Source organism: Chelonia mydas, chromosome 13 (assembly GCF_015237465.2).
Source record: "Chelonia mydas isolate rCheMyd1 chromosome 13, rCheMyd1.pri.v2, whole genome shotgun sequence".
In the NCBI taxonomy this organism is placed as follows: domain Eukaryota; kingdom Metazoa; phylum Chordata; order Testudines; family Cheloniidae; genus Chelonia; species Chelonia mydas.
Genome location: NC_051253.2, coordinates 5,248,109 through 5,320,197, shown reverse-complemented (window position 1 = coordinate 5,320,197; position 72,089 = coordinate 5,248,109). Strand labels below are relative to the sequence as shown.

The following is a 72,089-nucleotide window of genomic DNA, read 5'->3' as shown; positions in this document are numbered from 1 at the left end:
CCTTTTAAAGATGAATGTAACTTTGAGTTATTAATCTATATGTTGTGTGCAGAATTGTTACAATGGAGCAGCTTGAGCTGCCAGATACGGTTGTACATTGTGAAAATGGATTTTAGTGATGAGATAAAACGGTGCATTTGAGAAAAAAAATGCATCCCTGTCTGTGTGCATACGTGTCTTGCAGATCGTTTGATTTCCGAGGGGAGTCTGTTTTCCCCAAGATTTCTCCTTTCCTGAATTGCTAACGTGATTCACATTGAAACCAAAAATTTAACAAGCATCTGAAAGTTACAATATCCAAACAAGACAATATACAAATATTGTGATGACTGCAGAAAAAATAATGTCTGTATTATCAGTGCCAAGAATTTTCTTTTCATTTTTTAATGTTTAAAAAGACATATACTTTAAAGTGTTTGATGAAATAAATCAAATTGAACAGTGTCTGGCATTTCTACTAGAAGCAACTTTTATAAGAAACTCTGTGTTATCCTCCTTGTCCCAATATCACTGCCCTGTAAATTTCGTGTCACCTGATGTATAACCCTGCAGCAAAGATGTACTGCAAACCACAAGGAAAGCCCTAGAAAAGGTGGTACATAGAGACCTTCATTCAGCCAAGCAAATGCTTAACTTGAAACAGGTGAGTAGTCCTATTAATGGATGATGCTCAAGTGAAGTACATGTCTATGGGCATATGTACACTGCCTTACCCATGGCTGGCCCATGTAAGCTGACTTGGGCTCGCAGCGCTTGGGCTGTGGGCTATAAAACTGTAGTGTAGATGGGACCCGGCGAGGGTCACAGAGCTCGGGGTCCAGCCTGAGCCCGAACGTCTGTACTGCAATTTTATAGTCCCGCAGCTCAAGGTGGCCAACACAGGCCAACTGCAGGGGTTTAATTGCACTGTAGACACACCCTATGTGTTTTCCTGAATCAGGACCAGAGAGAGAAAGAGAGATTCAAAAGATCTGGAATCTCATGCCGTGTTGAAGAACTACAGAAACTATGGGTAATTGTGCTGACAAGCTGACAAGCTGTCCAAGCTGAGACCAATACAGCCCTGAGCAGGGAGTGCTTTATTGTTAGCCCTGGAGAAACTCAAAAGATTCAGAGGTCAAGCTAGGAGCAACATTAAAGAGTCCGCATGCTTTTCAGAACTTCAGTTGCTTTGAGCTGTGCCCAGGGGACAACTCTTGGTGGTGACAAGGACTCCTCTTCTCTCCGTCCTCTCCCTGCATTTCTGACAGGTTGGAACAAGGAGCACAAGTCCCATTGACTTTCATGGCTTTGGAAAATCTCACCTGGATTAGACAATGTTATTGCAGTGCCGTGGACGGTACTCCCCCCCCAGCCCCATTCCAGCCTTAATGCAAAGTTCCAAAGAAGATTTAAAACCCAGAGAGAAAGTGAACGATAACTCCACTGTCAAAGGGTCTTTCTCGGGCTTCAGATAAATTGCTGGACAATTCTCTTTACTCTAACCCGTGAGTATTTTTATACCAGTTCAGTGCACATGAGCAATTGTATGTGTGCCTAATTTGTCCACCCAAGAACCAATATAGCACACGCAAATCAGGTACATTCGCACAAAAATGGGTAATCAAGTTCATTTTCATACCCAGTTCTTGGATTTGTGCACACATTCATGGTGATTATGTGGGCAAATGAATAATAGTAATTCCTAGCTCTTACCTAGGACTGATTGGGGCTGGGGTGGCAGGAGCTGACTGAGGCTTCCCCAGCAGCGCTCTGCCACACACCTCCCCACTTAAGCAACTGCCCAGGGCAGGGGGGCCTGCTCTGGCCCCTTCTCTCCCTTCTTCACTCTGGCTTTTTTGTCTAGGGATTTTCTCTGTTGTCCCCTGGAGACCTGGGTCCTCCACCTCAATAGGGTCCAGGGGTGTAGGGGCTTCCCCTCCCTTCAAGGGGGTCTCCACCCTTTTTCTGCCGGCACGTCCCCTGCTATGGCCTCCTTTCCCCTTTGGGAAGGGGCCCCGATCTGTCCCCAGTATCATGGGGTATAGCAACCCCCTCTATCACCCCTACCCGTTGCCAGACTAACTGGCCTCTGACCTCCAGGGGCACCTGGGCCACAGGGTAGGGCCTCCAATCCCTCTGGATGCACTTAAGCATCATTCTTGCTCCAGGGATCAACCACTGGGGTTTCGCTAGCCCCCTTTGAATGAGGGAGTGGGCCGAGGCCCTGTCCACTAAGTCCTTCCGGGGCTTCCTCCCCACTTGCACAGGGATGGTGGCCAGTCCTCGCCCCTGCTTCCTTCCTCCACCATTCGTCCAGTCACAGAATTTGGCCAGCCCACACTCCATTTCTGGGCAATCTAACTGCTCATTTGCCTAGGCTTTTGTGTCGCAGCCGCCCACATCGCCAGCAGATCAACTGGCCCGGGTGACTAGGGGCTCCCTTAGCCTCCTCCTTCTTTTTCTCTGGGTTCCTCCTGGGGGTGAGGGGGTGTCTTGGAATTTCTTTCCCGAGTTCAGGTCCCGGCCTGTCTGCCCATCCCTTCAAGGCAAGTCACCATGGCATATTCCTCGGTCAGTTTAAACACGGCCTCCACTGAACTCAGCTGGTGCTGCCGGACCCAGATTCAAATGTTTTCCGGGAGGCCCTTCACAAATTGCTCCGAAATCACCCGGTCCATTATCTCCCACACCCTCTGGGTGTCTGGCCTTAACCACCGCATGGCCCAGTCCATAAGTTTTAGGGCAAAAGCTCAGGGCCGCAAACTCCGAGTCCACTGGGCCGCCCAAAACTTTTGCCTGTACTTCTCCGCAGACAGTTCCATGCGGTCCAGGCCTGCCGCCTTCACCGCATTGTAATCTTCGGTCTGTTCATTACTTAGGGCCATGTAGGCCACCTGCGCCTCTCTGGCCAGATGCGGGGGCCAGTCACAGGGCCCAAGTCGCCTTGCCCCATCCGGCGCCCATGGCTACCCATTCAAAAGTACACAGGAAGGCGTTGGGGTCGTTGTCAGGGCCCATTTGACAGAGTCCCCGCCCTGTGTGTGTTGGGGTATGTAAGGGTTAAAGTAAAGACCTGGGAGACCACTCGTCTGCTGGCATGGTATTAGGGAGTAGGCACAGACACGCACTATTCCTTCGCTTGATAGATACAGTGTCATCCTGCCATAAAGTTCCCTTCTGCTCATTAAGGATTGATAAGCGTTGCACCTGTAGAAGGAATGTGGGGATCTAAGGGATACTCTTTGGGTAAAGGAGTATTAGCTCCCCCTCGCTTCCTTTCCCAGCTACATAAACGAGCTCGGGGTCGTGGCCCCTTCCTCCCTTCCCTGTGAACTGCTGATCAAGGGAATTTGTAGCTGTAATTATTGCAAAGAAATGTATCTTATCTTCAAGGTAAAAATGTCTGTACAATATGTTTAATGCTGTAAACAATAAACAGGGACAGGTATAATCATATTCAGCTTATAGCTATTAATATTCATTGTATGGGCGTTCATATTACTAAATAAGAGGTTTGGGGGTGTTGTAGTAAATGTGGGTATTGACATCCTAACTTAAATAAAAGAGTGTCGAGGGGAACAAGTACCGCAATAAAGCAACCCGTCTACTCAATCTGCCTCTGTGTCCTCCTGTTCTTCTTCTAACAGCGCCTGGTTGCCATCCCCTTCCAAGGGACTCACCACCCGGTGCAGGAGCTGCTGTTGTACACTGGCCTGCTCCCAGATGAATTCCTGGAGGGCCTTTTGTTGCTCAGCCTGCCAGGTGAGTAAGTCCTGTCTCTCCGCCTGGTGGGACTGCTGGAAAGGTCTTCTGCAGCTCCTCCTGCTGCTTAGCAGGTGGCCTCCATTCTCGGATTGCCACTCCCTGACAGTGGCTTCAGATCCTGGACAAGCCCCCACGTGTAACGGGGTTCACAGCGCGCCCCTGTATATTCAGCCCATTGGCCCCGCTCCTCACAGACTCAGGGACACTTCCAGCTGGTGCAATATCCATGCTCTTTATTTGTGTCCATTTCCCACCACCAGTTTCCCACTATATACAGGCTATTTACAGTGGCTTGGCCTAACACAGGCCTGGTCAGCAACAGAGCAGCAGGCTCCTACCTCTCTCTGAGCTCCACCCCCACCCCCAGCTTTATAGCTCCTACCTAATGAGGCTGCCTGGTGCAGCCAGTGATTAGGCAAACCTAGGCTATTGACCCAGCTCCAATCCATTTTCCCTGATTGGGGCTGGAGTGCCAGGACCTGATGGAGGCTTCCCCAGCAGCATCCTGCCACAGTAGGCCTATACTTACATTGGCGTGTAGAATGCACACACTGCATGCCCAGCTAATGCGGGTATACGCTGCACTGTAGATGGTGAGGCATTGCTCAGGCAAGCAGAGTAAAGTGCCCAATAGATGCCTGTCCCTGGTGTGTATGCCTTACACACGTCCAAGCAGAGCCTCCCAGCTACACTGCTGTTTTTAGAAGTAGTGTCCTGCTGCCTCCCTGCTGCTGGAGCCTTTCCCTGCTGCAGTGTGAGCATAGATATAGCTTAAGAAAGCCTAAAGAGAAAAATCTGTTGCCATTCAGTTTCACTGAGTTTTCCTTTGTGCTAATATCACATTGGCTCAATCAGGATACCTGTTCGTTCTCTATACCTTTCCTTATACATCTGTATCATACCTCCCATGGATGGAAGGCACTATTTAAGTGCAGAGTACCGGGGTTACTGTTTGGTGCATGGAAATGCTGAAGTGCACAGCATTGTTTACAATCGCTCTCTGCCCCTGGCTCTGTCATCAGCAGAGGTGGTCGAAAAATGGAATTTTCCTTTTGTGGGAAATTTCCACATTCCCCAAAATTACGTTCCATTTTGAATGGGAACGAAAAGTCGAAATGCCATTTTTTATTTTTTTTATTTTTGCATACTGAAAAATTCCAAAAAGTTTTAAGTCAGAGATATTAAAAGAGAAAATGTAGAGATTTCCAATCGAAACAAAACTTTAAATCAGCTTCTGTACCAAATGACTGGATGATAGGTAATGTGACGCCAATTTTTAAAAAGGGCTCCAGAAGTGACCCTGGCAACTACTGGCTAGTAAACCTCACTTCAGAACCGGGCAAATCGGTTGAAACTATCATAAAGAACAAAACTGTCAGACACATAGATGAACGTAATTTGTTGGAGAATAGTCAACATGGTTTTTGTAAAGGGAAATCATGCCTCACCAATCTACTAGAATTCTTTGAGGGGGTCAAAAAGCATGCGAACAAAGGAGATCCAGTGGATATAGCGTATTTAGATTTTCAGAAAGCCTTTGACAATATGCTTTGACATGTTCCCTCACCAAAGGCTCTTAAGCAAAGTAAGCTGTCATGGGATAAGAGGGAAGAAGATTCTCTCATGGATTGGTAACTGGTTAAAAAATAGGAAACAAAGGGTAGGAATAAATGGTCAGTTTTCAGAATGGAGAGAGATAAATAATGGTGTCCCCCAGTGGTCTGTACTGGGCCCAGTCCTATTTAACATATTCATAAATGATCCTGAAAAAGGGGTAAACAGTGAGGAGGCAAAATTTGCAGATGATACAAAACTACTCAAGATAGTTAAGTCCCAGGCAGACTGTGGAGAGCTACAAAAGGATCTCACAAAACTGGTTGACTGGGCAACAAAATGGCAGATGAAATTTAATGTTGATAAATGCAAAGTAATGAACATCGGAAACCATAATCCTAATAATACATATACAATGATGGGGTCTAAATTAGCTGTAACCACTCAAGAAAGAGCTCTTGGAGTCATTGTGGATAGTTCTCTGAAATCATCCACTCAATGTGCAGCAGCCGTCAAAAAAGTGAACAGAATGTTGGGAATCATCAAGAAAGGGATAGCTACTAAGACAGAAAATATCATATTGCCTCTCTATAAATCCATGGTACTCCCACACCTTGAATACTGCATGCAGATGTGGTCGCCCCCATCTTAAAAAAGATATATTGGAGTTGGAAAAGGTTCAGAAAAGGGCAACAAAAATTATTAGGGGTATAGAACAGCTTCCGTATGAGGAGAGATTAATAAGACTGGGACTTTTTAGCTTGGAAAAGAGACGACTAAGGGGGGATATGATAGAGGTCTATAAAATCATGAGTGGTATAGAGAAAGCAAATAAGGAAGTCTTATTTACTCCTTCTCATAATACAAGAACAAGGGGCCACCAAATGAAATTAATAGGTAGCAGATTTAAAACAAACACAAGAAAGTATTTTTTCACACAACACACTGTCAACCTGTGGAACTCCTTGCCAGAGAGTGTTGTGAAGGCCAATACTATAACGGGGTTCAAAAGGGAGCTAGATATATTCATGGAAGATAGGTCCATCAATGGCTATTAGCCAGGATGGACAGGAATGGTGTCCCTAGCCTCTGTTTGCCAGAAGCTGGGAATGGGCAACAGGAGATGGATCCCTTGATGATAACCTGTCTGTTCATTCCCTTTGGGGCACCTGCCATTGGCCACTGTCGGCGGACAGGATACTGGGCTTGATGGACCTTTGGTCTGACCCACTATGGCCGGTCTTATGTTCTAAAATGATGAGATGAGTCACAATGACAATTATCATTTCAGTTCTCCCAGGCAGGAAACTGAAAAACTGTGTCAAAACCAACATTTTCCTGGGCAAAATGTCAGTTCCAACACTTTTCCAGTGGGAAAATTTTGACCAGCTCTCATTATTAACCTGTCACAAAATAGGTGCTGAATCCTTGTGCAGAGCTAATTGTAGAAATGGACCTGAACTTTAATCCCAGATGATTAACTCCCTGAACTTTAGTGTGTGAAATCCAGACCCAGTTTTCACGGCTTGGTTCCATTCCTAGTTAGCTGTGATGTGCAACTGGACAAGGAGCTGTCTTGTGTTTCATTTGGACAGAATGCTCTTTATTAGAAACCTAAGAAATCTGTCAAAGCAGAGTTTGCTGAGGTGAGTTAGGTAATTTGTGCAAGGATCCCACATTAACTTCAGTGACCCTCAAAGCTCCTGCAGGAGCATGGGAAGATTTGGCAGATGAGCGAGTACGAGTTGTTTTTTGGGAAGTGAATGCCAGAAGTGTTATGCTAGGAACAAAGAATTAGATAGATAGATAGATAGATAGATAGATAGATAGATAGATAGATAGATAGATAGATAGATAGTTAGATGAGCATTTGCTAGGGAAGTGAGGAGAGGCTGAGGGAACTGGGCTTATTTAGTCTGCAGAAAAGAAGAGCGAGGGGGAATTTGATAGCAGCCTTCAACTATCTGAAGGGGGGATTCCAAAGAGGATGGAGCTAGGCTGTTCTCAGTGGTGGCAGATGACAGAACAAGGAGCAATGGTCTCAAGTTGCCGTGTGGGAGGTTTAGGTTGGATATTAGGAAACACTGGAATGGGTTACCTAGGGAGGTGGTGGAATCTCCATCCTTGGAGGTTTTTAAGGCCCGGCTTGACAAAGCCCTGGCTGGGATGATTTAGTTGGGGTTGGTCCTGCTTTGAGCAGGGGGTTGGACTAGATGACCTCCTGAGGTCTCTTCCAACCCTAATCTTCTATGATTCTATGGTAACATTGCTTACCTTAGAGGCTGAAAAGGGAGTTTGTCACTGGAAGTTTGGGGTCTGTTGACCCCTGGGTTAATCTTCCAAGGCAGCAGACATGGGAGCGTAAGAGTGTTAGCAGCAGTTTGAGGAAGATGCAGGAGCCTTGTGCAAGGGAAGTGCAGGCCCTTAGGTGACTACGGTCTTTTAGGCCCAGATCTACAAGCAGATTTATTTAACAAATGTCTCAGCCTGAAGGGACATGGCATTTTGGAGGGTTTCCTATTCTTTAGCAAGTATGCCCCCTGGTGGGAAATATATATCTATGCTCTGTATATTCCCATATAAAAAGGATCTTCAGGAAGGGAAATAAACCTAAACAAAATGAAGCTTCAGAGATCAAGGTGGAGAAAATTAGCTTGACTCAACCAATGTGTCACAAAGAGAATGCAAGTGCTGTCACTTCAAAAGCTGCTCAAATGGGATGTTGCCCTTTTACCTGCTTTAGCCAAATGTACAAGCACTATGGTATTACTGGTCCTAGAAGGAGATCAGAGTCAAGAAGCTTGAGCCAAAGTCCATTACAGGCAGCGGGCCTAGCCCAAGGTGTTATCTTTACACAGTTGGTAACATACTGTGGTTTAGCTATTACTGTTGAAAAAAAACCCAATATTGACCAGCATTTTAAATGTGTTTGTGTGCCACACCATTTCCAGTGGCTTTCCAAAGAGATATAAGAGAAAAAAGAATGCCGCTGAGAGCTCTCCCAGCATAACAATGTCCATTGAGAGGAGAGTGATCAGAATCCCTTTAGACGAAGCAGGAAGCTCCAATCTGGGATTCTTGGGCCTGACACAGCGAGGAAATGTTTGCTTGGGAAGCCTGACTTCATGTCAGATGGGGAAAGGACTCCTACCTGCTCTTCATGCCCTTCGAGTAATTCATTAGCAACAAGAGCAGGAGGACTTGTGACACCTTAGAGACGAACCAATTTATTTGAGCATAAGCTTTCGTGAGCTGCAGCTCATTGCATTAGCAACAGTACTTTGTCTGAGACCGTCACAGCTAAATCTCATTCTGGGCTTTCTTGACATATCTAAGAGGATTCTCCTTAATTATGTCCTTTAAACATAACTAGAAAGAGCCTGCTCCAGCCGTGATTCCTGCATCATGCCCGCAACTTCTGCTTGAGCTACAGCATGTAGAAATTGCTTGCATTTCACTTTTCCTTCCACTAAGGGGCACTCTCCTTTCAGTTTTTTGAGCCTTTAAGGCAGTGGCTCTCAACCTTTCCAGATTCCTGTCCCCCTTTCAGGAGTCTGATTTGTCTTGCGTACCCCCACGTTTCACCTCACTTCAAAACGACTTGCTTACAAACCCAGACATAAAAATACAAGTCACAGCACACTCATACTGAACAATTGCTGACTTTCTCATTTTTACCATATACTGTAATTGTAAAATAAATCAATTTCAGAGCCAGAGGGTTTTAAAATCGGTCAATTTCACATTGTCAGTTGTCTACCTCTGAAATTACCTTTGTCCCAAGGCAAAAGGTACCCAGAAGTGGGTCTGATCTCCCCCACCCCACCCCGCCCCCCAGCTACCCCCTCAGAGCTGCCATGCAAAGGAAGGACAAGTCCTGTCACTCCCCAGCACAGCAGGGACTCACAGCTAGTTGCTCCCTGGCTGGGGCATTTCCAGGAGTAGGAGGATATTGGACCCACCTCTACAAGTCTCCTCCAGCTGCAGGAACCTCCAGGGCTGGAGCTTCCTGCAGCAGCGGGAGGAACTCCGAGGTGGATCTGATCTCCCCCTGAGAGCAAGAGTGGCCCTGCAGGGGAAGGACAAGTCCTCTCCCTCCCCAGCCCAGCTGGGACTTGCAGCTCACTCCCAGCAGCAAAGGGGAGATCAGATTTCATGGGGAAGGACTTATTTCACCATCCGAGAAATTGGTAGGGCTGGGCCCTAGTAATACTGATCTGCAATCATTTCCTGTGTGACCTGGGGCTCAGTGACTAGGATGCACAATGAGATAGTCATTATATAGTTATATTGTATATAGTTCTATTGGGTTACTGAGCTATGAATCTATTGATCTACTTAATAGGGAGGCTATTGGAAAAACAATCAGGAAGGCAACACAGTGAATCTACAGAAGCAACCTCCCAAAAAAAACATGTGGGGGAAAGTATGAGACAATGGCTGAGATATAAGTGGTGAAGAGGCAACTTCCATAGCTGTTTCGCCAAGGCTAGCAACCTGGAGATTAAAAGGACACTAAATGATTCCAGAGCCTCTCTAGAGAGAGGGAGGTGGGAATTGTCAAGGAGCTATTCTTGGTGTGAATGAACAGGTAAAATGGGACTGTCTGAAGGAGTTAGGGCCTTTCCCAGCTTCCGGAGAATGGAAAGCCTTAAGGAAAGACAGGTATGTGAAGAGGCTGTTTATTGTTTTAAGACCTTTTTTCTTAAACGATTCTAGATCAATAATGATGATGATGATGGGCGATCACTCGTTACCGAGTATGACCATCTTCCATGGGAGTTATGGATCCTCAGATGGCTAATAAGGCCAATCCTTGAACTACAAGTTCTATTGCAATGAGGGCAGATGTTTTTAGGCTCAGCAGGAGGCTGTTGACCAAGACTGGAAGTCAGTCTCTCCTTCCTTCTGCGCCTCTTGTCCTCTTCAGCTTGTTGGCAAACAAGTTCAAAATGCAGGGGACCATTACGTAGGACTTCACTCCATTTTAAGTGATCCTGGGCAAATGTCCCCCAAGTGTCAATGTCAATATTACACTTTTTTAGGTTGTCCTTCAGTAAGTCCTTATATCGCTTCTGTTGTCCACCCATGTAACCGTACCCTTCTTTCAGCTGAGAGAACAGGACCTGTTTTGGGAGGCAGTGGTCTGGCATCCGGACAATGTGATCAGTCCAGCGGAACTGTTGGTGGATTATCATTGCCTCCATACTGGTGGTCTTTGCCTTTTCCAGGACACTAATATTGGTGCGCCTGTCTTCCCATTTGATCTTCAGAATCTTACGAAGGCAGCATTGATGGTGCCTCTCAAGGACTTTCAAGTGGTGTCTATAGGTTGTCCAGTTTTCAGGCCCATACAATAGTGTTGGGAGAACAACGGCTTGATAAACAAGAAGCTTGGTGTCTGTTTAAATGTCGTGATCTTCAAAAACCCTGTACCCTAAACGAGAAAAAGCTAGACTGCCACAGCTCAGGTGATGTTGATCAATAATACTTTCCTGTAAAAGGCTGTGTGGTCTCTGGATACCACTGGTCACTGCTCCCAAAAGAAAATGACCTTGCAGGTAAGCACCTAAATCAGACAGCTTGAGGTAATTGCAGTTGGTACTTACGGACTGCAGCCCATGGTCCAGGCTGAGAGTATCATGTGATTCCATGCCAGGAAAGGTGACAGCCCAAGACCTGAGTGGAGGTGCACTCAAGGAGAGCAGGAAGAGTCAGAGATGCAGTTCCCCTGGTAACTATGACATTCAGGCTTTAAGAAAAACACCAAATATCACATGACTTGGCATGCATGATAGCCCTACCACACTTTACTTGCATCTAAAGCAGAGTCAGAATCACAGTCTGTTAGCAATTCAATAGTCATTAGCATTTACAGTCTACTAATTTAGGTCTCTGAAATCAGTGAAGCTTAAGTAGATTTTTTTCTCCATTCAGGAAAAGTTTTCATTCATTTTTCTCGTGTTATGTACATTTTAAGCTTGCAAAACCGGCCAAAGCATTTATATCTACTATACACTTGTGATTTGTTACTGTCAGTTATTCTGCTTATTTGAGCATGGCCTTCATTTTATTTTTAAAAAGAGCAAGAGAGTGAATATTTAAATAAACACAATACCAGGAACATAACAGTACTGCAATTAAAAAGTCTTAATCCTTGAACCAAACTGTCCTTTCATGCAGAAGCAAAACCTTATTCTCTGCTTTAACTGCTTTAACATTGGTTAACACTTGGGCAATTCCACGGAAGGTGTTGGCATTATTTATAAAACCAACACAACAGAATGCAGTTCCAGCCGAAAGAAGCTAGCTGTGAATTTCAGCAGAAAATATCACTTGTCTTTTACTAATTTATTAACACGTGCACACACCTGGGGGTGAAAATGCTGCCATTGTGTGCATAGAGTCAGAGGTTTGAACACTGGGCACCAACTAGAGAAGACAGCATGGCCCAGTTGATTGGGCTTGGAGAAGACATTAGTGCTCTTCCTGACTCTGCCACTTATCTCCTATGTGTATATGGTTGGGCCACTTCCCCTCCCTGCGCCTCTGTAATATGCAAATAGTAAAAATGATGACTAAAAGTAACTTTTTCTGCAGCTCCAAAAATGTCTATAATGTCTGATGTCCCCACTGGGTTCCTGACAGGGACTTTGAACCAATCAAAGAAGACATCACCTACAGCAGATTTAGCCCACGTTTGACAGTGAGCCAAGGACACTCTGGGACAGGATTCTGGAAGTTAGTCAATGTTGTCTGAATACTCAGGCAGTGCAGATACGATCAGTCTCATTCATAGCTATGTATCAACTCTCCTTGCTATTGTAAGAAGCCACCAGTGACCGAAGACAACAGTCTGCATTTCCCAAAGGGTCTGTAGACAAAACTCAGAAAGACATATGTTGAGCAAATCTAATAACTAAAACACAAAAATGGGGATTTGACTGTATGGCACTTCTTCTTCTTTTGTTTAATTACCTCTAAAGAGATCAGAGATTGATCATTAATAAAGTCAGATTTCAGTGTAATGAAAATGGTCTTCAAAACTCAGCCCTCTGCTGCTTTGTATTTATGTAAATGATTTAGGCAGTTAATTACATTTCACTTCTTATCAGTGTAATTCAGACAATACTCTCCTTCTGGCTTCTCTCTGACTGAGCTGCAGTTTGTGTTCCCATCTGATTCTGTTCAGTCTGAACTAGAATTGTGAAAAGAAATTAATACAAAACAGGTGAGGAGGTGGCCAGATGGCACACTGGGTGAGACCTAGAGAGAGAGATTTGTGGTGCTAAAATGATGTGAGCTTTGATCTCGTGGTAGGTAAAAAATTCTGAGAGGAGACTGTGGTGTATTGAAAACTGTGTTAAAATTATATGGTATTACTTTAAATTTCTGTGGTTTTTCTAGTCCAGCTTGCAGGGTAGGAGGCTCCATGGGGAAGCCTGAGATCTGGGCCTACCAGCAATCAGTCAGCAAACAGCCAGCCTTGAGTAATGTTGGGTGAGTTGTGCCTCTCAGTTTTTAGGGAGCAGCCTGCTTTGTCTCTCTCTGTTTGGGGGTTCTCGTGTGTCATCATTACGGATTCTACAAAATAAAGTTGTGTTACTTTGCAACCTTCCATCCTCATCCCAAAGCACAGAACAGACAGAAGCAAGGGGTAGCAGAGACACTGCCGACCAGCACATAGCAGGAATCCTGCGGTCGGATGGGGCAATTTGCTGTAAACCAAATGCACTTTGCTGCTTATCTGAGCTGGAGTAACATGTTCATCATCCACCCCCTGCCAGCCAATGTTTGCTACTGACGGCAGCGTATGTGTTCTCCCTGCATCTCGAACTATCTCATATCGTCTTGTGGACTCAGCAGTGTGGATAGGCCTCAGTTCCCACTGATTTCATATAATTTTTTTGACTTCTCCCAGAGACTTCTGCGCACTGGGGCGTGAATACAATCCCTCCGGGGAAACCTGACTCTATGCCACTCTTGTGCACCACATGGCAGAAGGTCTTATTATTATTATTCTTTGTATTAACACATAGCACCTAGAAGCCCAGACACAGATCAAGACCCCATTGCACTAGGCACTGGATAAACACAGAACGAGACAACAGTCCCTGTTCCTGGGATCTTACAAATTAAGCAGCCATTTCATCAGGGTGTGCCATGGCTCTGAATCCCACCAGACTCTGACTGTCAATCTCAGAGTCAAGTCAATGGAGTCGTGCTGCAGATGAAAGCAAGCCTGTCACCAGTAGAAACCACTGGCCATGCACTGTCATGCACCACCCATTAGGGGGCATCTTCTCTCAGGGAAAAAAGGTGCGTTCTTAACTTGTGTTGGCTCACATGTGGTAACTAACCTGAGGTCAAATCCAGTCGAGATGAGGCAGTTTGTAGTTTTCACACATATTAGCAGGTCAAGTTTTAAATGATGAGGGAACCTAGGGTTTGCCTTGACCAGCTAAATGATGTGAAACTAGAACCAGCCTTGTCTTCTGAAGGAGTTTACCTCGTGTTAGCTAACGCGAGTTAAGAACACGCCTTTTTTCCTCATCAAGACAAGACCTTAGCGTCCTTGTACAGGGCTTTGTAATGCACCCATTTCATTGACTCCTGTGAGCCGGAAGTATCAACTGAGAGCCCCCCCACAGCCCACTAGTGCACTCCAGCTATCTTAGTTGCATGCAACCCTTTGAACTGAGATAAAGGATACGTGGCATTTACATTGATTCGGCCTCTGTGTCCTTAATGTGATGCTATGAGGAGGGTGTGAGGTGGCCCTGGTTAGTTTGCAATGATCACAGGTAATGAAGGGTTTGATTCTGATCCAAATAATGATACTGTAATCACCACACACCAATCTTGCCAACTGCTACAAGCCAAAAGGACTCAGTTGCTTCCCTAATACATTCTAATGAAAATCCAGTGGCGGTTTTCCAGCAAAGCGCATTCAAGCTAAGCCATAGTCTGGCAGCTGAAGCAAAAAGGAGGGTATCTCATCATTACAATTTCCATTCCCATCCTTCCATCTTCTCCAGGAAGAAACGGGGCACAGAAACAATCTCCCTCTGGGTCAGGCTCATTTTCTGCTTTCTTATGCTTATTCCTTGGAGGAGGGTGATTATCTCTCAGAATCCTCTCAGAGGTGAAGCAAGGCCAATACATTGAAACAGCGCGATGAGAACAAATCCAAAATATCGTACAAAGGCATGACATTAACATGCAGCGGGGCCACTTCTCATGCTTCATGTTAAATAAACATTCAACAGCAAAATCTGCCAGCCAAGCCACCACCCTGGATTGAGTTTTCACATGGACGAAAATAAGCCGAACAGCCACTAAGCATGATTACGTATCCGCAGCATTGTTCTGCAGAGTTGAGCCAATCAATGCATCTGGGGCCATTTGGCGCAGTCTCTCCACAAAACTGTTTGCAGAGGATGGAATCTGGAGCCTGTGGAAAGGCAAATGGTCAAAAGCAAGACATTGTAAACTGGGGAGAGCAGGGCAAAATTTTTTTGACAGTTTTCCACCAGAAAATGCTGGTTGAATAGATTCACAACATTCCATGAGCACAGGTCAATTCCATCCCATCCCAGGCTTCTTGGCTTATGCGCTGTTGTGATGCCCTGCAGCCACGCTCACCGGTTTGTGGCTTGCCCGGCCACCAGGCTTGCAGAACCGATATGTTTTCAACTGCAAGTTTGGGGGGATTCCTTTTTTTTTTTTAATGAAAACACAGAACATTTAAAAGAACAACTGTAACCAAACAAAACCTTTTTCAGTTTGTTACAATTTTTTGCAGGAATTAAAAAAAACAATCGGTTCCAGCTCTCATCTGCATGTGGGCCTTGCAGCGAAGGTTCTCCTGGCTGCTGACTCGTAAGCTCCCTGCTGAGCTTTTGGACTGTGTGCTCTTATCCCCATTGCACAGAGGGGGAATGGAGGCACAGAGAGGCTGTGACTTGCCCAGGGTCACACAGGAAGCCCATGTGGAGCAGGGAATTGGACCCAGGTCTCCCAGCTCCTCAGCCAGTACTCTAACCACTGGACGATCCTTCCCCCAGCAAGGGCTGGAGCATTGTCCAGTACTGCCAGGGAGGGCTTATTGCTCATCTGCAGGCTCCCAGTGGGTGTGAACTATCTTCCTCCTGTCTCTGCCTGTCTTTAGCTACATTCTTTCAAATACTGCTCCTTCCTCCACTCCCACGGAAGGCCCTGCTGCGGCTGTGTAAATAGCCCAAGTACTTTGTGGAATCCAGCTCTAGGAGGACTTGAGAGGTGAGGCAGGGGAGTGAGGAGGGGGCGGCACTGGAGGGGCGGGAATCAATGATTACTCAGAGACGCAGCTGTTGGCCCCCCTCACTGTGAAAATGGAGCAGAGGCCCCAGCAGTCCTGTGGCAGTCAGGGCTGTGGGTATCTCCACCCCTTCTCTACAGCCTGGGAAGGCCCCTGCTGACTCCCACACCAAGTCCCTGTGTTCTTGCTTGTCACAAAGGACAAGACTTGCTCCTATACGCGAGAGAGGGTTTTCTGACTGTGGCTTGCAGAGTGATAGCTGCTTTCCCCAGGACACATTAAACAGCACGGAGCCATGTTGGTCCCAGGATATTAGAGAGACAAGGTGGGTGAGGTAATATCTTTTATTGGACCAAGACAAGCTTTCAAGCTCCACAGAGTTCTTCTTCAGGCTGCCTTCTTCAGCTTGTCTCTCTCACCAGCTGAAGTAGGTCCGGTGAAAGATATCATTCCCCCCCGCCCCCCATCTTGCCGCATTAAAAAGCAAGCAGACTTCGGCAGCCCCCTTACCCGGCAGGGCTGTGGGGCAGTCATTACACCAAGGCGTATAGTTCCTGTCAGTGTAAAAACAATTCCTTCCATCCTGAAGTTGTGACTGTAACATCTGCAGAAAGCTATTTGCATCAGGGAGCAATTCCCAGCAGGCCTGTTACTCAAGCCGAGCAAATTGTGGTCTGAGTGGAATTGGGAGCCTGCTCAGAGAGTAATGAAGTCTGCCGGAATGCGTGGGCGAGTGTCTGGTGCAGAGGGCCGCAAGAGCTACAGCAAGGTAACTCTCCTGACACTGTGAATATGAAGAACCAATAAGCAAGAAGCAGAACATGAGTGAGGTGAATATGATCTCGGTTTGTTTCTGATATTATGGTGCGCTTACTACTCCAGGGTGTGTTTAGAGTTTCCATGGTGCTGAAGCAGGAAGCTCAATGTTTTGCCATCAGAGGGAGAATAATTGCTCTGCAGAAGAGACGGTGAAAAGGCCATCTGCATTCCCCTGCAGGTAGAGACTCACTGCCAGGTTTGAACACACCCGTATCCGGGATCTACTCTTTTTAGGTTAAAGATGCGTCACAGTGGATTTATATGATTAATTAATTAACATCGTTGCCCAGATTTGTAACACCTCTTGATACTATTTCTGTATTAACTGTTTCAGGTATATTATGCAACCTACCCAGGAATAAGGGTATTAGAAAAAATGACATGGCAACTGTATAGCCAATATTAGGCATCATTGATTTCTTTAGCCTCAGAACTGTGCACACTGCTGAAAGCCTTTTGGCACATCTCATTTGTATTTGCAATTACTACCCTGGTGTGTACAAGGACCTAGCTAGACATCTAACTGCTCATTTGCCTGCACTCGGCCCACCATCTCTCACGCCGTCACAGGAACGTTGAGTGCCAGTTAGGTACACACATTGTTATATACACAAGTATGCACATGCAAGTCTGACTGCCTGGCCCTTCAAACATCAGTCTGAATAGCGACCTTTACATGACAGGAACCCTTAGAATACATTTTAACAGTGTAGATCTATGGTGCATGTTTACAGGAATTTCTTCCTTTGTTTTGCTAGTTGTCATAAACACGTGGTTTGGGATAAGGGTTTCCTCTCTGACAGTTCACTGCCTCCCCTTATCTTGACACTGACTCTCCTCCCATACTTGTGCATCCTCCTATTATTGACTGGTTAGGACACGTCCTCTAATCCCCCACGGAAGTCCACATCCATGACTTCATCTCCTGTCACCTAGCCCATTCCAGCTCACTTCTCCAAGGTTTCCCCAGCTTCCAGACTTCACTGTGACAGATTGCCACTGCCCCAGTTCTCATGTGCAAAGAAGCAAGATGGGATGACTCCAACCTCCGCACCACACCACTGGCTTATCAGTCATTTCAGGAGCTTGCTTTCTTGATGAAGCTCTCCAGAGACTTATGTCAGCCTGTCTCATGGACCTCCACCTGTCACCCCTTTTTCTAGCACTTATAATACCCAGCTCTTACATAGCACTTTTCATCAGTAGGCTTCAAGGCACTTCCAAATCTTCAATGTATTTATCCTCACAACAGCCCCATGAGGTAGGGAAGTGCTATTATCCCCATTTTAGAGATAGGGCACAGAGGAACAGAGAAGCTAAGTGACTTGCACAAAGTCTCACAAGAAGTTTGTGGCAGGGCAAGGAAATAAACCCAGCTCTCCTAACTGCTAGGTTAATGCCCTAACTGCTGAACTGTCATTCCCCTCTCAAACATTCTTCCAGCTGTTGATATGAGAACCTTCCCCTCTGCTGCTTTCACCATCCAGAACATACCTCCAGTTCCTATCTCTTCAATTCTACAGCCAGCTACATTGTCCTTGCTGAGCACAGTATTCATGGTGTGAGAATACACATAGAGAAAGGTAGTGCCTCATGTAGCCTCCAGTCAGGGTTTTGAGGATGAGAACTATAATCTTAAATTGCATGTAAGCAATGAGGAATTAATGCAGTGTGCAGAATGTGAAAGTTGTGATGAATTCTGCAAAGTCATAATGATGAATCTATGCAAACATCAGCATATGCATAGCAACACAGAATGAAGTCAGGAAACATAGAGTTTCAATTCAAGATGCAGCAAAAGTAAACTCTTCTTTTTGAAAAACAAGGCTCTATTTTTAAACAAATATCTTCAGAAATATACGAAGATGTAAATTTAGAAGATGTGTACAGCAGGAACAGGGCAGATGTGGGAACAGACCATGTATACGAGTGATAGCTCAACTGGGAATAAAAATAAGAACAAAGAAGAGATCTGAACAACAGAGATGCCCGCATTATAATACCACAAAGCCAAAACAGATTACAACACAACAGGAGTTTAGAATTACACTCGTAAATAAGAACCTAAGAATGGCCATACTGGGTCAGAACAATGGTCCATCTAGCCCAGTATCCTGTCTTCTGACAGTGGCCAATGCCAGATGCTTCAAAGGGAGTGAACAGAACAGGGTATCAGCAAGTGATCCATCTCCTCTCGTCTAGTCCCGGTATCTTGAGAATCAACACACGACAAGAAATGTCAGTAATGCTTTTTGGGATTGACATAGAAGAGGTCTCATATTTCACCTATCTTGGCAGCATTTTCAGCACAACACCTGAAACAAATTAAAGACCTTAAAGCCAGAATAGTGACAGCCAGACATGCCTATGTAACTCTAAAGCCGATATGGAGAAACAGAAATCTTGTCCTCCAAACTAAACTTCAAATATTTAACACCCATTGTAAAGTCAGTTTTACTGAAACTTGAAGACTTATTAAGACCTTACTATCTAAACTCCAAGTTTTCATAAGCAGCTGCCTTAGACAATTCCTCAATATCAGATGGCCAGAAAATAAATCACAAAGAACTCTGCAGAAGAGCAAAACAGAAACCAATAGGGCAGGAAATTACAGAACAAAAATTGAGATGGTTAGGGCATACATGGAGGAAAGACCTAATTAGCATAACAAGACAGACATTGGACTGGAGCTCCTAGGGCAAAAGGCGACAAGGTAGACCAAGGATAACATGGAAACGCACAACAGAAACAGAACTGAAAGCTATCAAAAAGATATGGGTAGATAGCTAAGATTGCAGCAAAGAGGGAAGGTCCTATGTTCTGCATAGAATAGAGAGGCATAAATGAGAGAAAGTTCTTCAGAAATCTATGGGGAAATACAGAAAATTAGTGGGAAAGTTTATGGCTTTTGCTATAGCTGATCTCTCTTTTGTTCCATTTTTTAAAATCCCTTTCTGTTTAATGTGAAATAAAAGGGATTGTAGCTCTAATCTTCTTCTGGAGAAGTCTGTTTCATTAGCATATACAAACAATAGCGATCAACTGCATTCACTTTAAATGTGCAGCCATAAAGCAGCAGTCGGTGAGAAGAATCCCAGAGTCTCTATGCACATATTATCACGTCTAGCAATAATGTATCAGAGACTGGAGTGCAGAGGCGGAGGTGCAGTTCTTTGGGGATTTAACAAATCTTCAACAGGAAATCTGAGCATTAATGAGTATTTCTGCATTAACATGAAGATCTTTATAGACTGTGCTTTGTCTGCATCAGAGGATGTTTTCACTAAGGGCGCATCTTTAGAAGAAATATAAATAATAAGCATTCTTCCATAGATAAGCTGCAGCTGTACGTTTTCACAATCAGGTTTTCTTCCAGGTACTATTCCTGTGCCTTGGGGTTTTGGTTCACTGGAATACTGAGAATTCAGTATGGGGGAGAAGTTGTTATCTTTTTCATGGATTCATAGATTTTTAAGACTAAAAGGGACCATTGGGACTATCTAGTCTGACCTCCTGAATAACACAGGCCAGAGAAGCTCACCCAGGAATTTCTTCATCAAGCCCATAATTTCTGGTGGATTTAGAGCATATCTTTTAAAAAGATAATCCGTCCTGCTTTAAAGACTTCAAGTGATGGAGAACCTATCACTTCCCCAGGCAAGTTGTTCCAGTGATTAAGTAACCTCACTGTTAAAAATTTCTACCATTTCTAGTTTTTAAGTTGTGAGTCTAGTGCTAGTGAGAGATGACAGACTGACAACTTTGTGGGGGAAAATATTCCATTATCCACAGAGCAGAGACCACCTAAGAAGTGGAAGTTCCCCACCAGCATATCATCTAACCATGCCTTGACCCTGACCTAAAGGGAGGACCATGAGGAATGAAAGTTCAGTGTAAGTCTAACTATTCTTTGTCCTTCCCACTTGGATTGCTAGTAAGTCACCTAATTTGTGCCATCTCAGGCAGGGAGAGCTCTTGGAATCATTACCAAATTCCATAGTACCAAATAAGGCAGTTGGTTTTATGGAAATGCCAGGAGATCAGAAATCCGGGTGCTTAAAATGAAATACATTTTAGGGGGAAATACAAGCGTCAGGGTTTTTTTAATTTTATTTTTTTACACACTGGCTTTCGTTCTTCTTTTAGAAAAAAAAAACCAAAAACCAATACTGACATTTCCTTGGCTTGAGAAGAATATTGAACAGAGTGCTGATAGCAGACACGTTTCTTTATTGCATGTCTTACCAAATGATCCATCTTTCCCAGTTCCAAAGTATTAACATTCTTTCCTACAGCTAGACCAATTACAATATGGCTACTTTTAAGAGCACAAGAGCCAGAAGTGATTGGGTATGACTAAATTTTAGTAGCTGGGATTATCTTGCTTATGGAATGGCCATCTGGTTTTGTCTCTAATGACCAATCAGCAGTTGTGGACTCTTTCCCCAATTGTACACTATGGGCCAGATCCTAGTCCATGAGATCCTTTCCATTGGCTTCAACAGGTTTTGGATCAGTCCCTTACTGATTAATTTAATGAACAGATACAGTTGAACTTGGGCTGTTAGCATCTAGCTGCCTATTTTCTATCATTTCTATTTTAGCTGTTTCAAAGTTGCCTTGCTTCAAGTGAAGTCAACATAAAAAAAACTCCTGTTGACTTCAGTGGGTGTTGGGATCAACCCCATCAATCTTACTGATTGGGATTGACCCATAAATGGCCACTACCCTTTAAATATTCCGGCAGTTCCACTGTGGCAACAACCAGGCAGTTCACAGAATTAAGCCATCACATTGCACATCATTCAAAAGTGCAGGAGTTTATTTTCCTTTATTAAAGCACAAGTAACCATGTAGGAAATTGCCATTTACACTGCAATAGTCATAAGCTCAAATATACCACCACAACAATTTCAGAAGATAATTAAAGGGCTTGCATTTCAGCCAGCCATGATTCTTTACTTCCAGAGGCACAGTACAATAAAGCTTCTATTGTTTTTGCAGTAGCTCTTCTTATAACAAATTCCATTGAGCATAAATCAGAATGTATAACACACTCACGGCAAAGGCCACGAATTATCGAGTAGGCAGACACTTACCGAGTACATTGTTTCTGTAGGATTGTTGAGCATAGGTTAAGATAACAAAATCATTTATGTTTAAAAAATGCCACCCAACTTTTAATATATATATGTGTGCATGTGTCAAATGATTACTTCTCTGCATGCTTGATCTTTTACTATGGGTAATCATATCAATCCTCATTGCTGTTGCAATTGTTTGGGGGGGTAACTATCCATTGCAAAGTACTTACTGGGCCTGTTTCCCCCCCCCCCCCCTCAATTCTTAATAGAAAATATGAATTACAAAGTTTTCTACTATATCCCTTTAAATCCCATGACAAATGCTTGAGACTCCTTCTGGTTCCCAGACCATGTTCAATTTAGCATAGTTTACAAGTGGTCTGGTTCCTAGGTGTGTGATTGAGGATTTGTAATTGTTCTCCAAGCCTTGCCGAAAAAGAAAAACTTTACACAGAAATATAACATTGTGTTCTCATCCAGCATATATATAAAGAACAGTGCAGCATTAAAATGTCAGCATATCAACACATTAAAAATACATCATTTCGCAGAACAGAGCACAAGAAAATGTGTACAATCGCTATGAAGTGCAAGAGTTGCTGCCTCCTTCAGTTGGAGCCTCCCGCCCCCAGCTCAAACTGGTTTTAAAAGTCCTGTTGCTTTCAGCCAGTCAGGAAACGTTTTTTCCACTCTCCGCCACTCCCAGTCTCCTGGTCTCTTGTGCTACAGAAAGAAAAGGTTCCATTTTCAGAGGCTCCTCGTGGAGGGAGGGTTGAGTGGTTTATTCTTCATAAACACGTTCATGTTTTAATGACACAACAGGGCAGATGGTTTCAGTTGAGGTGACAAGTCTGCTGTGTCATAAAAGCGACGCACAGCTGTGTGGGGGTGCCCACTAGCCCAGAGCACTTGAGGAGGAAAAGGCTCCCTCCTCCAGAATTTTGTCGGCAACGCTTATCTGATTGTAGAACTGTTTGTCCATATTACAGGGACCACAAGGGAGGATACCAGAGGAATTTGGAGTGTTTTCGGATGCCTTGCTGTTAAAATATCAGTACTTTCTTCAGGACAGCCATCATAACTAACTTGAAATGTCTTTCCATATTAAGCCACTCCATTGATTTAACCTCTCATCTTGACTCCATTGGGAAATGCCTCTGAGAAATGTCTGGCAAGTTGAAATATTAATTATATATCTATATAGATGTGTGTGTATATATACATACACAAACACACACACACACACACACACACACACAAAGTACAATCCATTGTTATAATGAAAATATAGAAAAAGCAATTTCAGCTCTTTCCTCTGAATTGACATTGGTTTCATTTGTCTTGCCTTCTACCCCTTCCAAGCTATTGTTTGTCATTTTTTACAATCCCTTCACACCCCTCCCACCCTGCCGCCCACCTCTGCGGCACACGGTTTGATTTTAGTATGTTCCTTCACTGGAAGTTGTCCACTTCTCTTTAAGTGGCTTTGAGTTGAGATATCCAGCCATGCAGTGACGCTGTCCAGTCTTCTTTCTTTCCTGGCTGGAGTGTCTGAATTCCCCCCACCCATCCCAGTCATAAGTAATTCTGGAAATGATCTTTGTTTTGTTTCACCGCTGTTCCATGCTTTGGCGTCAATGAAGCCTCATTTCAGAGAGATGCTACTGGCCTAAAATTCACACACAAACACTCGGTAATCCATATTATTTGATGAGCCACTGAAATAACTCAACCAAGAAAAGTTATTAGCATTTTGTCTGCTTTCCAGCAGCAATGGCAAAATAAGACGCAGGAGCAAAGTCTGAGTTTGACTCTTTAATTCCTGAATTCTTTATAACTGTAGGCAACGTGCATGACGTTAGTGGCTCCTAGGACGTAAGGGGGGGGCTGAGTTAAAATATAGTACTTAATGGGGAGAGTGGTGTAATAAGAAAGGTGTCAAAATGGCTCACTTTTCTGCATGCTCTTGCAGTTCCTTTATTTGCCCCCTAGGTTTCCAGTCTCCAATTCTGGGTCAGAAAGCTCCTGCTAAAGAGCTGTTATCTGAGTTAGCTCTGAAGTGGGAGTCGTTGGGCTCTGCTGGCTGACAGCCACCATGGGAATTTCCATGCCTAGTCATGCTGGATTGTTAGTCCCCTCTGAGTTCTTGCAGGCATAAACCACATCTTTTGCGATGCTGCACATCCTGTTGGACATCTGGAGCTCTGTTCTGAAGGCGGTGGGGAAGCAGAACTTTCTGAAGCACGTCTTGAAGTTCTCATCCAAGAAAGCATAGAGAACAGGGTTCAAGCTGCTGTTGGCATATCCCAGTGCAGTACAGAAGCACGAGATGGCTAACTCGAGCTCGCTTTCAGCCTTTGCACCCAGGCACTGGACCAGCACGAAAATCTGAATGGGGGTCCAACAAATAATGAAGACAGCAACCACCACCAGGACCATTCGAGTGATGCGCCGCAGATTCCGATCCTTCTCCTTGGAGCCTGAGAGGACGCGGACATTCTTAAGACGCCGGATCATCAGGCTGTAGCAAATGGTGATGATCAACACCGGGATCATGAAGGAGAAGAGAAAGACACAAATCCCAAATACGGGATCCCAGTAATCCACAGGTTTAGGGAGCTTAATTAGACAATCAATCTCTGCAAAGAAAAGAAAAAGACAACAACTTGTATTGAGAACAACAGGGTACCATCTGTAAATCCGATAATTCACTTGCAGTCACTTTTGTTGCTAATTTCATTTATTTTATTAATGCTCAATACAGCTCAGGGCCTCGTTGCACTAGGCTCTGTACAAACACAGAGCAGGAGTCAGCCCTGCCCCTAAGAGTTTAAGATTTAAGCAGACAAAGGGTGGGAGGGAAAACAGAGGCAAGGTGAAGTGATTTGCCCAAGGAGACATAGCAGCTCAGTTTCAGAGCTGGGAATAAAACCCAGGTCTCTGGAATCCCAGCTGAAGGACCTACCCTTTAAAGCATGGTGCTTTCTATGGGCAACTAGGCACAGAGAGATCGATAAGCAACTTGCCAAAGGTCAAACAGGAAGTTTTCATTCCTTCTCTCTTCCAGCACCCTTTTGTCTCACTTTAAGTGTCTTTAAACTAGAAATATCAGTATTCCCAGAGAATGTTTTTGTTCAATATCTTCATTAATGATCTGGAGGATGGCATGGACTGTACCCTCAGCAAGTTTGCAGATGACACTAAACTGGGAGGAGTGGTAGATACACTGGAGGGTAGGGACAGGATACAGAGGGACCTAGACAAATTAGAGGATTGGGCCAAAAGAAATCTCATGAGGTTCAACAAGGACAAGTGCAGACTCCTGCACTTAGGACAGAAGAATCCCATGCACCGCTGCAGACTAGGGACCGAGTGGCTAGGCAGCAGTTTTGCAGAAAAGGACCTAGGGGTTATGGTGGATGAGAAGCTGGATATGAGTCAACAGTGTGCCCTTGTTGCCAAGGCAGCTAATGGCATTTTGGGATGTATAAGTAGGAGCATTGCCAGCAGATCGAGGGACGTGATCATTCCCCTCTATTCAGCATTGGTGAGGCCTCATCTGGAGTATTGTGTCAAGTTTTGGGCCCCACGCTACAAGAAGGATGTGGAAAAATTGGAAAGAGTCCAGCGGAGGGCAACAAAAATGATTAGGGGACTGGAGCACATGTCTTATGAGGAGAGGCTGAGAGAACTGGGATTATTTAGTCTGCAGAAGAGAAGAATGAGGGGGGATTTGATAGCTGCTTTCAACTACCTGAAAGGGGGTTCCAAAGAGGATGGATCTAGACTGTTCTCAGTGGTAGCAGATGACAGAACAAGGAGTAATGGTCTCAAGTTACAGTGGGAGAGGTTTAGGTTGGATATTAGGAAAAACTTTTTCACTAAGAGGGTGGTGAAACACTGGAATGGGTTACCTAGGGAGGTGGTAGAATCTCCTTCCTTAAAGGTTTTTAAGGTCAGGATTGACAAAGCCCTGGCTGGGATGATTTAGTTGGGGATTAGGTCCTGCTTTGAGCAAGGGGTTGGACTAGATGACCTCCTGAAACCCGGATATTCTGTGATTCTATGATTCTAATGTAAAGGCACTCCAAGTGTAATTCATTAACAAAGCCATGTCTAAAGGATGATACCCTTTGGGCTAAAACTTTCCTTGTCACATTGGGAATAAATGCACATGTAGGTGATGCAACTGCTGCTGTCTCAAAGGAGCTTTAAAAAAAAAAAGAGATGTCATGTTAAGGAAGAGACCCTTTCACCAAATTTGTGAAAGCATAAGGACAGCTAACAGCTCTGGGCATCTTGCCTGAGCATTCAGCTTCCCATGTAGCCACAAATTAGGACAAGTGCTTTGGAAGAATTTTAGAAAGTATGTTGATGAAATGCAGAGACACAACTTGGGAGAGATAATATGTTTTATTGGATCAACGTGTGCTGGTGTGAGGGACAAGCTTTTGAGCTACACAGAGCTCTTCTTCAGGTCTGGGACAGGTCCTGAGAGTGTCACAGCTAAATAAAAGATTGACCCGATAGTTTAGCATAAGTACTGAACACATATTCGAAAGGGACCATTCAAGATCATGACATGTGTCAGGTTTAATTGACCGGAAGTTCATGAAATATGATTCATTGCGTTTTATGGCACCACAGATACAGTCTCTTCCTCCTTCTTAATTCCAAAAATTGTGCTGATCATTTGAGTTGCATGCTAAGGATGGTATTAAAGTGAAAATTACAACCCCAGAAGCCCAAGATTACCCGGCCTCATTTCAAGCTGGGCAAGCAGTTAGGAAAGCTCATTGGTCCCTTGAGGCTTGTGGGCAAGTGGAAAGAACGGGCTGAAGATAATGGTCTTTTCATCATTCTCAGCCTACTTGAAACGAGAATCGGCAAAGGCCGGACCAATGCTTTTATTTTATTTTTTAATTAATTATTTATTTGTTTAGAAAAAAATACTCTGGGTGCCAAGATAAGGATTAACTTCCCTGGCTCAGTAATTGTTATGGTTTCAACAGTGTGGACATGGCAACTGCTGGCTGCAGAGATTTTAAAGGGTGATAGTGTAACCCAGACACCTCCTGGCTGTGGTGTTCTACCCCATCTAGTGGCACAGAGAGAGGCCCCAGGTTCGATCCCGCCCACCAATGACCGGGGTCTGCCGGCGTTACAATAGCTTCTGTGAATACTGACTATCAATGTCGGTGGGCTCTGAAGGGATCCTGCATCCAGCCCCCTTCAATTAGAAAAGTAGTGGCTGTGATAGAAAGCCTTTCAGGGAAAGAGGGGTTAAGTTGTGGGAAACCAAGAGGATTTTCAGAATTTCCAGAAACGGAAAGATTCTAAGGAAATGGGCTAGGAAGACAGTGGTAAAGGTACTACATTTCTGACTCTCACCCAGCAGCAATTGCTTTGAGATTGTCATTACATTTTTTGATTGGTCAGGATCCACCAGCCGAGCTGCCGGAGAATTACTTCCACCATGATGTATCCGTCCATACTAAAGGATCACAATTAACACTCTTTTTTTAAAGGACCCTCTGTAAGATTGTAAGAGGGACTCTTGCATGCAGGAGGATGGATAACAGATGCATATGTACTGACTAACAGACATTAGGGAAATCAAGTCTCATGCTTCAGATGGTAAGCTGAGTGCCACTGGGGTAGGAAAGGATTATTTTCCCCAATCACATGCAGCATTGCTCTCATCACCAGAGGATAAAAGCCTACTACAGCTACTAGCTAATGGAACTAGTACTTTATCTCAAGTAACATTTTATATTGTGGTGATGAAGATTGTGGTTCAAAACATGCTTCTAGCCCAGGAGGGAAGGGCTGTTACAGTACCAGACTTAATGAGCTAGTGATTGTGGAACCCTGTGCACCTATCACATGGATGCAGAGTCTAGTTTGGAGAATATCCCGTTAGTTCACTTTTACTGACCATTATTTTCATTCTCTGCTGACCCCATCACCATAGCTGGGATACCGAAGACTGAAGCCAGGGCCCAGATGCAGATGTTGACCACTTTGGCCTTGTGGGGGGTACGGATATCCAGCGCCTTGATGGGGTGACAGATGGCGATGTAACGATCCACGCTCATCATGGTCAGGGTGAAAGTGCTGGTGAACATGTTGTAGTAATCAATGGAGATGGCGATCTTGCAGAGGATATTTCCAAATGGCCAGAACCCTAGGAACGTGTCCGTACCCTGGAAGGGTAAGGTTATCAGACACAGGGTATCGGCCAGGGCGAGATTGAAGATGTAAATGTTTGTGGCTGTCTTCATCTTGGTGAATCTAAAACAAAGGAGAGATCGATATACAGATTTCCACTTGATTTCCAGCCCCACTGCTTGTGATAGGACTAGCATCGGCAATGAGTTACGCTTATTCCAGAAGGAACACAAGACCATTTACAAATTGTGACCCGGATCGTGCAATCAAATCCACATAGGCAGAGCCCTGTGCCTGTGTGGATTCCCGCTGGTATCAATGGGACTGTCCATCCAGATCCATTCAGGATCAAGACTTATACCTAAAACCTCCTTCCCAATGCCCAGCCCAAATAACCCAGCAGGAGACACCTCTCTTCCTCCCAAAGGTTTGCTGGCTTCTCCCAAGCACAGTGTTGATTAACACACTTCTAGATTTTTAAATTCCAATGCAACACCAGATCGGAAGGAGAGGACTTAAGCCCCTGCCATGTTTGCAAGCCACAGATGTCAATATTCTAGTGCAAGAGAACCAGAAGATAAAACTGACCCATCTATTTTCATTGTCTCCCCAGGCTAATTGTAGTGCAAAATATAAACGGCATAAATGGTCAAAAGCAAATAATATTTTTAAAAATCTATTTTCCGAATCTAAGGTATTATTAAAAGGAGTGAAGAAATGTGCTTTTGGGGGGATTGATCCTGTTCCATTGAAGGCAATGCCCAAATTCCCATTAACTTCATGGACAGCCAGATCAGGTCTAAAAATGTTTTAACCTGGGCATCCCACGTTTTGGGTTCAACATCTCCATTTTAAATCTCTATTTTCAAATGTATAATTTCTCTGTAAAAATGCACTCAGGGCTGAAATAACAGTGAATCACAACTATCTAAGGACTTGGAAAGATCAGTGGTTTACCAGAGAAGGCTTTCCAATGAAGGTGCAGTAAACTGTGCTTATCATGTTTGTGGATACTTTGAGGGCAATCTCTTAAGACAGAAGGTTGCCCGTTAAGCGGCATCCTCTGTACAGGGGCTTCTAATTCCTTTAGCAGTTTTAGGCTCGTTGCAGGTTTCATTAGAGATCTCCAAACACTCCATTCAATGCAAAGCAAATATGAATGATAATAGCTCAAAATACTGCTTACTTGTGGACTAATAACCTACAAATCCCCAGCTTGGCCTAAGTGTGGTCTGTGGACAGTTTGTTACCAAACGCAAACATCAAATTGTCAGATGCTGGCTTTATGTTTGCATTTGCTACTAATCAGCGTCGAATCATATTTATGACTATAGAGGACTCTTTAAAGCAGATGACGTTCTGGAAATAAACCTCTTTCATCTGTTGGCATTTAAATCTTGACAGAGAGATTAAAAATAAAATAAAAACCTTGGCAGCCTCTTCTAGAAAGGGAAGAACATGAATATGTGGCAAATTTTAGAAATCAGCGCTGCTAATTCTTGTGAGCATTTTTTGTGCTCAGTATTTACAGCATTGTATTTATTAAAAAATGTTGTGGAAATCAGAAATCACCAAGCTTACAGCTGACTATCCACTCTAACCACGAGGGACCAGGGGAGCCAGAGGTCTCAGAACGGACAAAGCCAGGACTTTAAAGCAAGGACGCTGGAGCCTTTCTAGAATTGGGGGGCAAGGGCAAGGCCAAAGTGACCCCTCTCTCTCCTCAATTGGCTGCTCTGGTAGTGAGCCAGCTGCCCTCTTTCCTGGTGCCACAGCAGCCCCTGTTGGGCAAAAGATATAATTGCAGCGCCTCCCCAGCAGAATTTGTTAATCTGCTGGGGGGTAGGGGGGAATCTGCGGGGGAGATGACTTCTGCGCTTATGTTTCTTTTGTTAAAAAGTGGGGGCACCTGGCCTTCCCAGTTCTGGTGGTTGTGCTTTTAAGGTCCCAGAAAGACTTACAGGATTTCCCAGGACAGCTACCTAAAAAAGGGTACAATCCTGGGAAAACTGGGACAGGTAGCAGCCCTAATAGAAATTGATTTCTTCTTTTTGTTTTGGAGCATGTTTAGATCTGACTCTCACACCGATGAAAAGTTTAGCAGTTCTTCAAACTAGAGGCAGTGCAAAGCAGCTGAAAGTAAATAGTGGTAACAGTGGTAAGGCTCAAGAATGTTTAGACTTTTCACTGATTGCAAGCACAAACAGCTGTAGACAGTGAGTGAACTGAGAACTAATCGGCTCAGGTGTGAACCACAAGTTCCCACTGGACCAGTAACATTTCCTTAAGCCTGGAAATCATCTGTATGTGATGCAGAAATATGAAAGGGCTTGGGAACCATGAACCAACAACTGCTGGTGACCTGTCTCATTTTGCTCCCTTGGAAAGTAAGTGTTGGTGGCACTTTTTAATCATTGTTTTCTCAGGCTGATTGAAAAAACAGTAAACATGTCTTGAAATGGTTTTGAAAATTGAAACGTTGCACCCAGCTCTATTCATGTTTAGTGCTGGTGACAGGTGCTGGAATAACAGCTGTATATATGGAGAGCTATTAAAGAGTAAGTGCTGTAATTTTGGGGAGGATAGGCTGTGTTTTTTCATATATAACTACAGGCTGACTCCCTCTGCATTGCACAAAACGTAACCTTAACTATGGGGCTGCAAATGGCACCTCCATAATTAGCTACAGGGGCAGTGAAAGCACTTTCCTGTAGAACGTCAGCTGCAACCTAAAGCTCCAAAATGAGGATGGTGGTGAACACCTTGAGTTCTGGAGCACAATGGAACTTTCTTCCACATCTGTGCAGGAAACAGAGCTTTCTTGGAGGCTTGTCCAAGACTATGGAACAAACTCCCAGAGGAATCAAGGACCGTCACAAACGTCACAATGCCACTCACAAGGCAAGGCATATTTCTCTGACCTGCCTTCTCTCATGTAGACATGGAGCACCATGGACATACAAAGAAAAAAAGACAAATAGCCTACCATAACACTACGCTGCTCTCATGAACCATGCGTGACAGAGGTTAGTTGTGTCACTTATGCACTACTGGAAAACTATCAGATGCTATGTTGATGAGGGTGATAAAAGAATGCATGTAGAACAGAATTTGAAGCTAGAAGTCAAATACTTTGCATGGTATTTTCATTCATTCTTCATTGTATTCAGCCATTCATCCCCCAACATACTTCAATGTATGTAAAGTATATGTACAATACTGCACAACCTCAATCATCCAGAAGGCTCAGAAAATACCAGAAAACATTGGAAAATAAGGGCTTTGGCTGGCTCTGCAGACTCTGAGGTCTATGTTTCAAGCTCTCTAATTGATCGTAGCCTTGAAGGCTCTGAATATTGATGGACTTTGCCTACACAGCTAAATGTCCTACTTTATATATATCTCCTGTCTATATCTGCATGCATGCAGTTAGCACATGACCATGCCTCCCTCAGACTGTCTTATGATTTCTCACTGATGGGTTTCTTCACAGGATATTGAAGTTGGAGGTGCATGTTACTCCACAATCAGGAGCCAACAAGCTTCTTGGTCTGACCGGTTTTGCATTAAAAAGTAGAATTTTGCGTCCTTCTGCGGGTGGTGATTAGATCAACAAATTCTTGGACACCTACATCCGCCTCTGTGAAGGTTACATAAAAAAGCCACAACTGTATGTCTTGCACCATTGTTGCAGACCACTATGGATAGAATTTAAGTGTTTTAAACAATGTCAAGGGGCATGAAGAAATAATTTGCGTGGCTTTTTTTTCTGGTTGTCAAAATTAACTGGAAAGTGCTGTGGGAGGTACAGCCCATTACCAGCCTCAAATATGACATAATTTTATCTTCAAGCTCAACTGCTCCCTGATCAATTCCCAGTTATTTAGTGGTTTATTTAATAGGAATCTGTCTATGCATCTAAATTATTAAAGCCGTTCCAGAACACTGCAAAGAGCTTATATGAATTCTTTTTATTTTAAAAAAATGCAATTGTGGAGTGTAATGAGATAACTAAAGGTGGGAACATGTTCCAGTAATTTGTAGTAACAAACAGATTTTCATGGAGAGGAATGTTGTTTATAGATTCTCAAGCATCAGAAAAAGCAAAAAGACAACAGAGTTTTGGTATTTATTTCTGCTTCAAAATTCTTTCAGCTCTTTCCAATGGGACTAATTTTACTGTCTGACAGCTAAGAAAAATTGAAACACCCCCAAAGGCTCTGACTTTTTCATTTTTGACTAAATATTCTAAAAGCAATAATAATCATAATTAAGACAAAATATTAAATTGTTTTTTAACTCCAGTGAGATGAGCCTGGAATTAATATTCTCCCATAATAGAAGCAGTTTTAGATGGAGTATCATCAGCTTTTCTAGCTTATGCCCACTAGTGAAAGAGGGGGAAACCCACACTAATACTATCAGCCAAATAAGTCATTCTCCCCCTATCAGACAGGTGGAATTAATCTCTCCCAGTGTTAGGAAAGGATTGATGGTAAGATTCAATCATAGGGGACTTTCAGATCATTTGTGGGGTTCGATTTGGGTAAGATCCCCTTATTCAGATCTCATCCAAACTATTCAAAACCTCTTGAGTTTGCAGAAGTGGGCTGGAAATATTGAGAGAGCCATCTCATGGGGTGCCATATATCTCACAGCTGCCCCAGGCATTCTTTTGCTTTGTGGTTCATCATCAGGGATCCTAGAAAACAATTTGCCCCAGAAAAACCTGGGATTTGCATTTTTACAGAGAATCTTTAGTTTTAATATTTTGTGAAAAAATAAAAACACATACAGTAGAATCCCTTGCCACCAGCACACACACAGGAATATGGGAAATTGACCCAGGCGGCAGGGCTTGGACTGATGGCTCCAGGGTCCCAGACAGTGGGGCTTCTCCAGCTGTTGGCCCCGGGTGGTCCCCAGATGTCAGATTTCATTTTAATTGTGGAAAAACATGGATTTTTATATTTTTTATTGGAGAATTTGGGGAGGAAGTTATCACAGAAAACTAGGACCCCTGATCATCATGCTCATATATTTATGGTGGGTATCCCCGATATCCCAATGGATAATGTATGCATTGTTATGGTGTAAGGGTGACAGCCAGTTGATTTCACCCACATCACACTCTCTTTCAACTCTCTAATAAATAGGAAGGAAGGGTGAAGCAGCTCTGAAGACAGACCTGTTCTCCCGAATACATAAGCCAGTTACATACTCTGAGATGAACTCCACAAACACCACACACACACAAACATGAGCCTTCCCCAAGTCTCCCTCAGTACTACCAAATGTATTCACTGCCAGCATGCCGCAATGTACTGATACAGCAAGCACATCCCGGCCAATGGTAAACTGGGTTATTACCAACTGAGAAGGCTCAGATGACTTCTTTTGAAAAATGACTAAGGGCATCTCTCCACTTGCCATTTAAAGCGGAAAAAGTCCCTTTTTAGCCCAAAAACTGTGGGAGCGTCTACACTTGCCAATGACTTTTTGCAGTGAAACTCCGAAAGAAAGAAAACCACCTCCACGAAAGGCGGACGGCTCTTACTGGTGATGCTTTTGTGGTGATGTGCGAGTGAAGACATGTTCTTCCTGTTTATAGAGCTTTTAGCCTCTGCAGGATCTCCCACAGTGCCTAGGTGACCACTCTGACGCCAGGTAAACAGATATCCACCCCTCCCCCTGCAAAGCCCCAGGAACTTTGAAACTCCCCTTCCTGTTTTCTTGGCAAGTGCTCACTTATAATCTGGCCAGGTGACAAATCTTTCTCCAGGGAGCAAAAGATCCCTTGCTTGGAGCAGTGCTGAGCGACTGGAGCTGATCAGGGTTTGGGAAGAGGAGACTGTGCAGGGACCCAGGATATCCCGCAATCACCCACCCCCCTTCCCACAAGACCCATCATCAAAATGGGAGAGCTGCACTGTGGGATAGCTGCCCTAGGGCGCTGCTCTCATCAGCGATGGAAGTGCTGCAAATGCGAACACCCTCTGATGCCTGTGGAAGTGAGAACACAAACCAGCGCTTTTCTTTGACCGGTTCACTATCACTGGTGAAACTGACAGCGCAAAAACTCTGCAAGTGTAGACATAGTCTCAGTAAGGCTTAAGCCAGGAGTTTATCACATATCGCCCAGGTAGGATAATGCTGCTCTGAACTTTACCCGATAAGCTATCTGCAAGGCAGCAAATGGCTCAGAAGTCAGCAGCTTGGCCACTAGCTGAGCTGAAATAACTAAACAAAGCCTATGATTATTTCTAGCACCACTTCATTGGCTCACTGGTAAATAAAAGCAGGCTCTAATCATTTATCACAAAGGCAGAGCAGCATTCCCCCACAGTCATCCTTTCTGCAGACTTAGATTCGGTTAAATGGCGTTCTCAGTAGCACTGTCCCTAGGTTGCATTTCCGAGAATGATCTGACAGCATTCAGCAAGGCTGAATGGCCAGTGCTGTCTCTTAGGCATGAGGAGTAACGCTTGAAACGTGGGGGTGAGGTTTGAAACAGATCTTCCTTTGTTTCCACTCATTTTAATAGGCATTGTTCTGGATAACTTCTGCGGGGATTCTTGTACATTAGGGGCTTGAGCCAAAGCATGTAGAATTCAGTGGCAATCTTCCCATTGATCTCAATAGCCTTCAGATCAGGCTCTTGGTCAATAGTGAAATGATTAACATAAGAATTTAGTTGATCTAAAGATTACAGGTGTTAAATTCAAATTTTGGGATGAATAAAACTTCAAATTTGATAGTAACTGATCCTAAACTAAAGATTGCATGTTGGAGCTATATGCATTTACCATCTGCCCCCCTTACCAATTCTCAGCTGGGGTTATATTTCATAGAATCTTAGAATATCAGGGTTGGAAGGGACCTCAGGAGGTCATCTAGTCCAACCCCCTGCTCAAAGCAGGACCAATCCTCAACTATTTACACGTTAAAGGTTCATAAACTGCTTTACTTTAAAAGGAAGAGAGGCCAGTATCATGCCATGGAAGAAACATCTCCTGGAGATTACAAACGCCTTGCTTCACGATCCACAGAGCAGAGCAACACAACAGGATAGAAAGTCTCCTGTTGCAGATGAATGCAGGCTGCTTCTTCCCAAAATACAATTTTTTCACAAACAAACATCTCAGAACAAATCCGACAAATGATTTCTTTGCACTTAAAGGGCCGTTCCCTCCCCTTTAACAATGGGCAAACACCCCAGCAGCTCCTCTTGTGAAATAAAAATCCTCAGCCCACCACCGCCCTGCACCACTCATGTCATTTAGCAAAAACGATGGCCATCTAGAGAGCTGGCCTATTTCTCAAGGTCCTGTACATTGGTTGTTCTTATACACAGTGAGCCAGATGCTCAAATGCATTAGAGTGTGACCCAGCACAGCTGAACGGAAAGGGAAGGCAAAAGTACCTTCAAGTGAACTTTGCACTCTCAGGATCCCCTAGGCTCTCAGGGGTAGCTTTGGCCTCCAAATACATTTAAAAGAGCCTTGGAACTTATGTAGAAGGAACCTATGGGATGCCCATGCACCATTAGGGCAAGCCTCGGCATCAGGCTTTGCATTCACTTTACATAAGGTCACGGCCAAGGTAATGGGGGTTTGATCATTTTTAAAGTCCTCTTTGTTTATAGCCTCCTCCCACCTTGAAAACGTGAAACTGAAGATTATTGCTTTATTGAAATGTGTTTTCGTCCCTCAGGTAGACACCCAACAGCGCCATCCATCAGGCATGCACCACTGCCCTCACAGGCGCGATATTTAGGGTTTTGACTGGGTGCTTTGGCATTCACTCTAGTTGGCCCCTTTTAGTTTCCTCTTGTAAGATAGATTCTCCATGCCCCTGAACATCCCAGCAGCCCTTCTCTTTACCTGTTCCCAGTTGAATTCATCTTTCCTGAACACGGGTGACCAGAATTCCAGATGATGTCTTCCCAGTGCCTTGTACAATGGCATTAATACATCCCTAGCTTGACCAGAAATACCTCGCCTGAAATATCCTATCCCACACACCCTCCTGAACGCAGAACTCCTGAGTGCAGCACCCTAACCACAAAACCAACTTCTCCTTTATACAATGACAATCCTAATGTAAGGTTTTAATCCTACCAATCTGAAATGAGTCCTGTCCTGTCCGGCCATCTGCCACACTAATGGGTGTTTGCTACATCATTGCCTGTTGGTAACAGACAGGATAATGTGTGTTATTAACCAGCGCATGCTCCTTTCCCCATTTTGTTGATACTGATTAGCACCTCAGACCAATCTCTATCTACAAACAGGAAAGGAATGTCAGAAGGCAAAGTAATAATATCACGACAAGGGTGCCAGAGATGAGAGTGAACCTTTGTTCCCCTACACTCAAGAGGCTTCAAGTAATCAGAAGAGGCTAAAGTGATTTACACTTCTCTCATTTTGCTACAACCGGATCAATGGGAAACTGAATTTCCAACAGGCTCTCTTTTCTTGTTTTCAGTTACAAATGCATAGCTTGCCTCCCAGTGTTTGCACAAAGGAAGAAAGCTCTTAGCTACACATGAGTTTGATACATAGAGTGCGTTCTGCTAAGTGGCTGTTTGGAAAGATTTTCACCTGCTCAATAACCTACAGAAGGGAAAAGCTTCCAGCTACCTCAGCGTCAATTGCATTTGGAGCCCTGACTCCGAAGCGTACTCCCTCCGGTCCTGAATCCCATTTGGGAAGATATATACCGATTTTAATTAATGATACTTTTAAAGGGGACTCTATGTGTTTGCTGGGATGGGGAATAGACGGTGTAACAGGGTGGTATGGCCATTTAAAGGCCAAGAGACTTGGGGCTGGCCAACCCTGTTTAATTCGCCCAGCCCTGCCACACCTGTGCTGGGTGTGGGACTTTAAAAAGGGAGAAGCCCAGCAGTTTGGGACTAGCTAGGGAGGACAGCCAAGCCACAGGAGTGGAGCTAACTCCAGGAGCCAGGCTCCAGGGAGGCAGTCCTGTGCACGGTGTTTTTCAAGAGGAACAGGGAACCGAGGAGAAGCCCTGGAGGGGTGGAAGACCATGATGGTTTTGGATGTACTTGGACACCCAGTGGAGGAAAGCCCTGGGAGTCAGCATTCTGATGAGAGTGAGAAGAACTGTGAGCTGAGCCCAGAAGAGGCAAAAGAACTTGTGTTCATGTCAATCTGGGACTCTTGTCGAATGCAGTGTTTATTTTGGGACTTTGAGCGCCCCAAAAGGGGAATCCTGCTGGAGGGATCAGCTACGTGAACTCCGGGACAGACAGAAAACCCTGGGGAGGAGGAAACTGAGGCAGGGAGACCAGCAGTGCCACACTCAGCCAGCAGGAGGTGCTCTGTGGCAGCCACACCACATGAGAGGGCTAACGCATGCTGAGGGTGGGACATCCCCCTGCCACATCACTTGGCAGGGGAAGGGAGCAGGAGGTATTCCGATATGCCAACAAATGGAAGGGAGGATGTGTTGGTAAATTCCTAGGGACATTAACACTTGGGGAGGGGAAGGATCAGGGCTATTTCCCCCCACCCCCCAAATGGACACCTGTTCTGGGGACATGCACCGACAAGGGAAGAGGACATGGCTGTTACAGTGTCACACTGTAAGCCCTTTCAGGAAGGAACTGTCCTTTAATTCTATATTTGTATAGCATCTAGTTGAGGACAGTTGTTCCAGCTCATTATATAGCTCGTCTAAAGCTAGGTTTCTTGCCTTTCTGACTGCTTGCTTTCCTGTTCACGTGGAGGTCCTATAGGCAGCAAACTAAAACTGTGGCCTCAAAATTAGTAAAGAAAAGACTGAAGTCCTGTGTGTGACTTGTACAGAACCAAGACAGATAAAATGTCAACCCTGAGGGCCAGCATCTAAATCAGGTTTCTGCTTTCAAATACCATGGGGACTGGTTAGCAGCAAATGGAGAAAGCAGCAAAACTGCAAGCAAATCTGCTGAACAGAGGGGAAGTCTGGTGCAAGATAAGTGGAGTGATTTGTGATAAACAGATGCCCATACAGTCTAAGTTATCTCTATACAAAACCATGGTAAGATCAGCTCTTCTGTACAGAGACATGGAGGACCAAAGAAAGGCACTTGCAAAGACTCAAAGCCATTGAAAGGAGATGTTTGAGGGCAGTGAAAAGAGGAAAGGAGTGACATTGCTGAATGCTTGTGGAATGATGTCATCAGGAGTGAGACCGGGGTCAGTGGTATGAGAGAGAAGCTGCAAGAGAAGAAGCTGAGATAGCATGGGCATGTATGCCAGGATAGATTAAGGGAGTCCTTTTAGGGCACCTTTTGAGACTAGAGTTCGCAGGCTGAGAACAAGAGGTTGGCCAAGAAATCAACAGATAGACTGTTTATGGAAGGACAGAGAAGCTATGGAGTGAGCACTGGACTGGCAAGCCTGGAAAAGACTGATCCAGTGACCTGACCCCAGCTAGCTAGGAAAGGGGGAAGAAGTGGTTTTGTATTGCACCTAGAACAATAGGATCCAGGTCCATGACTGGGACTCCTCGGTGGTACAGTACTACAGATAACAACAGTTATCATTATTAGTAGGGAATTCACTCGTTAGTTACTAGATTTTCCCATCAGAATGATTTTCCCATGAAAAATGCAGTTTCTGCAAAATCAATATTTTCTATGGGATATTTTCTATGCAGGGGACTGGACTAGATGATCTTTTGAGGTCCCTTCCAGTTCCATGATTCTATGAAAAGAGAACTTGAAATGTCAGAATTTCCTGCAGGACAGAAATTGCAGATTTCACTCAACTTTATTAGTCACAGTTGAATGCTGATGGAAATCAAGGAGCTGACGATGCGGCCTGCAGAAGAATTTTGCCCAAAAAGCTCTGCTAATGCGTCTTAATCTTGATCTGCAACAACCCACTGGTATTCCAATCCTGGGGAGATATTGCCAGGTATCTGGCTACAAGAGATGAAACTGACACCACTAAATTCATTTTCCCTTGTGATCTGAATATGTTTTACAACCAGGTGGCCAGAGGGGGAAAGTTGCTGTATTAACCTACTGAGCTCATTTGAATTGGTGATAGCTCTATTGCCAAGGGAAATTTCCTGTTCCATAAATGTTCCTGCATCCTCCTCCTGTCCTGGGGCTCTCACCAGCCCATAGCTGTCTCTTTGGTTTCTTGTCTACAGAAATTCATTGAGCATCTAAGACTGTGTGACTGCCTCCTTAAGGAATGTGGCTGTATTATATTGGTCTCAACAATGCAGTCAGCCAGCATTTGCACACTCCAAAAAAACAAGTCTATTTTCTTTTTGGAGAGGGCTCTTAGCTGAGTACATATTCGATGCCAGAGCTTCATAGACAGCAGACGCTTGAAAATGATGCTTATGTGACTGTTCCTCCAACAGAAATGCAACTGAATATGGAAAAAGGGTCTTTGGCTTTAAAAAGCAAAAAGCTGTCGGCTTTAATGCTTGACTGTGATTATCAAAGGAATCTGCCAGGGAGAAGCAGCATTGGACCATGTTTGGTAAGCACAAAACCCCTCTTGGTGCAGAAACAGAAACACCAAGCGAGAAGGTAGATTCTCAAGACTCCAGCTCACTTCAGATAGAGCAGTATGACTCAGATCTGCTGGGGAAAGAGATTGGTTTCTTTTCTTTCTTGACAGGGAAACAAATAAAGCTGTTGACCCAACATACCTAGGAGGCGGGATGACCCTGTGCAGTTTGGAGCTTGCTCTGTTTCAATGCAAGTCTATTTAAAAAAGGATCTAAGAACGCCATCCAATCTGGGGCAATCAGATCTATGGGTAGGTGTAATTTTTTTTGAAATTTGGCATGAATTTTGGAATTAATCACATTTGGGAGCCAAGTTAAATTGGAAAATGGCTATAAAGATCAATGGTTCAGAGCAGGCCTAGTTCGGCAGTAACAGAAAATCACTATCATCTGTTGAGCAGTTATGTTGTCCACATGAAGTAAATTAGCAATCTCAACCTGGGATACAGGAATTTATTTCAATTCTTGATGGCAGTCTCAGCAAAAAGGTGAGTCTAGCTGCCTGGATTGTTTTTATCTGGCCCTGGAAAGTCCAATAACTTTCAGACAGATAGATCCAAAGGTCGACCTTGTTCAGATCCAGGGTTTTAGTTCAGGCCCCTCTCTGCTCAAAGGAAAAATTGTTGACCATCCATCAACCCCTTGATGCCCAAAAAGATGGCACTCCAGCTGGCCTTTTAGACAAAGCTTCCAGAAACTGATGCGGCAAACAAATACCTAGTTTAAGATTAACTTTAACCTTGGTATTTAACAGTCAAAAGTCTCTAGAGCACAGGGTAGTTTCTACTCTGAAATCACCTGAGACAGATTTGTTGTGCATTACAAAGCACGTTGCAAAAAGTCAGTGTTCTCTTGCACAGTTTGGCCATGATTTTAACCATCCCTGTGCCGCTCCATAGGTCAAAGTCATTGTCCTACAGTAGGTCGCCTGTCTGTTCCACTAGATTGTAACAATGCCCCTTGATCACCCATCCATTGGCTGACCCAAGGCCTGGAAAAGGCTGAAGTAGACTTCTTACGTGAACAGACCATAACTGACTATCCCTTGACACCTTAAGCGTTCTGAGAGGGAGGAAAGCTGTCGTGTTCGGGACAGCGGTTTTTGACATCTGAAGGATGTATTTGGAAATAGCCTTGCTGAGCGATAAACCAGGAAAGCTCATCCAAGTGATCTTGGAGTTTGTATTTGAGGAAATTTGTCAATAGCTTAATGCCTCCCTCCCCCAAATCCTTGACCTGTTTTTCAAATGTTATCACTTGGAGGAATATTGTTCAGATTCATAACACCTGTATGTGACAACAAAGAAAAAACACTACATTACTGAGGGGGTGGGGGAGCCATTGTTTTTCTGTGTGCACAGAACAATAATGCACCTCCCCATACTACTAGCTAGAGTGGGTCAAAAATCTAGCAGAGGTGGGGTTTGTGTCCCCATGGACTGAGCAGAGGACATAGCCCCCCAACTCCACCCCTGTCCCAAGACCCACTGAGAAATCCTGTGAGTCTCAAAGTATCCCTGGAGGACTGGTGCTTCTATATAGACAGCCAGACTCTCATTTCTACTCTCTGGTTCCCTTTCCACCTTGCCCAGAATGTTTCCTTCTGCACTTGTGTTGCCAAAGCTCTTCCATCTGCCCCTGGCTGTTGCCCCAGTCCTTCTGAGGGCTTGTGCCAGCACAGGGCAGAGAGGGGAACAATCAGCCTTCATTCCTATGGGCATTTTCCAGAGCGGAGTCTATGTGGAACTGCTTTTCCCCACCTGTGCCCTTGTCCTGCCCAGCCATGTTTCTGTAATGCTGCAGAGCCCCCCCCCACCCCCACACATAGAGGTGCAGTCAGAAGGGGATGATACCATGTGGGTTCTCTGCCGCCAATCGAATTTTGTGGTCCCTTTAACAGGTTTCCCATACTTTCACCCCTCTGCAACAATGGACAGAGGAGATGGGATGATGAGAATGAATGATCATCTGGCCCAGCACTTAAAGATGAGTTGGGGAAGCTAAATGGTTTCTGAAAGAGGAGATGGCATTGGCTGTTCTCTTACAAGATGATCAAAAAATAAAATGAATTAATTCTCACCCCATGCTAACCCGGCTAGCTCACTCTTTCTGCTTTCTGACAGCCTCCAAGAAAGCAAACATCTCCCCAGCTGACCAATGTTCGCAAACACTTCCAGAATATTCAGTGCAAGCAAAATCAATTAATCTTTTGTGGATTATTTTTTGCCAGGAACTCAGATCAACAAATCCTTAAATCTGTCCCAACAAAGGCAGAAATGAAATGTAAGATTTAAGAGATGGAGACAGTTTCCCTTATTAACACAGTCCCTATGCAAATAAGCATATGAACACAGCTGGGGAAGGAGCAATCAGCCAGAGCTGCTGCTTTTGCATGAGATTGAACAGGAAATATATTGAAGGGAGCAGTGCATCCACTGACCAGAGTGAGGTACTGGGAATTCCCAGTTCTGCTACTGATTTGCTGGGTAGTTTTGAGCCAGTCATTTACCCGTCCCTGGACCCCATCTATAAAATGGATGGGGTAATCACGGGATGGTTGAACTTTCCTAGTCTACAAACTCTCAAAGTCCACAAATTGCTGTGGGGTGTTTTAGTTTTTTTAGATTTTGGGGGGCAGGGAAAATGTTAATTAAACCCAGCACATTCAGCCACTTGAGAATTCTTCTTATGCAAGGGCATTCTCTGGTAGTATACAGCTACCATAGCAACTCCAACAGCACTCTCCTAGTTGCCTGCACAGAGGGCATGGCCAGGGCATCCTTACAGTCTTGCAAGTCTTGGAATTGGAATGGCCCCTTGGCTCATTTCCCTAAGAGGTACAGAGGGACCAGCTTTGCCCCATTGGCTCCCAGATTGGTGAAGTGCAAAGTTAGCTCAAAACCACACCCTTCCCGAGCCAGACTTTGTTGTCTCCAGGCTCGAATAACCACCACAAACCCCACTATAGCAACCTGCATGGGACCTGGATGGAGGAACTCAGGTTGCAGGAAGGAAGAGTCTGGAGGAGGCACTAGGAAGTCGGTCTGTGTGCACATGGCTGGAATGTTAGCTGCAATAAATCATTCCCTTAATAAAGAGCCAGTCTAGTTTCACAAGTATGGAGTCCTCTGAGGCTATTACCCAACACACAGTACTTGAAACACCCACCACCCTTTATTCCAAGCGCACTTCTTCAACCTTTTCTTCAATAACACACAGCACCGCATGCATCTGCGACAGTGGATATTTTTAAAACCCCACGCAACAATTTATCCCTGGGGAGAGAGAAGGACAAAGAAAGAATCACACCTGGCAGATGTTGGACGCGTCAGTTAATACACTGCTGGAAGGTGCGCCGGTGCTACTGTGAGGAGGTTGGGATAAGGAGCTGAAAGAAGATTCAATCAGGAGCTAGACTGGAGTTTGCCAACCTTATCTTCCTGAAATTTTGTTTTTAGCAAGGTCATTCAATGACTAAGGAGAGGGAAGCTGTGCTATGGGTAAGAGCCCTCATGAGCTCAACCTGATTTGAGTGCAGCCCACGATACAGTGTACCGACTCTCCCTTTTGCCCTTAGATTTTCTCTTGTCTCAGCTCCTTGCTTGCTTGCTCTCTCATTATTTTTGCTATGTTCCCTGTCCCTTTTCAGCCTATTTTTGCCTTTATTTTTCCCTCTTCTTGTACTGTTCTCCCAATATAACACTCAGACCCAAGCTTTAATTTACCACTGGGGAGGAAATTAAGATCAGGCTCATGTATTGTTCTCGCCACTATTTAAACCGAAGCTCTCAGAAGTAAAAGCCAGGGGCATTAACCTACAGCTCTGCCTCCCCCCACCAACACCACCACCAAGCAAGCCCTGAACAATGTTAGACCAAAGCATGTGCGCTGGGTAGAGGTGCAGCTCACAAAGGGGCAGGCGGTGAGAGAAGATGGAAATGTCCCTTCCTGCACCTGTACTTTGAGGTCTTTCCACTTTCACAGAGATGCATAATGTACCCTCTGGTGCTCTTTAGCCCATCTCCACAGCACGTTGCAAAGCTTCCTTTCTGACGGCACAGCTACCTTTCCCCACAATTACCAGCCTCGGGGCCTGTGTGCTTAGCGGTCAGATCCACGAAGCCCCGTCACTGAACTAACAGCCAGGCTGCAAAAATGAGACTTCTGAACAGATTGTTCACTGACATCACAGTCACAAACTGAATACAAATGTCTGGGGTGGGAAGAGGCGGGGGGGAAGGGACAGACTGAAACCTCTCGCCCTAGGGAGCCATTAGCATTGCCGTTTGGCTCTGGATCCTGATTCTCTTGATTAGGTTATTCATAATCCCATCTAACTGAGACCCAGACGGTGCCATTCATCTGCATGCAGCTTGTACGCATTCCTTCCCCCACTAAACCTCTAGCTGCAATGACACGCTTCCTCTTCCCCTCCTGCGGCAGACAGTCGTGTTCAGTAAGGGCTGCAGTGTCTGGAATGACAAGGGATATGAAACAGACAAAAGAGGTCACTGCTTTTTCGCATCTCTCAGCTCCATTGGCGTAAGTCAGCATAGCCTCGTTGAAGTCAGCACTCCCATTTAAATCAGCCGAGGGACTGGCCCGTGTATTTTGGATCAGATCTTGGAAACCCTATCACATGCCATCAGCGTTATCATTGTCCCATGTCACTAACTCTGGTTTCATCCCTGCTATTACGGGTTGTTACTATGTGGCAGCTGTCTGTCTCAGAAGACAATGGTTTACGTGCCAAAGCCATTCAGGTACTAAATGTCATGCTGCAGCCATACATGGGTAAAACGCTCAATTCCCGAGCAACAGGTAATGTAGACACAAGGCACAGGGCTAACAGATGAAACCAGTGCACTAATAGTGCTTGAAGCCTACTGCTCTTTCCTCTTCACTCGCTTTGCTTTCCTCTCTCTCAGCCACTCTGGTGCAGCCCAGCCCTCCAGTGCAGCCTGTTGCTAGCTACATCTGTCCAGCTTGCCATGTTGATGTTGAAAATTTTCAACAAGTCCTTCTTGCAAATGTCCTTGAACTTGAGCCTTGGCTGGCCCAGTGGCCTTGAAGCATCCACAATACAGGAGATCCTTTAGAATTGTCTATCCGTTGCAAATGGTCACACCAACGGAGAGGTCTTTGAGATCAGTGATCAGACATGGCAATTTTTCTTTCTCAAGTATTTCAGCGTCAGGAACATTGATTTCTTACTTGATATTTAGAATATGGCAAAGACAGTGGGTGTGCAGGGTGTTTAGCCTTCCTTTGTACCTGCCGTAGGCAGTCCAGGCTTCACCACCTGAACAACTGTGGCATGTTTAGAACACACATATGGTAGACCAATATCTTCATGTTCAATGTTAGTTTCCTATTCTCTCCCATGTGTTTGGTCAGTTGACCGTATGTGGTGGCTGCCTTTCTGATGCAAGAATTAAGCTTATCATCTAGAGATAAATCATCCAATACAATTGATCCCATGTAGCATTACCTGTGCACAACTTCTAGCACCATCAACACAACTTGTGCCATAACCATTGTCTTCTTTAGAGTGTTGGTTAGTCCAAACTCATCACAAGCTAGCGTGGAGCTATTGCAAGTTGCTGGAGGTCCTCTTTACTGCATGCCATGAGCACTGCACCAGCAACGAAAAGAAGTTCTCTTAGCAGCAGGAATTTGACTTTGCTTTGTGGTCTGAGATGTGCGGTGTTGAAGTGTTTTCCATCTGCTCTTGTCTGGAGATGTACAACCTCGGTGCAAAATGAAAAAGCATGACGGAGCAGCAGAGAGAAGAATGTACCAAAACACATCCCTGTTTGACACCACTGTGGATTTTTAAGCTGTCACCATCATACTGGACTATAGCCTTCATGGAAGAATTAAATCAGACTGAGGGTAATTGGGTGGCAAGCAAGTCTATCTAGCAATTGGCAAAGGTCCTTTCTGCTGACGAGGTCAAAAGCTGTACTAAGTTCCATGAAAGCCATGTAGAGAGGTTTTCCTTGTTCTTGACACTTTTCTTGCAGTTGCCTTAGTGTGAAGAGCATGAGGATAGTTGATCTACCAGCACTGACTCTCTGGATATACATGTTCAGCAAGAAATTGTAGTCTTTTGAGAATGACCTATGCAAATACCTGACCAGCAACAGTAAGGAGAGAGGTTCCTCTGTAGGTGTTACAATCACTCCAGTCTCCTTTGTCTTATCCTGGCTACTACTATCACGTGACTATCCTGTCCCCCAGATTTCCATCCTATTCAGGCCTGCATGGCAGTTCAACAGCACTCTGTTCCCAATGGGTGTATGGATCCCACACAGAGGCTTAACTATCCTGGACTAAGCAGCCAGATGTCGCAACAGAAACTGCCAACTTTACAGTCAAACAAGACCCAATTAATTACCTAGCTGCTTGCAATCTACTAACAAGGGTTAATGAGCCTGCAGACTCTCCATAGAAGAATGCAAACAAGCACCACTCCTGCACAAGTGTCTTCTTTACTATTAGCTTCAGAAGATAGACAAAGGACTGAATGTGCCATGAAGACCTGGCAGTTGACTCTTCCCTCTGTCCATCTCTTGGGGACAGGACTGAAATACGTTACTAGGCCAGTGCACAGGACAATTTCATTGCTCTTACCTGTGCTCTGCCTGTTCTGTGGATGAGCAGAGCACTTGAATCCACAGGCCTGGCAACCAGGCCCTTTCAGAAGCGTAGACAGATGCATAACCAGCCACGTGGCGCATTATGAGCCACACTGCTTTGGTTTAAAGAGTATGGCTGTTTGAAAATATTCTGTAGCAATCTACACTCCTCCTGGTACATTTACTAGGATTCCACTTCCATCTTGAACTTGACACCTCTGCCTTTGGCCTCTGGAACTTCTTGCCACTTGACCTGAAAAGTGCTGTGGACTTAGTCCCAATTAAACAGGACTTAGAAACCTCACCAAAGTTTGTCATTTTAGTGTTTTTAGTCTGGATTTTTAACCATGTTTGGGTTTTGATGTGAGATTGCAAGTCCTACAGTGCTTTTGAAAATCCTACTCAGCCTGTAACATTCTTGACATTGAAAGCAGCTGCTGGTGTACATTAGGCACAGATTTTTAACAGCACGCATGCACTTGTGTGCAACTGACTTGTGCTCACGCACATCCCAAAGACAGTGTGCGGCCAGGATTTGCATGCGTGACAACCCACCAAACATGCGATACCAACAGGGACAGAACCTTTCAGCTCCAAAAGCACAGGCATCTACCACTTGAGCTAAAGAAGTAAATCCATCAGCTGGTAGCAGTGGTGGGCTATTATACTCTCCATGGGCCATCCACTAGAGGGGAATGTTAATCATATTGGTATGTGCACATGCAAGCTGTGAGTTGCAAGCATGCATATTTCAGCCTTGATCTTGGAAAAATCAAGTTTCCTTTGCCATTGTACCACAGTAATAACCAAAAGACTTCATTTTCCATCCATTTGTATCATTTGTATTTCTTGTTCTTCTGCACTCTTTATGGTATAATAACTTTTGATTACTCCACACACTACAGACCACTCAATATTAATTTCATTTCTATCCAAACTGCACCAATTGCCTCTTGCAAAGGGAAAAGGAAAGCAAAGGACACAGAGACAAAAGGTCTCAAAGGGTTCATTCCTGTCCACTGGATTTGTGTTACTTTATACTCCATGAAGGACAGCTTGTTGAACCATTCCTATTAGGAAGCCTTCTTGTAAGACGTCATGTAACTGAAATGTTATAATTTCTCACAACGGGCCTCTGATCCTGATTCGTGCGTTAGGGACTGAGGGCCAGATTTTTAAAGGTGTTTAGGTGTCTAAAGCTGTAGGTAAAAGTCAATGCCTACAGGTATTTTTAGGTGCCTAAATACTTTTTAAAATCTGCCCTTGAGACACCATTAATAAGTAAGTAGAATTGAAAGGCCATGAACGCGCTATTGAGTTAACTAGGCTGCAAAGGAGTCCAATTCACCATAGAAGGAAGAGCATTAGAGACCAGGTAGCAGACTTGAGGGCTGGGGAAGAACAAGTATGAGCAAACTGGTGGAAGAATTCAAGGAGTTCAGTCAAATGTCTTTACTCAGAGGGCGTGTATGAAATAGGAGCTGCATGTAAAGAAAAGAGCCCTGGAAGGAGATCAACATTCCGGGCGACAAGTCCTAACCCATCTGAATATTCCTGGAGTTGTGGGAGTAAAAAATGGCACAGGTACTTGTGCCTAAAGCCCCATGATTAAATAGGCACATGTGATGGTCACCCTCTTGGCCAAAACATGGGGGAGTGACCTTGGGACCTCCAGAGCTAAAACAGTTACAGCTCATAGCCTCTGGCCTGGCACACAGGGGGATTCATAACATGCACTCACCAGTGGGTTACACACACAACTGGGTGCGTCTGGGAGTAACAGGCAATAGGAGGTCACAGAGGCTGGGTGTTGTTTCTGAATCTTCTTGCTTTGGAAGCATCATTAGAAACTGGGTTTTTGGTTTTTTTGTTTTTTCCCTTTAATCAAACTACTGGGAAATAGAAGAATTCAGGCAAGTTTAATGTGCCGACTTTTCCCTTCTCAGATAACCCTTTCCTTCTGCTGCTGCCCAACTACCTGCTTCAAATTCATCGGAAACTGTAGGGGAAACACATGCATAAGTAACACCTTAAAGGCACCAAGGAGATGGAGGGGCTGGAGGTGGGGGAGAAATTATCTGAATTTGCAGGAAACTCAAACAATGGTCAGTAATATGAAGCAGCAAGAGGCAGCCAACTTAAACCAATAGCCCTTTGCTGTAAAGGAAATAGAACTCCTATGGAGAGCCCTTTTCAGTCTTCTCCAATTAGTACAGCTCAGCAGTAGAGGTGGATTGGACAGTCATATGATTACAATACCAACAAATTAATCACTTCACCTTTTCAGTCACTCCAAATACAAGAGAGCTGTAGGGTGAGCCATATGACGGAAAGTAAAACCCAGAGGAAGCTTTAGGATTTTTTTTAAATGGCTCCAGGTCATTTCGGAAATACCAAGAAGTTTTAGAATTTTCCTTCTGTATCTCAGGAAATTCATCCTCGTCTCCCCTAAAGAGATAAACAGCAAACCACCCTGTAGCCTTAACATTGCTGAAATGTGAGCATTAGAGTCTCTGTGTTCCACTAATAACTGAAAAATGGGCAAGAAGTATTCTCTGGCTCGTGATACAGTGGATCTGGGTTCCTTTCATGGGAGATGTGGAGTGACAGGGGCTTTGTGGCTAACTCCTGGGTATATATTATTCCTCAGGTACCACATGATTTACAAAAGTCTACTATGCACCATTAAGACCAAGTAGCCCCTTGGATCCAGTAGCACAATTATCAAATTGAGAGGCAGGACATCGGGGTTCTATTCCCAGCTCTGCCACAGACTTCCTGTGTGACCCTGGGCAAGTCACTTCACCTGCCGGTGCCTCAGTTTCCCCTATATGTAGCTAATGATATTTATTCCTCTTCTTGTAAAGCGCTTTCATATACAGGGGTGAAAAGTGCTATATTAAGGGCTAAGCATTGCACTGAAAACGGGCATTGGTGTGTGACTCAATGTGAGTCATTGTGAGGGTACAAACCCCACTCTTCTTATCCCATGTGATCCCCACACAACTCAAGACAAGGTGATCACATTTCAAGCTGTCAGTGGTTTGACAGTGCCTGCATATCAGTGTTGTTCGCCAGATTTGAGGTAAGAACAGGTGGACAGAAAGTGTGAGAGGCTGTTCCTATTACTTTCCTGGGGTGTTTCTCCACAAGGATAGCTATTGGGCAGACTGTGACCAGAAAAGGGGAGCCATGTGGAAACAGGTTCTCTCATCACTTGGGCTATACATTTGACTTTTTATCTGCCTTAGTGTTCTTTCCCATGGCCTTATCTGAGGGACATCAATAAGCAGAGACCAAGATTCAGGTCATGCCTTTTCATGCATGATCTCTTGCCAACTAGGCCATCACCGTCTATGAGCTTCTTGTGGATGAGTTGCTGGTTCTTGCTGGTTCTTATTTAGACATTGCTGGATGACTCTGCTGTCCCTGTGCAGCTCAACTTTTCTTCCCTGTAAACATGTCACCCACAATGTTCATACAGGGAAACACTTGTGTGCATTACAAGATAGAGCAGAGAAGCTTCAGTCACTCGAAATTGCAAGGAGAAATGCAAGCAGAATAATCTCATAAAATTTGGCTGTGCCAGCTTGAACGTGAGCACTGGAACAAAGAGCTTGCTTCTGCAAAAGAGTAGAGATTGGGCAAAATATATTGTTATAACTGACTGGGCTCTTATCTGCCTTTCTGTTCTCCATAAACAGAAAGACTGTGAGTGGGGGCTCATGCAAAGGTTATCAAAAGCTGAATCCCGGCTCCACTAGCAAGCACCCAAATTTCAACCTATTAAAGACAAGAGTCAAGTCCTGAAGCTAATAAGCATTGACATTCTCTTCTGTCCCAAGGTGAATCACTTTTCTTGTGTCATCACAGCCATTAGCTATCTTAGGAAATGGTACAGAGCCAAACCTCTGCTTGCCTTTTGCTGTAAGCTAATTTGTCACCATAACTCTTTACAGACAAATGGCCAGCTTCCAGAGTTTGTAAATGCTAAGCCAAGTTCATCCCTGGTGTTGACTTGAGTGGCCTTCTTTGTCTGACCAGCTGAGCAAGCGAATGTACTGCAAAACTTTCCTTCTGTCTAACACTGCTGGCTAAGGTGCTTGTTGAAAAACCAAAGAGACATGATAAGGCCTGAGAAAGTGGGATAGATTCGTGACCAGACATGATAGAAGCAGTTTTATTTACCCACTGGACAAGGAAGCATTCTTCTACTGGACACTATCCATTATTATTAGTTTAAAAACAGGATCCTGGAATACCAGTAGATGGCGAATGAAAAGGATAAATTGGAGACAGCAGTACTGCAGGCAAATGTGCAGACTGATTTATGGGTTTCCACAACACACACACGCTATTCAAGAAACCTGGGCAGGGTCATTCCTTGGAAAACCAGATGATAATATAGGAAAATCTCAGCAAAGAATGGCCAAGTTTGCATCTGTCTAGGTGGGAAGGTAGAAGAAAATTTCAGAGGAAGAGGGAAGAATGTTGCTTAAAAGATACAGCAGAAAGTTTCAGAGAAGGGAGATAGACATAATGCTGTGGGAAAATCTCATGAGGGAAGAGCTAGAAGCTCCATCTCTTGGAACATTTAAAACTAAACCAAGGAAAACACTGGATTGTAAAGAACAATCCTGGATGAGCAGGGAGATGGACTCATTGATGTATTGCTTATTTCTATGTTCTGTGAGTCTTTGTTATGATTCATGGCTAAGACCTTGTGAAACAGATAGGTTACATAGCCACAAATCATGATCACATCTAAATTCTCCCTGTTGCTCTCCTAACATAAGCAAAAATCTCTGGAACTTTGGCTAAGATGTTCTTTGCAAGTCTCAGTAAGGGACAGTGTTTGTGCACAAAGTTGTTGTTGGCCTTGCTGGAAGTTTAGTGTCAACAGATCATGAAGCAATCTTGAGTGGCTGCTGTACCTAGAAAGGGTGAGTGCGAGGGAGTTAAAGATGCGTTCCATTTGAAAGCTCTTGTCAGAGGTGACAGTGCAGTAAACCGCTTATCAGTTTAGTACGAAGGCATGGAAGTATGAGAAATAAACAGCTTCAAGAACAAACACCCTGTAAACATCACAGGTGGCAGAAATTGTTTATTTGGTGCAATTGTCTGTCTGTTTAGTGGGTGTGAACGAGACTGCAGGAAAGTGGCAGATTTGAGAGTCTTCATAGGGATGCAGAGCTGCTTCCAGTCACTCTCATGCCTAGTGCTTGAACCCTGTACAAAGATGTTGGGTACTTACGGCTGATTCATAGTCCTGAGACATATCCAACTAGGATATAAGTGAGGTTGGAGCATTTCTAGAGACAGCGGGAAGCAGGGGTTGGGGGCAGAAAGGGAGCTATAAGGAAACCCAAGGAATAATCAAGCTTAGGGAGGAAACTGAGGTTTGTATCACTATTTTTTGAGTTAAAGCCAATCCTCAGGGAGGGGTTAAGGATGCAATATATACAGTGTGTATATACACTATTTTCAGACTTACATTTACTTACATGCTACCTCCTCAGAACAAACATCATCACCCACTAGCCAGACGCAAATATCTATGAAAACACAAACGCGGGCAAGCCATGAAAATTCCATGAAACTATTCCATGGACCTCTGGGAAGATTTGGGCTATGGCTCCCTTTTCTAGTGTTCATGGTCTTGTATTCAGTGAAGATGGAAGGGTCACTATTGGTCAAAATATCCTGCCTCTGTTTTTCCACACCCCCTAAACAGGGAAAACATAAGCGTGCTTTTTTAAATGCATCATGCTGAGGCTCGCCTGTCTTTTTGTAGGTGCACTTTGCCTCTGAAAAATTTGCATCTGCAATCTTGGATCCACATAGCGAACTTCAGGAGCAAAATGGTGGCCGCCATTTTGAAATTTTGGCCTAGCATGTTTATGTTTCAGGCTGATGTTCTTCTGCCTACACTGCCTGTGAGAGATGAATGAATGAATGATGTTCCTGGTTGTCCTCGTAACACTCCTTTCAATCCAGTCAATATATATTTATTACCTGCCAGGGCACAGGGATGGTGCTGACCAGGACTAGCACAATCTCCTCTGCCTTCTCCTTTTCCTTTATGTGACGGTCGAAACTAGAATGGGTTGTTTCTCCCCAAATTTTCATACATTTCAGTTTACATTAGGCATGAATTGCTCTATTAGCAAGTAGAGAGAATTAGCATCATTTGCTCACATTTCCCTAAGACACAAATATGAGATGGCACTTTACTTCAGTTAAACACGAGCTTCTTAATGGAAGAGGAGTGCGGCGACATTCATGTCTGACAGGACAGGAGACCTTTCCATTGAAATTTTTGATACTCAGTCTTATTATTTCCATCACTGTAACACCTACAAACCCCAACCACAGATCAGAGATCCACTGTGCTAGGAACTCTACAGACAAATCATAGCTCGCAATCCTGGGGGGATGGGGTTGTTTGTATGTTTGTTTTTAATCACCCTAAAAGAAAGGGTCATTGAAATATACTTCTTTTTTAAATTGCAAGAGTGAAGATGCCCTGGAAGAGGTCATTTATGTGGTACAAACTGGAGCTGGTCAGAAAAATGGGTGAAGTTGGAGGGATTCCACTGAAAATTTCAGCTGTATTTTTTTTTCAAAAACCTAGAAGCCAAAATATTTTCAATTTTCAGATGCCAAAAACTGAATGTTTTGGACCAAAACCGGAAACGTTTTTGGTTTTACACACACACACACACACACACACACAAAGATAAAAGATCAAGTAAAGCAAACATTTTCTGTGACATTTTTTTATTTAATCTAAAACCCCACTTTTCACTGAAAAAATGCTTTTATGGAAACTTTTCATCCACCTTTAGCGCAACCTGAGTCTGTAGGGTGCCTGAGCTGAAGGGATCTATGTATAAAAGCCTCCCATGTACTTTTTCGTGGGAGCACGACATGTGTCCCTTCGCCAGCCAGTTTAGCCAGTTCACTCCTCCTGTGCCCTGCACACAGACCCTCCTCACCCCATATTGGAGCGCAGGTTTCCCTGAAGGACCCCAAAATGCTGCATCTGGATTCTGAAACTTTAAACTGCAGGGGTGTTAAGATCTGGGGTTTGGGACTGGCCATTTATCAGAATCGGGGCTCTTTGGATGTGGATTTTGAAACCCCTTCTCCAGCTCCCTAGAGTTCAGGGCTGTTCAGATCCAGGGCAGGGGTTCAGGCCCGTCTCCCGGTATAGCAGGAATATCTGGGGTCATAAAACATTCCTACACATATTTTTCACTGGGAGAAGGGTTTGAACTTCCTAGGCAGTTCTTATGCGGGGGTGGTGGGGAAGGGATCCATTTCAGCAGGGAAGGAGTTCAGCTTTCAAGGGCCTAAAAAAACAAATCATAAACAAATCACCTGTGCAGCCATTTCGATCCAGCACTTAGCTTGGCCGAGGAAGTAAGTGCATGGTAGGGTTAGCCAAGGCGTGGCACAGAACCTGTGGGGGACCCCTCTCCAGTTACTCAGCAGTGCAGGCAAAATGTGGCCAGCTGCACAATATCACAGCCACAGCGCAGTAAACAAGCATCAAATCGCCTACTTCCATTTGCTCCTGCTGTGAGCGAGAGTGCGGAGTTATGTGAAATGACTGTATCCATTTGCACACCATGCAGTTCTGTGGGTGCGTCTCCTTCTGAATGTTACTGAGACCAAATTTCATCAACAGTCTGACTTTGTGTGGGGAACTCCATGGGACAGAAACCACTCCCCGCAACCTGCAGGCTGCCTTCGGTCGCTGCTCTTAGACTGGAATATTGGCTGCAGCCCCGAGCACATTAGGACACACCTAATGGCCCTGGCTTGCCCCACCCCCATGCTCCTCTTCTGAGCCAGACCACTTGGGGCCTCTGCAACCCCAACTGGACTACATGCAGGCGCTCTGCAGAGGCAACAGATGAGTGCACTGGGGGGGGAGGGGGGAAGAACACCCGTGTGCCCCATTTTGAAATGACGGTCCGAGAGTTACAGGGTTCTATTCATTCTAACTTCAGAAGCTCTCCCAAAACTTGTCCCCATTCCCATTTCTGTCACCCGAGAGTTCTTCTCCCGGCACCCTCCGCTCAGTCATGAGCAGTACTTAATATGTCACTGGATGCAGGTCTTCGTTTGCAGACAGGTCATGCAATGAAGGCCCCAGCCTGCACTGGACGAGGTGTGCAGCCGAACAACCCCCGGGGAAGCCCCAGGAGGCACAGCCCTTCCCAGTGCAGGGACTGCTCTTGGCATGCTACAGTCTATGCCCCTCTCCGCACCCAGTCAGGGTGGAAAGGCAAAGGGATCACAGCCCTAGCCCTATCTCCTCCCTGTACCAACTGGAGTGGATTAGGCCCAGGAGGGGCACTGTGGGAGCAATCCTATGCTCCTGAAAATGCAGAGACTTCTTGATCCTGGGGCTTGCACGAGGAGAATGGGGAGGGATGCAGAAGGCCTTGCCTGATTGGCTATCAAAAAGCATCATGCCTAACTCTGGTGCTAAACAGATGGTACTGAATAATAATACTAACAACAACAGAAATGGATCAGAAAGGCAAAAATTAGCTGAACACTGATCCCCTCGCAACAGACCAAGTAAACATGGTGCAGCTGCTGCACCATGGCCTCCATATCTCCACACTCTCCAGGGTCAGCCCCTCCCTGTCCAGGGGGTTTTGTCATGATCTCCTCCTTCCATCCACCAACTTCCCTGCCGTAAGAGCACTGAAAGGCTGCCTGCTCAGAAAAAGCAAGCCTTTGCCCTGTTCTCAAAGATCCGGACTCATCTGAATGGCTGTGATATTTTGGGCCAGGTTCTGCGACCCTTCCTCCTGCTGAGCAGCACTTACTCACAGTAGTCCCATTGGGATTACTCACAAGAGTAAGGGCTTCTCAGCATGAATGAGAGATGCAGCATCAGGCCCAGAATAAAGAAAATATAATCATGTAACCCTTTATTTTACTTCAGTAAACATTTTCCATCCTGATGTGCTCAGACCAGTATAAAATAACTCCAGCATTTAGAGCTCCAAATTCAAGGCCAGACTGTTAACCCCCTCACATTAGTGAGCAGTTACTCACCCGAGTGACTCCATTCTCAATAGAAAGGGGGTCACAGTCCAGCCCTAAATAAGCAGTGACCTGAGTCAAAAGTGACACATTGGTTTTATCAACAGAGGGGTGCCCCGTCTTGATGCAAATTTTTATTTTACTTTACAGGAAATGATTTGCTCTGGATTCATGGGTCGAGGTGGTTTAAATCATGGAAGAAAATGAGAGTTTTTACTCCTTTGAGTTTCTCTACATACAGAATCATCAAAACCATTGATACATTAAATGTTAAAGACCAGAAACATGTCACTAAACACCGGGAGATGGACCCTGGTGGGGACATCATCTGCTCATTGCTCTTCCCCCCCACCCACACAAAAGTCTTTCTGCTGTAGAAAATCCATCCAATTTATCTAGAGCCGGACATTCATCTGCAGTTAGAGATGCTGCCCTCATCTCTGGAACATTGTGTTGCAATCTATTTCTATGGCGTTTTTAAAAATAGTGACACTCGGAACTTTAGGATTTGTACCCTACAGAGATATGAGGCCACCCAAGCAATTCATTTCCCTTTTGCATAGAACCAAAGGAAGGGATTAGACTCCCTCTCCAGTCTAAATCCAAACCCTAACATGGCACAGGAGCTGCGGTGTGAAACGGGGGCGCCCGTGGTCCCCCAGGGACCGTCACAGACTGCCAGCTGACTATTTCCAAATCCTTGCTCTGCCTGCTGACAGCCAGTGCAGCGCCTTACACAATTTGCAGAGTCCACCTTTTGAAATATATTTTACCTCTCTGTTCTGTTCTCGGGGTTAACTCTGCTTCCTTTAGGAGGCACCAGAGGGTTGTTTAATATGAACCGTGGCTGAAAACCTTCATCATCCCTGAGGAACCATTGGGGGTGGGGGGACTCCTTAGCTAAAATGCAAAGGAAAGAACTTGGAGAAGTGCAAGAGTTTCAAACATGGTCTCTATCACCCAGGGCATCAGTTCACTTCCACTTGCAGTCTAAAGTTACCCCACTGCCCTCTGCTCACTCCCCACTCTCAGGAAGAATAGCGAGGGGACGGGGGTTGGTGAGATGTGTGAATTGCCTACCTGACAATAACATACATGACCGAGCAGTTGCCCACCAGCCCCACTATGCACACGATGGAGTAGACGACCACGATGGTGATCTTGATGCCCAGTGGCAGGAAGCTGTCCCCTGTGCCGTTGTTAAACCAGTTACTGGGGAAGCTCAGGTTCAGGATTGAGGAGTCGTTCAGCAGTTTCCTCAGATCAGGGTCTTCCAAAATATGAGCAGGAAAGAGAGGATCCATCCTGAACCTATCCAGCCTGTGGCAAAGACCTGGGGCACCAACAGACCAATAATGAAAATGGGATTAACAACAATCAATAAATGTCTAGAGCAGCAATAACCACACACCGGGGGCAAACTCTTCGGGAAATAGATATGGTCAAGCAAGCAGAGCCCTGCTTCTGCAAGATAGGCACCGTCATCTTATGTATGGTTCTGTGTCACACACACAAATGTAGAGATACAACATACAAAAACACTGCACTCATTTGGGGGTACTGTATGTCCCTATCTGCTGTAGCACCAGTCCCTTTGCATGCACACACACACACACACACAGCATCTGTCTTGCCCTGCCTGTTTTTTTGCTGCAGAACTGGCTAGATGAACACCTCTGTATTCTGGCAGGTGAAACGACATACAGAAAATACATCGTTGTTTGCAATGCCCATTGTCAGCTGCTGTCTGTCGTCTCCGTTCATTGCTATGGGAGCCCCAAGCTGCCCTTGCATGCAGCCCTAGCGTAACAGAAATAATTCAGCTGGAATCTTGGACTAGGTAAAGTTAAATAAGCATGCTTGCGCCTTACCTCAATGCACACGCTTCCTTTCCCTTCTGTTAGGAAACTAGATCTTCCCCCCCTTTGGCTTCAGCAGTGCTCTGGTCCATCAATTAAATCCGGATGACAAAAGAGAAACAAAGCAAATGCAGGAGAGCTCTCCCAGCCTTCAGTCTCCCTGATTGTGAGATGCTGCTGCTGCTTTAGCAGGCGTTTGAATGTGGTGCTCACAGAGAAGGAAGATATTTCGACAGGGGAAAATCTCACACCCGTGCACACGTTTCTAAGCTCGGGGAGGTGAGGAGAGGTGTGAGCGGAGCAGAGCGGATCTGCTAACCAAAGCTGCTCCGGGGCTGTCTGCAGTTCTAGGTCTCCCGGTGCAGAGGGACTGGCTTGCAGTTCCAGTCTGGCTCAGTTGGACTGTGATTTCTCCCAATGTGTAAAACACCTGAGGGGCTTTTTTCCTCCCCCTTCATTCCCATGTATAACTGTCCACCCCAGTCTGAAAGGCTTCTAGTGGGTCCGGCTAAGCTCTGCTTACATCACCTCTCTACCAGTTGCAGAGCGAAGCAAACTTGGGGGAAGCAGTCTCCTGTTGGCCAGTCACGCTGCCACTGCACTGCAATCCACCCTCCTTACCCCTCCCTTTGCACAGTGTCAATGCATCTCTCTGCCAGCGAACCGCAGACCAGAGCTGGAGCTCAGCGCCAGGCAAAGCCACACGAGGTACTCTTCTAGGGATGGCCACCTTAAAGAAATACAACAGAGTTTGAGATGGGCCGAAAAATCTACCAGACATTGAGGGGAGAGCGGGAGACTAATGTGGGCCCAAAATGGATTTTGCAAAGAAAAAAGCTTATACAAAGCATCAGACCAATGGAAATGTCCCCATGGTTCTTTTTAAAAATTCAAATGGAAACAGGGTTATTTTTTCTTTTTAACAAATTAACATTCCCCTGCAGTGTTTCCTTGCGATTCAAATATTATGCCCTGTGCTAGTGCCCAAGAACCGGAAGCAGCATAACAAGGGGGGAGTACAGTGTCCTGGGGTTTTTTGTTGCTGTTGTTTGGTTTGTGGATTTTTTTTTAATTATTTTGATTCCAGTTCAGGTTTTTGTAACACAGGCCAGAACGTCTGGGACCAGATTAACAATAGCACCTGTTTGCACATGTGCACATGAGTGGCCAGCTGGGGTTGCTTCAGGCAACCCCCAAAGTGCGCAAAAGTACCCTCTAAAAAATCTGGCCCCAACAGAATACTGTCCTTTTGAAAACAACCAAAGCATTAAGAGCAAGTGGTCAGCAGATGCTGGTAAATTTGGCATTTCAATGCTGCACAACAACTGAGAGCACCATCTTACAACCTGACTTCAGTGGGAGATACCGCAGCTGGAGTTGGGCAAGCTGCAGGGGTTTGCCACTCAGATCTATGGGCAGGATTAGGATCTTGTGGGATGGGCCCTTAGTTTTACTTTGATCCTAAACCAGGGACAGCAGGGTGGTATGGGCACTCGCATAAGGAGCAGGATTCTGCTACTGACCTTGGTCAGTTGCCTTCCCCTCCCATCCTTTGTTTGTCTTGTGTATGATGTTTGACGTAGGTGCTGTCTCTCACTATGCGTTTACAGTCCCCTGCGCTATGGGGCTCTGATCTCCTGGGGCCTCAAAGGATACTAGAATATAAATAATAATGATTTAGGGCTTAATAGCAACTCCTAGACTCACTGGTCTCTGGACTCAGCAGCAGACATCAAAAGGGGTGGGCTCAAAACAGAGTGGGACACATCTGGGCATGTTTTCATCACATTTTCTTGGTCAGTGCATTAAAAAATGTGTGAGATAAATAATGGGCTAGCCATTACTTTAATTGTTAATGGATTGATTTTTCCAAACCTGCAGGAAGGACAGCGATCTGTCAGTGCAAGGAAGCAGGAAGCGCGACTGGAGGCAGGAGGTTCAGAGAAGAACACTTATGAATTCTGGTCGGCTCTTTTCTGCTGGCTCCCAATCTGATTAATGCTTTTAAGTCGTCGGATATTCATTTTATGTTAATTTATGCACCAAATACAGTGTGTTAAAGCTGTTTGGTTTGTCGCAGTTGCTTTGATTTTTGAACTGAGACTGGAGGCTATTCAGGGGGCTGAGTAAAGGGGGTTGTGTGATCTCCACCATGCAGTTGGTTGCCTGGAGTTGGGAGCAAATGATTCTTTGTAGATTCGTTTGAAGGCTTGAGTTAAAGTAACTTGAATCTATCAAGGAATCCCCCTTCCCCATTCTCCTGGCCCCTTCATCCTGCATACCCACCCTGTCTCCCATAATAATCCAAAAGGACACGTTTCCTTCTACCTTTGGCCCCAATTCTGCAAGTTGTTCCATGTGAATAGACCCTTCCACCCACATGGAACCCTAATGAAATCAGTGGGTCTCCCCACAAGTGCAGAGATCTATCCACCCAAAATGGGTCGCAGGATCCGGGCTTTAGCTCTCACCAGGTCTCCTAGGACTAGCTGGGGAGCCTGGGAGACAGTGTGGCAAGGAGGTCAGCTCTCAGACAGGGGGTATTTGTCACCTTTCCTGCTCCGTGAACATCCTCAGCCTACTTTCACTGAGCTGGGGGCTGAAGTTCACAATCACACCAAGCCTCAAACCAAAGGCCCAGTTTGAACAGGCCTGAAGGTCAGTGCCAACATTTGGCATATTTCTAGTTACACACCAATGGGATCAGTGTTACTGCTGTAGGGAATGACAACAGGCAACAAAAAACTTTGTCCTCTGTGAAAGATACTAATGGTGGATCTAGATTAGAGAGATGATGAGGTCCAGTGAATAGGCCACCGGACTGAGTCAGGAAAACTGGATTCTGTTCCCATCTCTGCCACTGACCTGCTGTATGACCTTGGGTATGTCACTTCCCCTCTCTGCAACTCAATTTCCCTTCCTGCCTTGCCTGTTTACATTGTAAACTCTTTGGGGCAGGGATTGTCAATTACGACACATATTGTATATATATTCTACGGGACCTAGACCAGTGGCTCCTAATTTTTTCACAGGGGGCGGGGGGATCCAAGAGCAAATGTTTCATGAAAATAACTTAATGGAATATTTACCTTACCTTTAACTGAAATGGCAATAGACAGATGTAGACATGTCCAATGTCAACCTACAGTGTTTGACGCTCCCGATTTATAATTATCCCAAATTAACAACAGATGGCAGAACCAAGTTGTCAGCAAGATGAAATCATTTTATGGGTTATGCTTGTAAACAAATATGTACATGAATAAATGCTGATATTTCAGTTAAAGTCCAGAGCACATGTATAAGATTCCTAACAAAAACATACATCTCATGAATGCATTGAGTGCCCATTGCAACACTCATGGAAATTAATGGAAGATGACCACTACCCACTTCAATTTGATCCAACATCAGCGTTGGATCAGGCCCGGCATGACGCAAATACTCTGATAATATGTGAAACAGTTTATTGTATAATTTTAGTGCCAAATCCATATTATCTGCAAGTCTGGCAGTCCCTTAACAAATATTTTGGACTCTGATAAAAATAACGTACTTGAACTGACTTTTTTTGGCTGTGTTTTGACTTGCTTTGTAAAGTCTCAGAAGTTTGCATCATAAAGCATGCTAGAAAAGTCACATTTAGGGTAGGATTACATATTCTCTTGTATATACGTTCTTGCAAAGGAGTTTAAGTCTGTCATTAGCACCCTTTGGCAGACATGCTTACTATGCTTCTATATGGTTGTGAGACATGGACAGCATATTGCTGCCACATTAGGAAGTTTGATCAGTTTCATACACACCGTCTTCGGTCTGTTTGGATGTTCAAATGGGGGAACAAAATTTCCAATATTGAAATCCATACTCATTGTCTGATATCTGGCATTCAAAGTACGTTCATGAAAGCTCGGCTGTGTTGGTCTGGACATGTGGCTGACCTAAGAACACCCAAGGCCATATTTTAGGTCAGCTAAAGCAAGGCACCCATTCTCATGGTGGTCAGTATAGACAATAGAAAGGCACACTAAAGTCAAATTTGGAAGCATATCAGATTGACCCTAGCAGTTGGGAAGCAACAGCCAACACAGACCAAGGCGGTGGTAGATTGGCCATGTTGCATGTTAACATGTTAACCATGTGAAGCAAGGTGCATTAACAGCTTATGGGAAAAACCTGAACAATGCAAGCAAGGATACAACAGCCTGCACTGGTCATGAACAGCATTGGCTGTCCCACATGTAACCATTTTGGTGTTTCTCACATTGGTCTGACCTCTCACATATGTGTTCACCTCTATTGTTTGCTGAATTCTTATACGTTGACACCAGTGTGAGACTCCGTCATCATGATGTAAGTTCTTATAGAGCACTCATCACCGTACTATCTGAGCGCCTTCCAGTCGTGCCATAAGCAAGGTCACTGCATATCTGTCACGTGTAATTTGTTCGCTCATCCTTTCCCCAGAGGGAGAAGCATGTGTGGTGGAGTGTCTTCTTTGGGTAGGATTGTTGCGGGAGGGGTGTATTAATGTTCCCGTTGTTCTGTGTTTATGTTAGAGGAGGCAGGGCAAAGAAACATGCCTGGCACTTGGAGCAGAAAGCGGTGAGGTTTGTGTGGTCGTTAGTTCTTGGGGGAGTTCATTCCACAGTCTCAGGCCACGCCCAGAGAAGGTTTTGTGTCCTGAACAGACAGGTTTTACTCTTATCTTTGAGAGTTCCATTGTGCCAGGGATGCACAGCTGTCAACCACGGTCTTCAGAGCTTTAGATTGTCTTTTAAATATCCTAGGCCCAGCTACAGAGCACTTTGAAGACAAGGACTGAGACCTTGCACTCGCTTTGAAATTCTATAGGAAGTCAGAGCAGAGAGCAGGGGACAGGTCTGATGTACTCGCAGTAGCCTGTATAAGGCTTTAACCCCAGGAGCAGTCTTTACTCAGGTAAATAGTATCACTGAATGAGTATAGGTTTGTATCATCAGGTCCTTAATTTTACAGTGTGTCTGTATCAGACCTATCTCAAAATCACAGGAGTTTCAATGCATAATCAAAAAACACCATACCGCCATTTGGGTTCAATGTTTAGCCAGACGAAAACTACCCAGAGAAGAAAATGTCGTACGTTTGTAGCTAATCAATCAAAATTTGCTGCCAATAACTAAAGAATCTGGCAGTTGTAGAAATAGATTTTTAAATCATAGACAGTATTCCAAAATACAGCAGATGTTTGTTACTTTTGCAGAAAACAGCTCCAACCCCCTGCAATTCACAATGGCAGCAATCTGTAGCTTTGCCTTTTTGACCTTGCTTTTGGGAGGAGAAGATGTCTGTGTGTCATGGCTGTTTTGCCACATTTAGCACAGTTTGCTGAACAGTTAATCAAGCCAACCAGGAGCAGAGAATTAATCTTACAAGGTGTGAAATCATTTTGCACGCAGAGATACAAGTGAGTAATCTAGCAAGAGAAGAAAGTTTATTGGGAATGCAAAGTACATCTGATCGGTTTAAAGGAAAGGTCAGAAAATCCATCTGTCTCTCTTGGATGATGGGTACCTGCAGTGTGTGTGCGGGTTGCAGATTAGCAACATCTTGCACTGCCTGCTATTGATGGTGGATGATATTGAATCGTTTGTCATTAATCATTGCACATTATGCATCCAGCAACTGGTAAATGTTCACCTTCATAAAAATATAGACACTCAGAAAATCACTTGTCTTGCCACTGCCCACACACAAATTCCGCAGAAGCCCCCAATTACTGTTGAAGTCCTGCTTCCACTGAAATCAACACCAAAAGCCCCATTAATCTTAATGAGCCCAAGACTGAGGTCCTTATCCCCAATGTAAAAAATTGCTGCATATTCTTATCATTCCAAAATCATTTCTATTTCAGTGAAATTAGATTCATAGTAAACTATAATAACTAATAATCTCTATTTGTGATGGATTATCAATTATTTGTATTATCAAAGCATCTAGGAGGCCTAGTCATAGACCAGGTCCCCATTATGCCAGGCGCTGTGCAAACACAGAACAAAAGACAGTGCTAGTCCCAAGGAGCTTACAATGGAAGTATAAGACAAAACACTACATATGGTTACAAATAGACTGATGCAGAAGGCAGGGGAACAGTGAGACAATACGGCAATACAAATAATAAATAATAACAGGCCAACATGACCAGCAGCCAAGTTTTGAAGGCATCGTGGGAAAGGGGAGTTTAAAGGCAGATAATAAGAACATAAGAACTGCCATATTGGGTCAGACCAAAGGTCCATCTAGCCCAGTATCCTGTCTTCTGACAGTGGCCAATGCCAGGTGCCCCAGAGGGAAGGAACAGAACAGGTCATCATCAAGTGATCCATCCCCTGTCACCCATTCCCCGCTTCTGGCAAACAGAGGCTAGGAACATCATCCCTGCCTATCCTGGCTAATAGCCATTCATGGATCTGTCCTCCAGGAACTTATCTAGTTCTTTTTTGAACCCTGTTATAGTCTTGGCCTTCACAACACCCTCTGGCAAAGAGTTCCATAGGTTGACAGTGCGTTGTGTGAAGAAATACGTCCTTTTGTTTGTTTTAAACCTGCTGCCTATTAATTTCATTTGGCGACCCCTAGTTCTTGTGTTATGGGAAGGAGTAAATAACACCTCCTTATTTACTTTCTCCACACCAGTCATGGTTTTACAGACCTCAATCCTATCCCACCTTAGGTATTTCTTTTCCAAGCTGATGTCCTAGGTTAGTGGATATTTAGGGGAAGCACCTCCCAAAATGTGATGGGCAGTATGAGAGGAAGAACAAAGGTGCTTGTTTGAAAATTGGGTGATGGAGAATGGCACCATGATGCTGATCAGAGGCGGGAATCAAAATCTCAATCGCAAATAAAGGATGATAGGCAGAAAGGGGCTAGGTTGTGAAGGGCCTTCAAAGTGAGAGCAGTTTGTGGTCTGAAGCAATAAAGAGGTAGGAACCAGTGGAGAGATGCAAAGAGATAATCAAAGTGATGAGCTAGAAAAATGATCTTTGCAATAGTATTCTGCATGGATATGAGTGGGACAAAATTGCATTTGACAAGACCGGGGAGAAAGATGGTAATCAAGACATGATAGGATGAAGGCCTGGATGAGTGTTTTAGCTATGTGGATGGATAAGAAAGGCCACATCTCAAAGCTGTTACACAGAAAGAATCAGCAAGATTTAGATATAGCCTAGAGAGAGTCGAAGATGATGCCCAGGTTACAGGCCTGAGTGCCAGACATGATGGTGATGTTGTCCACCATGCTTGAGAAAGGACATAAAGGAGAAGGCTAGGAGCTCTGTTTCAGCCATATTTGAGCTTCAGCTGATGGCTAGATCTCCATAAGGAACTGTCAGAGGGACAGGCTGGGATTTTAGTTTGGACAGAAAGGGACAGATCTGGAGTACAGAAGCAGATCTGTGAGTTGTCAAGCATGGAGACGGTAGTAGAAATTGTGTCAGCAGATGAGAGAAGGTGTAGCAGGAGAAGAGAAGGGAGCTGTCACAGATCCTAGCGGGTACTCCTGCCTGGCCACCTACTAGGACTGCTGCGAGGGAAATCTAAGTCTCTGTGCTATGGACCCCTTGGAGTATGTTACGTTTCTGGAGCCTGAACAGAGTCCAGACATGGCCCCAATCTTTGGGTCCCTAGGCATACTCTCAGGGCCAGACCTTCCATCTGGCACCCCCTCTGAGTGTTGGGGCCCACTCACCAGCCACCTAGCCTCTTTGGACACAGTGCTGACCCTTCAGATTCCCCAGTACTTAAACACACTGCTCTCCCAGAACTCCACCCCAAAGGTGTGAAGCTTCTGGTTCACAATCTAACCTTCTCAGAGGCACAAGGAAATTGTGAAGCAGTCAATGTATACACACTTTGCGCAAACACCTTTATGATCTTTTATCCTAAATCATGTGAAGTACAGGAGTGTACAGATCATATAAAAGAACAAATATCTGAAACCCAAATATCCCTCTGTTTCCATCTCACCCATCCCTCGTGAGCCTTTGGGGAACCACCCAGGTCCAGGAAGGAAGGCAGGCATGGTGAGTGGTCTCTCCCTCATGACTGGAGAAAATGGGCCCCCAAGCTGACCAGCCTCTGCCCTTTTAAAACCTTCAGCCCCCTGTGGCGGGTGACACCCTTGCCAGCTTTCCCACATGAGCACAGACCCATGTCAGGCGACTTTGCTGCTAAGGTGACTTCCCCCGGTCAACCAGTTCTTCTGGGCAGGAACCAGTCTTTTGTCCAGAGTGAATGGATTTTCAAAGACTGGGCACTTAACAGTCAGCTACCCTCTATGGTTATTCTTCTGCCACCAGTCTTTGGAATTTCCAACCCACAATGCAGGCAAACAGAGTAGAACATAGAAAAGGCAAAAGACTGCACATTCAGAATGGAGTTTGCAGCCTTACACAGACAAATAGGGTCCAGAATCTCACTCAGAATTCATAAATTGTACAGACATATTCCCAGTTCATCACAGGGACCCAGGAGAGAGCCCCGTGGAAACCCCACAGAAAGCTGAGCTCTCCAAAGAAAGACAAATCTGTGTCATGGAAACTTCCATGGTTTTGAAGAGATGTCCATTTCTGCCAGGCTCCTCATGAATAATTTACAGCTGTGATGATAATATTTACAGCATAATACTTACACCATAACCTGGCAGAAGGTAGTGCGAGGTAATCCGATGTGCGAGCAAGGTCGTGTGGCACCAAAGTACAGCACCTCACAGAACAAACCAAGCTCTGAGAATCCCTCAGGAGCCACCAGAGCAATTTCAAAGGAGGAACTAAGGAGGCTGAGACCAGGCAAGCGTCTGGAAGTCACATACTACTCAAACCAACCCAAGGGAAGGCAGTGAGGGGCTTAGAACCCCACAAGGTTCCAGTCCAAAATTAACCAACCCTTCACACACACACACACACAGGAATAGAAGTACTGCCCCTAGGCAGGGCTGGATTTCATTCTGGGTAAGATTAGAGCTGGTCAAATAAGTTAAAAAAAAAAAGAAAAAAAACCCCTGTCACTCATATGAATAAAGAGCTTGAATTCTATCTGCCGCTATTCATGGGATCATATCCCCTGCTAATTGCTAATGTGTGGATGACCGTCTGCTTTTCATCTTCACTGTTTCCTTGTTCTTCTATTAGGAGATGGGTAAAGTGAACACACCTGAATCCTTGGAAGTACAGTCTATGATATGAGTGTTGCCCCATGATGAGAACATGGATAGGAGAACCAGGAAATGGGTGTATAGAGCTGTGGTGTCTGGAGCGTGCAAGCTCATACAGATTGGAGAGGTAGGTTGCAGGTGTATTTTGTACACGGGTACTGCATTGCAGCCATGGTGAGGACAGTGCTGCGTATTCAGTCACACCTGGGATGCTTGACAAACGGAGGGTAAAACAATAGCAACGTTTCATCCCCATAGCTCTACATAAGCTTCCCACAAGGCTCACAACTCCTTTCTAGCATTACACACAAAGCTCAGGACAGCAGGACAAGAAAGGGTACATGAAGAGACCGATAAAAAGTGGCTTGTGTGGGACGCTTTACCCTCCCCTGCCATCCCCCCATGGAGCTAACATGAGTGCTTCCAGAACTTCAAATGACAACGCTTTCAAGAGACTCTGGAGTCAGTTAAAAGGTTTAAGAATACTTGACAGGAGGCCGTGCAATCTGGGAAAGGCGTGTAGACAGTCATGTTACCAGATGGATTCATTACACACCTCCCTTATCGCTGACGACCCTTTGGCTGCACCAGTTAGCCAATACTTGGGCCTTGCAGGGTTGTTTCTGATAGGATCTGAAATCAATAATATGAGTCAGGTTTATTCTTTGTTGTGATCTTATTTACAAAAACTATGTTGTCAGACTCTTGTTGCCCTCAACACAGCAGAAAATAACAATAGCAGGCAATCTGCTTGCTCAGAAACCACCCCAGCCTGCCACTCCAGTGAGTTCTGTGCCCCAAGAAACCTTGTCTTTCTACTTCCTCTTGAGATCAAGTTCACTACTGCTTCTCCAGGCTCTCTGCTGGCTTTCTCCAGGCTTTCGGTCTCTGACACATATGGGCTGCAAAACCAATGTCCTATCGCCTGTGTTTGCAACCAGGGAAACACCTCCGCTCACATGGCTTAGCTCAGACCTACCATGTGCCTTGGGCAGTAACCTCCATTCTCTGTTACTATTACATAATAGGGCTTAATTGCTCCGTCCATTTAACTAGGATCAAAGACTCTCCTAATGGCAGCCATTGATACCTTTCAGCTTAATAATATCTCAATGAGAGTTGGTCATGTCTTTGCACACACAAAAAACCCTTTTAAAATGTCCTGCAGCTCTACTGATAACAAGAGTGACAGACAGGCTCTCGAATAACACCAGGTGCAGATATTTAATTTTTTCAGTCATATTTGTCATTTACCACGATTCATTCTTTTATCCTAGCTCAGATTTTGTTTTCCAATGTATAATAAATGTGTAACCTCAGCATTCAAACAACACTTTCCTTCATTATAAAATAACCCTCATCCCCATCTACTCCTCACTCACCCTCTGCCCCACAGTCCTGCACCACCACGCGTGCTTTTTACCCCATCTCCTCAGCACACGCTCCGTATGCATCTTTTTTTCCAACTTCTCTCTTCATTTGTCCCCATTTTATTTCTTCCTTCTCCTTAGATCATTTCCCCTTTTCTCTCCTGCCTTTTCCCATTTGCTTGTTTCTGATGTTTCTTTATTTGCTCTCTTTTTTCCTGACCCTTTTTAGTGATCTCCTCCCCTGTCTTTTGTCCTGACTGTTTGCCACCTCTCTTCCCCACTTCACTCTCTGGCTGACTTCTTTTCCCATCCACCATGTCCCCTGGTTTCTTTTGTCCCCTCATGTCTGATGATGCCTCTTCTCTTTGTTATGTTTGGATCTTAAATAAATGAAAGACGCATCAGCTGCTGGTGAGCAGCACACTCTCTTTCATTATCTCATTTCTTACTACACTACACTGGCTTGAGAGGGCATCTGCAGATGAGACAACCCATATTCAACCCCCCTTGGGGTTTAGCACAAGCATAGCCCTGTGTGTTCAGAAATGGGCTCTAAATAATCTCCACCATGCTGGGAACGGATCTTTTGCACAATCTGGTATCCATGAGGTTTGCTACCTTTTCTTATTTGTATTACTGTAATGTACAGAGGCCTCAGTCAAGATCAGAGGCATATAATGTATAAAACACTTAGTAAGAGGCAGTCCTTACCCTCAAGAAAACAGTCAAGAAAAAGGGTGAAAGACCAGAAGTTCTAGCTCCATTCTGTAGATGGGGAACTGAGGCCAAGAGTCATTAAGGGACTTACCCATGTTTACACAGGAAGTCAGTGGCAAAGGAGGGAACTGAAGCAAGAGTTTTTGCATCCCAGTCTTCACAGGTACCTATCCAGACTCCATCACCCTAATAATGGAACATCTCATAGTTCTTAATTGATTTTGTCTTCATTACAGCCCTGCAAGTTTTCCCCATTTTATTTAGTAAACAACTTCTCCAGTAGCAGAGGTTTGCCATAACGAAAAAACTGCTCATACCCATGAAAGAAACCATTTAGGACTTTCTACTTTACTCTAGCGAGGTTCACTTCCTCTAGACATAGCGGGTGTCCATCAACTCTCTAGCTGTATAATTTGGTGGCTAAAGTTTCGTGATCATAGATTCCTAGATTCCAAGGCTAGAAGGGACCATTGTGACCAGCTGGTCTAATCTCTTGTACGACACAGACCATAGGATGTCCCTGAATTACTTCCTGTTTGAACTAAAGCAGATCTTTAGAATCAAATCCAGACTTGATTAAAAAATTGCCTGTGGTGGAGAATCCACCACAACCCTTGGTAAATTGTTCCAGTGGCTAATTACCCTCACTTAAAAATTTACACCCTTATTTCCAGTCTGAATTTGTCTAGCTTCAGCTTCCAGCCATTGGATCTTGTTATACCTTTGTCTGCTAGACTGATGAGCCCTTTATCAAATATTTGTCCCCCCTGTAGATACTTACAGACTTAACAAAGAGAAAGTTAAGGGGTGACTTAAGCTAAATAAAGTGAGCTCCTGGAGTCTATCACTGTAAGGCAGGTTGAATCATTCACCTGGCTCTTCTCTGAACCCTCTCTAATCTATTAATATCCTTCTTGAATCGTGGACACCAGAACTGCACACTGGATTCCAGCAGCAGTTGCACTAGTGATGAATACAAAGGTAAAATAATCTCTCTACTTCTGCTTGATATTCCCCTGTTTATGCATTCAGGGATTGCTTTAGTGCTTTTGGCCACAGTATTGCACGGGGAGTTCATGTTCAGCTAATCATCCACCATGACCCCCGTCATAAATATAAAGGGAAGGGTAAACACCTTTAAAATCCCTCCTGGCCAGAGGAAAAACCCTTTCACCTGTAAAGGGTTCAGAAGCTAGGATAACCTCGCTGGCACCTGACCAAAATGACCAATGAGGAGACAAGATACTTTCAAAACTGGAGGGGGGAGAAACAAAGGGTCTCTCTGTCTGTGTGATGCTTTTGCCGGGAACAGAAAAGGAATGGAGTCTTAGAACTTAGTAAGTAATCTAGCTAGATATGCATTAGATTCTGTTTTGTTTAAATGGCTGATAAAATAGCTGTGCTGAATGGAATGTATATTCCTGTTTTTGTGTCTTTTTGTAACTTAAGGTTTTGCCTAGAGGGATTCTCTGTGTTTTCAATCTGATTACCTTGTAAGGTATTTACCATCCTGATTTTACAGAGGTGATTCTTTTACCTTTTTTTCTTCAATTAAAATCCTTCTTTTAAGAACCTGATTGCTTTTTCATTGTTCTTAAGATCCAAGGGTTTGGATCTGTGTTCACCTATGCAAATTGGTGAGGATTTTTATCAAGCCTTCCCCAGGAAAGGGGGTGTAGGGCTTGGGGAGGATTTTGGGGGGAAAGATGTTTCCAAGCGGGCTCTTTCCCTGTTATATATTTGTTAGACGCTTGGTGGTGGCAGCAATAAAGTCCAAGGGCAAAAGGTAAAATAGTTTGTACCTTGGGGAAGTTTTAACCTAAGCTGGTAAAAATAAGCTCAGGGGGTTTTCATGCAGGTCCTCGCATCTGTACCCTAGAGTTCAGAGTGGGGAAGGAACCTTGACATGGTGGCAGAGTGGTGGGATTAACTTGAAATCATTTTGAGATCAATTTTTTTGAGATTTTTTGAACCAGAAGCACAGATTTGAAAAGGAAATTTTTTTTCCTTTGGGCTGCTGGAAAGCAGGTTTTAAGCTGAAAGCAGTTAGAGTTGTTGTTTTTTATCTCTGCTTGGGGGCCAGAGCAGAGACAAAAGGGAATTGTCTTTTGTGAGCTGGAGTTTTCTCTACCCAAAGGCAGGGTAGTTAACCTCCTGCAGGGAAATTCACCAGTCTTCACAGACCTGAAGTTGTTTTTTACCTAAGAGCAACTAGAGGGGTTTTCTGTCTATTTGCCTGGAGACAAAGGTGTTAGTTTTTTGGGGGGTTTTAAGGATTTTTCTGTAGGCTGACAATCACTATCAGAGAACATAGGTATCCGGTTACAGCACAGCAAAATTTTACAAGCCAAGTTTTTTGTTTGTTTTATTTCTAACTCTCGGGTGTAAAGTTAGTTAAAAACAGAGAGACAAACATGACAGAAACCAAGACACAACACAAATTGGAGTTAACCAGACTGGAGGCAGTGAAAGAGGCAGAAAAAGCCCTTGAAGCTGCCCACAGGAGAGCTATGGAGGCAAAGGACAAAGAAATGGAGGCAAAGGACAAAGAAATGGAGGCAGCGAAAGAGGCAGAGAAAAACCAAGAGGCTGCCCACAGGAGAGCTATGGAGGGACACTGGAGCACAAGTGTCAGCTATCCAGGCTTCCTTAGTGGACCCCAATTTAATCAACCCAGAGATCCAAGTGACGATTCAACCCTTCAAGTCAAACTCTTTCAATTTGCCTACAGCCAAGTTGCCTGTCCAGTACAAGCTGGTCAGGAACGTGGACTTTTGCAGTCTATGATGATTATCCCATCCCCATGCTGTTAGGGGAAGACTTGGCCAATCAGGTGAAGCTAGCCAAGAGGGTGGGAATGGTCACCCACAGCCAGGCTAAACAAGCCATCATGCCTAGATCTATTCCGGAAACTTCTACCAGGACCCGGTCAGAGGTGAAGGACCCAGATCCCAGGCCAATGTCTGCAACAGCAGTAGTGGATCCAGTCCCAGAGACCCAGACAGAGCCAGACCCAGAACCGGAACCGGCGGAACAACTAGCACCAGACCCATTGCCAGTACTGAGTCCAGTACTTGCAACCCCAACACCAGAGGGCCCCACCGAACCTGAACTGGCAGCAGCTGATAACCTTACACAAGAGGCTCAGCTGGAGCCTGAACCCCAACATAGTGCACCAGTGGAGAGCGGTTCACAGTCAACGGAAACAGCCCCATCCCCTACATCGCTTCCAGAGGGACCAAGCATAGGTCCACAATCCAATGAGGAACTGATGTCTCCAGCATCAAGGGAACAGTTTGAGACCGAACAGGAAGCAGATGAAAGCCTCCAGAGAGATTGGACGGCGGCACGGAGCAACCCACCGCCTCTCAGCTCTTCTAATCGATCCAGGTTTGTTGTAGAAAGAGGACTTTTGTACAAGGAAACTCTTTCTGGTGGACACCAGGAAGACTGGCATCCTCAGAGACAGTTGGTAGTTCCAACTAAGTACCGGGTCAAGCTCTTGAGCTTAGCCCACAATCATCCTAGTGGCCATGCTGGGCTGAACAGGACCAAAGACCGTTGGGGGAGGTCATTCCACTGGGAGGGAATGGGCAAGGACGTTTCTACCTATGTCCGGTCTTGTGAGGTATGCCAAAGAGTGGGAAAACCCCGAGACCAGGTCAAAGCCCCTCTCCAGCCACTCCTCATCATTGAAGTTCCATTTCAACAAGTAGCTGTGGATATTCTGGGTCCTTTTCTGAAAAAGACACCCAGAGGAAAGCAGTACATACTGACTTTCATTGATTTTGCCACCTGATGGCCGGAAGCAGTAGCTCTAAGCAACACCAGGGCTAAAAGTGTGTTCTAGGCACTAGCAGACATTTTTGCCAGGGAAGGTTGGCCCTCCGACATCCTCACAGATGCAGGAACTAATTTCCTGGCAGGAGCTATGGAAAACCTTTGGGAAGCTCATGGGATGAACCACTTGGTTGCCACTCCTTACCACCATCAAACAAATGGCATGCTGGAGAAGTTTAAT

At 44.7% G+C, this 72,089-nt stretch overlaps 2 protein-coding genes across 2 annotated transcripts in view; one reads left to right on the top strand and one right to left on the bottom strand.

Moving 5' to 3' along the window:
• Positions 1–443, top strand: part of NPBWR2 (neuropeptides B and W receptor 2) — a 3,735-nt gene extending 3,292 nt beyond the window's left edge. The window contains exon 2 of the mRNA XM_007070878.4: positions 1–443. This exon is cut by the window's left edge and continues 2,136 nt beyond it. The gene's annotated coding sequence lies outside the window, so the exon portion shown is untranslated.
• A 20,143-nt stretch (positions 444–20,586) lies between these two features.
• Positions 20,587–57,538, bottom strand: OPRL1 (opioid related nociceptin receptor 1). Its single transcript, XM_007070879.4, has 4 exons — positions 56,798–57,538; positions 56,007–56,259; positions 27,443–27,798; positions 20,587–24,143 (listed from the first exon to the last, which is right to left on the bottom strand). Exons 2-4 carry the CDS (start codon positions 56,228–56,230, stop codon positions 23,620–23,622), a joined length of 1,104 nt encoding a protein of 367 aa, XP_007070941.1. The 5' UTR covers positions 56,231–56,259; positions 56,798–57,538; the 3' UTR covers positions 20,587–23,619.
• Positions 57,539–72,089: the final 14,551 nt, after the last annotated feature.

Excerpts from the sequence above, each read along its gene's own strand:
- OPRL1 (XM_007070879.4), bottom strand. The coding sequence starts at position 56,230 with ATGGATCCTCTCTTTCCTGCTCATATTTTGGAAGACCCTGATCTGAGG. Across the intron at positions 27,799-56,006 it reads GTCATGTATGTTATTGTCAG|ATTCACCAAGATGAAGACAG; the intron begins GTAGGCAATTCA and ends CCTTTGTTTTAG. Across the intron at positions 24,144-27,442 it reads AGCAGAGAATGAAAATAATG|AGATTGATTGTCTAATTAAG; the intron begins GTCAGTAAAAGT and ends TTTTCTTTGCAG.